The sequence below is a fragment of the Miscanthus floridulus genome, chromosome 2 (genome assembly GCF_019320115.1).
Source record: "Miscanthus floridulus cultivar M001 chromosome 2, ASM1932011v1, whole genome shotgun sequence".
NCBI classification, from domain to species: Eukaryota; Viridiplantae; Streptophyta; class Magnoliopsida; order Poales; family Poaceae; genus Miscanthus; species Miscanthus floridulus.
This window is the reverse complement of record NC_089581.1, coordinates 145,503,812-145,575,695: the sequence shown is the minus strand read 5'-3', so window position 1 is coordinate 145,575,695 and position 71,884 is coordinate 145,503,812. Positions and strand designations below refer to the sequence as shown.

The 71,884-nt window shown below is 43.3% G+C and overlaps 5 protein-coding genes across 8 annotated transcripts in view; 3 read left to right on the top strand and 2 right to left on the bottom strand.

Annotated features, from left to right (window-relative positions):
- Positions 1 to 462, bottom strand: part of LOC136537214 (putative disease resistance RPP13-like protein 1) — a 1,962-nt gene extending 1,500 nt beyond the window's left edge. Inside the window, exon 1 of the mRNA XM_066529262.1 lies at positions 1 to 462. This exon is cut by the window's left edge and continues 58 nt beyond it. Within this exon, the coding sequence (XP_066385359.1) occupies positions 1 to 462 (462 nt within the window).
- A 4,042-nt stretch (positions 463 to 4,504) lies between these two features.
- Positions 4,505 to 5,149, top strand: LOC136537213 (uncharacterized). Its single transcript, XM_066529261.1, has one exon. It carries the CDS (start codon positions 4,505 to 4,507, stop codon positions 5,147 to 5,149), a length of 645 nt encoding a protein of 214 aa, XP_066385358.1.
- Positions 5,150 to 17,927: 12,778 nt separating this feature from the next.
- On the bottom strand, positions 17,928 to 23,933 carry LOC136532054 (probable apyrase 1). Of its 2 annotated transcripts, none has more exons than XM_066524684.1 (9): positions 23,118 to 23,933; positions 21,559 to 21,684; positions 21,408 to 21,464; positions 21,154 to 21,246; positions 20,479 to 20,684; positions 19,514 to 19,608; positions 18,810 to 19,027; positions 18,522 to 18,711; positions 17,928 to 18,425 (listed from the first exon to the last, which is right to left on the bottom strand). In XM_066524684.1, exons 1-9 carry the CDS (start codon positions 23,457 to 23,459, stop codon positions 18,313 to 18,315), a joined length of 1,440 nt encoding a protein of 479 aa, XP_066380781.1. In that variant the 5' UTR covers positions 23,460 to 23,933; the 3' UTR covers positions 17,928 to 18,312. The 2 variants fall into 2 exon arrangements, with proteins under 2 accessions (XP_066380781.1, XP_066380786.1); XM_066524689.1 differs by having other exon boundaries at positions 23,355 to 23,933.
- Positions 23,934 to 52,367: 28,434 nt separating this feature from the next.
- LOC136539981 (uncharacterized) lies at positions 52,368 to 55,549 on the top strand. Its single transcript, XM_066531967.1, has 2 exons — positions 52,368 to 52,854; positions 54,068 to 55,549. Exon 2 carries the CDS (start codon positions 54,163 to 54,165, stop codon positions 55,462 to 55,464), a length of 1,302 nt encoding a protein of 433 aa, XP_066388064.1. The 5' UTR covers positions 52,368 to 52,854; positions 54,068 to 54,162; the 3' UTR covers positions 55,465 to 55,549.
- Positions 55,550 to 61,680: 6,131 nt separating this feature from the next.
- On the top strand, positions 61,681 to 69,318 carry LOC136539980 (uncharacterized). 3 transcript variants are annotated; one of them, XR_010779797.1, is made up of 7 exons: positions 61,684 to 62,400; positions 62,961 to 63,143; positions 63,402 to 63,542; positions 63,855 to 64,037; positions 66,110 to 66,292; positions 67,677 to 68,547; positions 68,931 to 69,318. XR_010779797.1 is itself a non-coding variant. In XM_066531965.1 (6 exons), the coding sequence occupies exons 1-6, from the start codon at positions 61,837 to 61,839 to the stop codon at positions 67,746 to 67,748; spliced, it is 1,326 nt and encodes a 441-aa protein (XP_066388062.1). In that variant the 5' UTR covers positions 61,684 to 61,836; the 3' UTR covers positions 67,749 to 69,318. The 3 variants fall into 3 exon arrangements, 2 of the variants coding, with proteins under 2 accessions (XP_066388063.1, XP_066388062.1); XM_066531965.1 differs by having other exon boundaries at positions 67,677 to 69,318; XM_066531966.1 differs by lacking the exon at positions 63,855 to 64,037 and having other exon boundaries at positions 61,681 to 62,400; positions 67,677 to 69,318.
- Positions 69,319 to 71,884: the final 2,566 nt, after the last annotated feature.

The following is a 71,884-nucleotide window of genomic DNA, read 5'->3' as shown; positions in this document are numbered from 1 at the left end:
AGTGATTAAAATTTTGCTTCCTTTCTCTCCTGCAAAGGAGGGCCTCAGAGATTCCCAGAACTGAAAGCCCTCAGCCCAAAGGTTATCGATCACCAGCAAGAACCGCCTTTGGCTCAGATGCTCCCTCAATTTTTGTTGCAATATGTCCAAGCTTAGAAGGTCACATTTTTGCCTGGTCACGGCTTCTATTATCATCTTGGTGGCTCTCTTCACATCACACCTATCTGGTAAAAAAAACCAAATCTTTTCAGCAAAGAAGTTCTGTACCTCCTGATCGCCATAGACTAACCGCGCCAGTGCTGTCTTCCCGATCCCTGCAGTGCCCCAGATGGAAATCACAGGAAGGTCCATGCCACTGTCGGCGAGCAGAGCACGGATGATCTTCTCCTTCTCCGCGGCACGGCCTATGGGTCTCTCGTCGAGATGTGCAGCAGCTTCAGCAAACCTTCGGCTCTCCTGCATCGGCTGAGCCGTCCTCCTTCCGTCCCCGGCCTGCAACCGGAAACTTTTCTTCAACTTGTGGATCTCCTCGAGACGCTCATCGATCTTGGAGATCTAGGCATCCAGCTCCCAGCGCTGCCGCAGGCCGAGCTCGATGTTGGGCCAGAGCCGCTTCCGCTTCCGCGACGGCTCCGCGGCACCCAGCCTGGACACGGCGGTGATGGTGTTCAGGCGGTCCAGCAGGGTGTCGACGTCGAATGCGGTGGCCCTGAGCTCCTGGAGCCAGAGCTTGACATGGTCGTCGACGATGAATCGGCGCTGCTCGGCGTCGTTGAGCACCGCGCGTATGTGGTCCTTGGCGTGCCGGAGCTTCTGGGCCTCCTCCTCGACGTCCAGCAGGCGGGCCCCCCTGGACCAGAGCTTGTCCAGAATCGCGCCACCGATCTTCTCCGGGATGCCGATTGCCCTGGAGCAGATCCATGGTGCGACGAGGTTGCGGCGCGCCAAGAAAGGAGACTAGGAGGGCTCTACCGAAAACGGAATGCAAGGGGAAATCTTTCGCGGCGCTGAGGAGCAGAGATTCGGAGGTGTTATTATGAAAGCTCGCTTCGTGTAGAGTGCCCCACTGGTTCTTGGCGTGCAACTGAGTGAGAATTTCACTGGAAGCTTCGGCGAAGGTCCATGGTCGCTTCGTCGAAGGTTCGTGGCAATGGTGACGATGGGGAGAAGGCAGGGAAAAAGAGAACAGTAGAGCCTGCACCTAGAATGAACGAACGCCTCCCCGGCGTGGTTGCGGGCTTGGGGTTGCTGTCAAGTGTCAACGGCGGTCTCTCTCTCTCACTCTCTCTCTCTCTCTCTCTGAGGGGGTGTCAACGGCGGTTTCAGCGGCACATACGAGTGAAGAAGAGTGACGTGTCACCTCATTCAAAAACTGTGTCCGAAAGCGTATCGGAACTTTGAAGCGATGCTTTTGCACTTCGAAATTCCGAATGAATCATGTTTGATCTGTGATATAGCGTGAAATGTAGTTGTGAAAGTATCCATGGAAAATTGGAAATTTAGCAGATGGATCGTCGTCCTCTCGGTGGTAATTGAGTCACGTTGGGTAGGAGGTAGGGCTTGCGTGCATGTGTTTATAAAGTTATGTAATTCTTAAAAAAACATTCCACTTGATATGCTACCCTATATTACACCATCTGCTCTGCAAATAAAAAGCCTATTAAGACACCTATTGAACACCTTGACACATCAACTGGGAACGAGCAAGCTAGGACAATCAAAGGAGTGATCAGTGATGGATGGGGTTCAATGATCAGGCCACCGCCTTGAGCTTAATCTGTGCCCCATGCATCGGGTGCAGTGTGATCACGGTGTGTGGCGCATGAGTGTAGGATGGCGCGAGCTCGAACTCGAACCGCTGAAGGATCATGCTCAGAGCCATCTTGGCCTCGAGCAGCGCGAAGTTCTGGCCGATGCAGGTGCGTGGCCCCCAGCCGAACGGGAAGAACGCGGCGGGCGCCTCGGAGACCCCCTCGGCGAACCTATCCGGCCTGAACTCGTGCACGTCGCTTCCCCAGAGATCCGGGTCCATCACAACCCCGGCAGGGTACCTGACGCCGCCGATCTCTATCTCCTTGTATGTCTTCCGGCTGATCGAGATAGCCGGAGGGCACGCCCGGCCCTGGATGCGGGCAAGCGGGGCGGCCGCCCTGGGCCCCAACTAGGTAGGGCCCCACCTCAAGTATGCAAGCACAAGGTATATTAGTATTTGGTCCAGTACTAAACTTTGCCGGCCTACAAGTCCTAGCGTCCGCGAGAAGGATGGTGTCCATATTAAAAAAGAAAGAAAGAACTAGCGTCTGCGAGAAGCCACACACACATGCTGACACGTGACTCGACTCCTCTTCTGCGGCGGCGACGCGGTCATGCAGACCGGCGGGCGGACGCGAAACGCGTGGCGGCGGCGGCGACCGACGACGTGAGACGTGAGGGCGTGACTGTTGCGCCTGCGCCACGGCGCGAGGTGAGACCGCAAGACGCTGGACTCGACGCTACGCGACGCACGCGCTGCGATCTTCGCGACTCTGCCCGACCCAGACGAGCGACGACAAATCGACGATCGACAGTGAGCCACACGCCCACACTGAGCCACCAACGCGAGTAGATGAGTTACTTTCTTTAGCTAATTGTTTCTCTAAATCTTAACATCATCATGTCATCGAGAAAGTATGCTTCCCACAGTAAGAAAAGGAAAAAGAAAGTACGAATAGATGAGTTCATACAATCATAGAGGGGTTCTATGCATAAGTTTTTGGAGAATAATCCAAACACTTCAAGAGATCCAAACGAGTTGGCGATAGTTGTATGGAAGGAACCAACACAGATTATTCCAGAAGATGAAGGTCCTCCTGATGACAATGTTGGCATTAACATGGAAGAAAACAATGTGAGTATTGATGAGCACATATTTAATTCAAATACTACAGAAAATAGTAGTCTTGACGAGGAACCGGTGTGTCACATAGATATTTATGATCCAAGAAATTGGGAAAATCTTGATAACAAAGCAAGGGATATATTAGTTGAAAAGGGGCCTATAAGAGAACATAATATTGTATTCCCTTTAGACGATAATTTAAGGCATTTTGCATATTCTCATTATCATAGAAAAATGAGTAATGGAGAGCTACGCGACATGAAATGACTAGTTTATTTCAAACACTTGGATAAAGTATTTTGCTTTTGCTGTAAGCTTTTTAATTCTAAAAAGTGCAAGAGTTCATTGGGGAAAGATGGGTATAGAGACCAGAAACATATCAATGAAAGGCTAAAGAAACATGAAATTACTATTGAGCATATTACCAATATGAACTCATGGAATGAATTCAGAACTAGATTAGGCACACAAGCGACAATTGATAAAGAGTTACAACAGCAAATCTCCAAGGAGAAAGAGCACATAAGGCAAGTACTGATGAGAATAGTTGCTATTGTAAAATTCCTTGGTAGACGTAATTTGGCTTTTAGAGGATCTAACGAGCAGCTTTATAATGATCAAAATGGCATTTTCTTAGCTTGTGTTGAGATGGTCGTAGAGTTTGATTTGGTAATGCAAGATCATCTTAGACGTATTCAAAATAATGATCTTCATTATCATTATCTTAGCTACAAAATTCAGAATGAGTTGATTTCTCTTATGGCTTCTGACATTACAAATTCTATCATCAAGATTGTTAAAGAGGCCAAATATTTCTCAGTTATTCTTGATTGCATCCCAGATGTTAGTCATCAAGAACAAATGGCTTTGTTGGTTCGATGTGTTAACATGAGTGAATGTAAAGTTAAAATAGAGGAGTACTTTCTTGGTTTCCTGTAGATTACACATCTGGTTCTGGGCTCTTTAATGTTTTGGTTGATTCCATTAAGTCATTTGGTCTTAATATTGATGACATTAGGGGATAAGGTTATGATAATGGTTCTAATATGAAAGAAAAACACAAGGGGTTCAAAGTTGATTGCGTGATATAAATCCAAGAGCTTTGTATTTGCCATGTGCTTGCCACAGTCTTAATCTTACTCTTTGTGATATGGCTAAGTCTTGTAGCAAAGCTGACTCCTTTTTTGGAATTATGCAACGGATATATGTCTTATTTGTTGGTTCTACTAAAAGATAGAAATTTTTGCTTGATCATGTTGATGGTTTAACTGTGAAATCTTTGTGCAACACACGTTGGTAGAGTCGTATTAAAAGTGTTGCAGCAATTAGATATCAAGCTCCTCAGCTAAGGGCAGCTTTACTTGCATTGAGTGAAGATAGAGATGTAGAACCAAAGGATAGAAGTGATGCAAAGAATTTATTTAAAGTACTCGGCAGCTTTGAATTTATATTTGGCATGGTTATTTGGCATGATGTTTTATTTGCTATCAATAAAGTAAGCAAGAAGTTGCAGTCATCATCTATGTGCATTGAGTCTACCATGCAGCAGATACAAGGCATAATAGATTACTTTAAAACCTATAGAAATGATGGGTATGCTTTAATGCAACGGAAATTGCATCTGGAATGGGTGTCGAGCCATCGTTCCCAGTAAAGCGCCGTGCTCTTAGAAAGAAACATTTTGATGAAAATAATAGTGAGGAAGCACTCTTGAAAGGTGAGAAGGAATTTAAAGTTAGTTACCTCGTGGTTATAATTGACATGGCAGTCCGTTCATTGGAGACTAGATTTCAAGAATTGAAATCATTCAGAGAATTATTTGGATTTTTAATGAGCTCAGCAAACTTGAAGGCATTGGATGGTCCTAAGCTAAAAGTGTGTTGCACAACACTAGCAGCAATTTTCTCTCTAAATGGTTCATCTGACATTGATTTAAATGATCTAATTTTTGAGTTGAATATTCTACAATTCACTTTGCCGGATACACCAATGACAGCTATGGAGATTTTTGAGTTTGTTACGAAGGCTGATTGTTATCCTAATGCTTTCATTGCTTATCGGATCTTATTTACTATGCCTATCACTATGGCATCAGCTAAAAGAAGCTTCTCAAAACTAAAATCGTTGAAGAACTATTTGAGATCTACAATGTCTAAATTGAGGTTAAATGGTTTGGCAACATTATGCATTGAGAAGCGATTGTTAGATGAGATTGATATTGATACCATCATCGATGACTTTACATCGAGGAATGTTAGAAGGAATTTTTAAGGTAATTTAATACAAGAATTTTTAAGGTAATTTAATATTTATGATTTCGCTTGCTTGAGAGAGATATAGTGAGACATAGTAGAATGTGGACTTAAGAAAGCCATGTCATGTGTGATTAGCCAATCAAACAATCAATAAGAGCTATAATCATCACATGACAAGGCTAGGTCACAAAGACCAAGATTCAAATAGTTTTTTTAAATTCATACCACCTGCACATGCTAGTAATGAGTTTTGAAAAACATCTCTCCTATGTCACACAAATGCACATTCTAACATATAAAGGACCTTAGATGCACTTACAATGCATGTATATAAAAACATACTTTTGCCTTGAGCCCACAAGAATACCACTAAGAAGATACATAGCATGATAATCTTTATGTTGACCTTGATTGTCAAATAATCATGCTAGAAACGAAATCAATTTTGCATCCAAAGGACTACAAAGAATGCTAGATAAATTTGTTAGTCCACAAGGTGCAAAATAGAAACCGAGCCCCCCCTAAATAAGTGCTCTAAGTAATTTGAATGACTTTCAAATAGCACTTTATTCTTTTCAGAAAATTGAGAGTCAATTTTCTATTTTCGAACCATAACCAAATAATTTGCCATATTTAAATTTGAGTTCAAGAGATGCTTACAATCCACTTAGATTTGGTAAACCACAAGCTTATTAGTAAATTAAGGTTATATGAAAATATATGGATCAAAGACTCAGTTGCAATCATATTAGTGTTCTGGTTCTTGCAATACCGGACACGTCCGGTAGGTATATCGAACACGTCCGAAATACGTAGAACAGAAACACTTTCTTTCTGTCCCTGGCCATACCGGACACGTCCGATAGGTGTAGGACAGAAATAATTAATTCGCTGCTTGTGATTCTTTGTTCAGCTCTATTATTTATTATATACCTGCATCTCAACAAATGAATTGCTCTACTAGAGAGCTATTAAAAGCATCATATGGCAAACATGATAATTATCAAGTAAACCTAATTAGCCACTTTCAATTTTTCACAAGAATGCTTATTTGAGAGTTATTGAGCACAAAACAAACAAGGTGGCTATCCTATGAGGTTTAGGTACTTGTTACCAATGGAGAAAATGAAGTAAATGATAGATTCATTAAACTATCTTTGGGTCAACCATATAGGAGATTATGATGAGAATTGGTTGATATATTGAGTGAATATTTTTAATTTACTTGCTCAACCACCCCCGAAGCCTTTATCTCATCACCAAGTACCTACATCATTAACGTAAACACACTTTGGTACCCAACTCTTGTTAGGTCCTTTTGGGTTAGTCAACAAGTGCTTAGACACCCAATTGGCTTTAGCACTAGTTTGTGGTGAACACATCACCTTGCTAGTGCCAACTCCATTTGTGGTCTTCCTAAGCATATCATTATAAACAAATGTGTTCAGCTTAGGAGCATTACCATTTGAGCATTCATAGCTTAGATGCCCCTTTCTTCTACAAGCATAGCATATGCGGCCTTTGTTTGCTCTATGCTTGCTTTGCTTGTATGGACATCTATCAACCTTGTGGCCTATCTCATTGTATCCATAGCATCTTCTTGTTGCAACTTGGGCTTCCTTTTTTGCCTCTTGATATATTGGACATTTCTTGGTAGGATGCCCCAATTTCTTGCTCATGAGACAAGTGCTTTGTCCATCACTTTTCTTTTGGTTGGCCAACTTGTTTGAGGCCTTTTGTTCGGCCACCTCACACTTGTTGGCCCAACTCTTATGTGGACACATGGCCCACTCATGTATATATAATCCACAACCATAGCATAACATTTTTCCATGTTTCTTGCTCTTGGTTGTGTTGGCCTTGCTTGAGATGTGATTCTTTTATTGGGTTTTGGAGGAAGCAAGGTTTGAACCCTTCTCAAGCTTCTTTACCATGTTATCATGATTATCTTGAGAAGGTTGTGCTTTCTCCTTACCCTTCAACCGAATCACATCTTTCTTTAATCTTTTTACCTCTTCTTTGAGCTCTATGTTTTCTATGAGATTTAGCTCAATCGAAGATTGGCTTGCTTGAGGAGCACACCCATTAGTACAAGAAATATTTAATTGAGATGGTGTACTAGTGAGTGAATGTGTAAAAGGTTGAGAAAATTTTACCAATGTGATCACAACCTCATGAGCTACCTCGAGCATGATGCTTGATTCTACTACTTCCTCATGAGAGCACTTTAGATGAACATAGTTTGCTTGTAGCACATTATACTTGCTTGATAGTTCATCTAGCATTGCCTTGAGCTCAAAGTTTTCTTTTTCTAGTTGTGAAATACTAAAAGAGGAGTTAGTAACTAAAGCATGCTCAATTGATAATTTTTCATACCATTCACTTAGAGCTTTTAGTTCTTCCATCTTGGAAATGAGAAACAATTCTTGCTTTTGAAGTGATTGCTCTTGCTTCTCAATCTCTTCTTCAAGCTCATCATTCTTTTCAACTATCTTCATGATGGTGAACTTGTCTTTGCGGTTGAGATGATCAAGGTTGTAGTTGTCTTCAACTTCAACATCACTCTCATCTTGATCATCTACTTGTACTTTCTCCTTTTTTTGATCTTTCTTGTTACTCTTCTTCTTGCTTTTCTTGGCCATGAGACACAAGTGATGAGTATCATGAGATACTGAGGTTGACTCATCACTTGGTCGCTACCGGACTTGAGCCTCATCATTATAGATAGCATGCTATCCTACTGCCATGGCCAAACCAGACACGTCTGGTAGGCATACCAGACATGTCTAGTCCAAGTGCATGAAGATACAATGAACATACTTTCCATTGACTCAATCTCAAGTGTATTATCACATTTGGATTTTCTATATAAATCAAAAAGTCTAGTCCAAATGAGATGAGCACTCTCCGGAGGTGGTTGTCCATTGAAGATTGCCTTATCTTGAACCTCTACACTTAATGTACTCAAAATGACATTAATAGCTTGAGCATTGAGTTGCACACATATCTCTTCCTCTTTTGACAATTTTTTAGTTGCTCCAATCAACTATAGAAAGAGGTATGCTTGCATCCATAATATGCTCAACAAGAGGACGAATATCTCTAAAAGCATTGAGTACATGAATTGACCAAGGTAGAAAGTTTGAACCATCATTTTGGAGAAGCACCAGCTCCAACTTGATAGGCGTCGACATCCTTTTTTTACGGCGATGAAGCTTTAGGTGAGAACCTGTGCTCTGATACTAATTGAAAGGACCTAGGATGCCACCTAGAGAGGGATGAATAGGCGTTTCTAAAAATTAACACCTTTAAATGCAGAAATAATTAGAAAAGGGAGTTTCCAAAATGAAAACTCCAAATTAAGAGTAATACCACCCCTCACGAGTTAGCCATAGAGTAAACAAGGTATAAAAAATATATCTAGAAGCTACAACCATGCAACATAAAGTTAGAACAGAAATCAAATAATATTCAGCCCTGAGCTCTAATACCGGACGTGTCTAGTATGAATACCGGACGTGTCCGGTATACACGATTTCTGCAGATCAGCCCCGAACTTGCTCCTTTCGATTTCTATCTTCAAACCAAACAGTAGGCACCTACTAGAGATGATAATATATATAGAGAACCTACAACAAGAGCTGGAGCAACACAAATATCAAATGAAATGTGAATTGAGACATGATATTTGTTTTATCGAAGTTCAGACTCGTTCGAGTCCTACTCTCCATTGAGGGGGCTACGGGTGACCCAGCGAAGGTCAGTCTTAGAGGGTACCATGAAGGTCACTCTAGCCAGAGTCTTTTCCAACTCCTTTTCCTCCTTCCACTAGTTGATTCCGAGGCGGCAGAATCGGCTGTTATAAACTTTTCGAGGCACACCACAATCTCTCAGGTGCTGTCCGATGACGCCTAGCCATCTTGGATAGAAGAGTCTAAGGGTAACAAATGCAAATCACGAGATTGATAATATGCACAAGTGCTCAAGTGGTTGGATTGCTCTCCTTTTGAATTTTACTCAACCCATAATTTGATTTGGCAAATTTGATCAATCACTCACTAAGAGAGGGTTGAGAGAGTTGACAAAGCTCAAAAACATGCTAGATGATCAACAGAATCAGCAGCCTCCAAAGGTGGAGGCTTGGGGGTATTTATAGTCTCCTTAGAAAAACTAGTCGTTGCCATACGGGACACATCCGGTATGACTTACACTGCGCCAATGATAACTAAGTTACAGTGTCAATGTGAGGCGTCGGAACTCCTGATGAATGCCGAAACTTCCAACTCACGTTGGAACTCTCGATCCTCCGCATATTTGAAAACTAGGTAACTGAGTTGAAGTTTGTGAGGTGTTGGAACTCTCGATGCCTATTGGAACTCCCGATTCATGTCGGAACTCTCGACCCTAAAGGCATTTTGAAAACTAGCCGTTGGTCTCTAGTCGTCTACTCGGACAGTGAACCTCTGAGTCAGTTAAGCACAAAACATAGGAACTCTCGACCAATGCCGGAACTCCCGACCGTCGAAACTTTCAACCCACATCGGAACTCCCGACGAATCAACCTGAGAACAAAAAGAATTTTATCGTGGCTGGACACATACCGGACACGTCCAGTTTCAATACCGCTAGACCAACAAAAATAGATTAGCTCTTTTGTCTCTTAAATACTCAAAACCCATATGGGTTGGCTTGGGCACTTATGAACCATTATCTATCAACATGATGCATCCCTCTTAATAGTACGACATTTCTATTAACTCAAATTTAAAGAGTATAACGAATTTAAACCTCTTTAGTTGATCTCTTTCAACCAAAGCCGTGTATTGCAATCTTCATCAAGTGAGGGTGATAACATGTTGATATTGATCTTTTATTTGAGCATAGCTATCTTGAGCACGTGACTTGATTCCATTCATCAAATTTTGAATAATCCCAAATGTATCAAGTCACTTCCATCAAACACTTCAATAGTGATTTGATCCTCCACATTAATATGACCATCATAGCTTGATTGGTATCTCAACTAAATACAAGTACTTCCTTCTTCACCCTAACTAGGTTCTTCGGCCATCAAGCCGTCGCTTGCCCTTCACCCTTGCTTAAGTACCTCGAAGCCTTTCCTTGCTATCTTCACTATCTCAAGCCATCAAGTCATATCTTGTGTTGAATCAACCATTCATTTGTATTGTTATCTTTTTTATTTCAATTTAGCAAGCTTCAAATATGAGATCATTCCATATGCAATTCCTCATGTCTCATTAATTAATTCTTACGAGCTTGCTTTCACATAGAACATGTAAATCCCACAATAAATAAGTCTTTGCATGAATTCTATTTGTATTGTTGTCTTATGATTGAACTAGATTGTTTTATACAACAACACATTATCTTGGCTTTCATTAAGTACCTGTGAGATTACCTATTACCTATCCACACTTAGCAAATGGGTTAGACCTTTAATCATGTTGTCATTCAATCATCCAAAACCCACTGAAGGGCTAGTGCACTTTCACTTAGTCATGACGACTAAAACATTCACTTATTTCTTCATTTTCTAATTAAAATTTTCTGTTTGTTCCAATTTAATCAGAAAATTAGTAAACTAACAAAAAATAGTCATGAACTGGCTTGACTCAAGCCTTTTTATTCACATAGCCCATCATTGCAACCAAGTGATCTCGGTTAAAACTAAAACACACAAGATGCTTCTGCATCAATTCTACATCACTGTTGGGCAGAAAATAGAATTAATGCATAAAACTCATCAATTAACTTGGAAGACATGTAACTACTCTTCAAAATTAAATTCTTCCGTTGGTTCAAATTTAATTAGAAGATAATCAATATCATTGCAGCGAAACTCGATAACAAAATACATACTATTAGTTCAGGAGCATTTCTTGGTCTTTATCTACTCTTTAAAAAACTGACCATGTTGGTGTAAAATTTATCAGAGATTTAAACTTCAACCTTAAACTCATTATAATATTGTTATCGTCAATGTTGGTCAGAAAATAACAATACCAAATTTAACATAAACAAATCGGACTACTCCTCTAATTTAATTTTTTTCGTTGGTTCTAATTTAATTAGAGGATAAACATAATCATAATTTACTAAAAATAACTCCTTTTCAAATTAAATTCTCCAGTTGGTTCAAATTTAATTAGAAGATTATAAACATTAAACTTTACAGCGAAAACATGAAAAAAATAATTTATCTACTTTTCAGAAGCATTTTATTGTACTCATCTACTCTCTGAAAAAATTATTCCGTTGGTTCAAATTTTGATAGAGATTTAACATCAAAACTTGATAAAATTCATCAAAACTGCTCCTGAAAATATAAAACAAATGCTTTGCTACAATTCTGCGCTTTCAGCGAAAATTGGCCCAGCGGCCCATCCGCCAGCGCACCCACGCGCCCACGGCCCAGCATGCGAAATCGGCCCACGGTGGCCACTCACGCTGTGGTCCCCGTGTCCCAGGCCGCAACCTAGGCCTAGGTCGGGATTTGCCTCGCCCGCCTAGGCTGTATTTGGTTCGCTCGCCCGAAGCCGTTGATCTTGATCGGACGGTCGAGCGACTAATTCGACGGAATAAAAATCATCGCCGCATCGGTTCGCCCAAACCCTAGCTTCATTTGTCTCCTCCCCCATCTCTCTCTACGTCGCGTCAGGACAGAGAGCCAGCGGTGGCCGCTCGTGGAGACCAGAGAAAAAGAGTGGTGGCGCTGCTGCGGGGCTCCTCGCCAGTGAGTGCGCTCGCCCGAGGCTGAGCGCGCCGCCGTCGAGTGGCCTTGCGACGCTGCCCTTGACCCCGCACGGCTCCACCCTCGGAACCATAACCCTTATTTTCTTCATCTACTTCTCTCTCCTCGCCGCAGCCATCGGCTTGCTCTCCCCCTTCTCACCCAAAACACGGTGGCCAGAGAGAAGAGTGATGGCGCTGCCGTGGCGCCCTTCACCAGTGCCCGCGTGCGGTGCCGTCGAGCGGCACCGCGGTGGTGCTCTTTGCGCTCCACATGCGCTCATCCCTAAACCCTAGATCCATTTCTCCTTTGTCAGCCCTCAAAGCAGCAGACGCGGGAGAAGAAGGGCGACACCGTCGCGGGTTCCCTCGCCGGAGCGTGCGCTCCCCAGTGGGTGAGCGTGCCGCCGTCGAGCGGTCCTGTGACGGTGCCCTCGGCTGGGGCTCGTGAGCACGGCGACGAGCGCGGCTCAGTTACTTCTTCTCGTCCACGGCGGTAGCGAGGGCGACGAGGAACCAGGTAGGTCCTTCCCTTTCTCCGTCCATCCATCTAGGGTTAGGGTTAGGGTTAGGGTTAGGGTTGGGGTTCAATCCGATTCATCTCCTTCTTGATTTCTTTTCACTCTTCTACCCCAGTCTAGATCTATATACTCGCAAGGCGCTCTGATATCCTTGATAGGATTTATTGGACCTCTATGTGCAGATCTAGTGGGTAAAACTTGACTTAGATGTGATGACTTGCTGATGTACCTCACTAAACCGTGTCGCGGCCGAGGCGTCGGTGACGTAGTAGCCACAGCGAGTCGGAGTAGAGATAGCCGTGACGCGCCCGCTAGGTCATCGTAGGTAGCAGCAGTGCAGGCATGGTGCTGTGGCGACGGTGAAGGCGATGGAGCTTCCCATCGTTTACAGCGCCCCTCTTGATCGATCTAGGGATAGGACATCGGTGAGGGGCTGGTGGCTACGGTGAACCTTATATCTCGAGGCCCAACCCCCATATCCTATTTATTGCGCTGCGTAATATGGGCCCATCAGGTAGTAGAAAGACTGAGCGCCCTCAATTAGGGCATAGATCAAAGGTCCAATTAACCATTGGGTCAATTGGTGGAGATCAGCCTTAACACAAACCACCTCGTCGCAGCAAGCGGAAAACACCGACAGCATGGTCTGAAACGAAAGGTACATCACAGGAGCATTGAAAATTAGGCTGATCAGAAATAATGGATGGGCATGCGGCACCATATATGAGAAATCGAGAAGATTTGTACACATACCTTGAGCTTCTCGACATGGAATGCGGGGTTGAGGATCCTCCTGTGATTGACCCACTTCTCGCCCTCAAGGCCGGCGACGCCGTCGGCGAGCAGCTTGGTCAGTGCCGGGAAATTGGGCTTCTCCAGGTGCCCGAACTTGTTGGACAGCACGTCCCTGGCCACCTGCGGGTCGGCGACAATCACCCTGGGCACCGGGCCGAACCAGAGAAGGCACGCCTGCTTCCCGTGCTCCCGCACGTTCCTGCAGAGGAACGGCGCGACGCGGGGCGCGATGTCGTGGCACCGCAGCGGCAGGGGCCTCAACTAGGCCTCCCTGTTCATCCTGGCGTTCTCCCTAAGGCTCACTTTGGCAGCAGAGGAGAATTTTCCCAGGGAAAATAGCCCTACGGATGGAAATTTTTGGACTTCTCATTCCCGCCTCTTCCCAGGGCAGGTAGCAACGCGTGGGGGTAGTTTCCGTGTTGCCATTTGGCAACAGGGTGTCCAACGCAGGGAAATTAAATAAGGACAGCGTACGTGTCCAGTCTTGCAGCCAAGCCAAAGTACGTTTTCACGACCGGAAATACACAGATTTTTTTCAGCGAAGTACATGCAACATTTTCATAGATCATCTCAAAGTACGTTTTCACGACCGGGAATACTTCAGCCAAAGTACATGCAACAAAATTGAAAACAATGTCTTAGAAAATCAAGAAAAGTCACAATTTTTTTGAACAATATAAGGAAATCACCACAAATCAATGCCAACCACAACATTTTCATGCACATAATGCATGAAAAATCACAAGACCAAAATTTTTTGACATAGTCCAATACATAGAAAATTTAATTCAAGTGGCAAATTCAACTTAGCTAATTCATTCGTTACCAAATCATAGATCATCTCCATCCAGATATCCAAGACATATATGAAAAAATAAATTACGGTTTAATTCCTTTTCATAAGCTTCTCATAGGCATTGCAGCTGCATTCTTCTGACATACCTAAAGTAAACACAAGAAAACACGTTAGCAGCTAGAGACATACCTAGAGTAAACTAATCTAGTGGGGTTAGGATACATCAATTTGAACCAAGGGTAAACTACATGGCATGCCACAGCAAGCAAATTACAGATATGGAAAAGCTGCCTGTACATGTGTGCTTGCAGGTTTGCAAAAGCAAACTAAATCTTATAATTTGGCCAACCTGCCTGTAACTCAATCAAATATGAATGGCTGCTACTGGGAAGACAACAACCTAATAATTCATAAATGTAAAAACAACCACTATTTAATGATATCAATGGGTTAGCTAACTTATTGTATTTATATTGATAACAAAGGCAAACAACAAGCCTACAAATTCCTATCTAGTGAACTTACTGCAGAGTTCAATTCAGTTTCAAGTGGAGAAGTTAGAAGGACTTAAATGCAGATACATGGAACAATGCAACTAAACACTCATTACACAGCCGATCGACTGTACTTACACACCATCAGTATTAGTATTAGGGAAATATGCATAAAAGCTCAACAAGATATTTGTGGCACCAAGAATCCTTGCCAATAATGTTTAAGCATTTTCCTGAGGACCTAAACACTCATTACACTGTGGGATGAAAACGGAACGAAAATATTCCGAACAGCTAAACAACAGAATATGGGGTGAATATTTCTTGAGAGACTAGCAGCAAGCATAAAAATTGCAGAGGTGTCAAAAGCCTGAGCACAGGGCATGGGGTGATGTCCCTGGATCCATCGAGAAAAATAAAAACGACAAGCAAGCATCCAGACCTAAGGAAACGCTCTAATCCTTTGACAACTAGTACTAGATTAGAGATGCCATCATGGAGATGGTTGGGAGAAGAAAAGTTGAAAACGAAAGCAACATGCCCCCGAGTACTGATGGCATGCAGCATTGGCAAGTGCAAGCTGTTGTACAATTGTGTAGTCATCAGTTTCATATGGCTCAAGGTTATCTATCCCTATGAACAAATTTTATGTACACGACATCCGAAAAGTGTAATATGAGTCATGCCTTGTGAATTTTTAAGATCCCTCAAGATAGGGGATCAGACATGCAATCCTCTTGAAAGGAGAGGAGCCTGATAAGGTTAGCGGTGGTCGTTGCCTAATCAAATGGCTCCTGGCCAGTGATCTGCAAGCCCAAGGGAAGAAGTGGTTTGGGCATCTTATATTTATAGCATTATTTTTATAAACAAAAGAGGCTACTTGCAAATAAGATCGGAAACATAGCTCAGACACTGACCAATCTACAGTAGGCTCAATTTATTTTTGTATAGTTCACAAGATATCAAGGCAGAATTCGGCACCACTAGCAAACAATATATTTTTGTACTCCCAACTGACTGAAGGTAGAATATTTGTAGAACTGCAAGTGTACTAGGCTACAAGCACGTGATAACACGGAATGTGTTATTTATGCAGTCTGACAGGCTAATAAACACTAAATAAGCAAGTAGCGACTCAGGTGCATTTTTTGCATCTAACATAACTGATATAGCAAGTCCAAACCACATATGCAAGAACAACACATCACCAATATGCAAGAACAACACATAGGCAAGATCTAATTACGCTTCCAACTTAGTACCAGCACACCAGTGTCAGCGAGAGTAAAAGTTAACAACCATGGCATAAAGTAGACAATAATCCTTCAGATCCTTCTGATTCAGAACCTAGGTACGGTGTTGGCTTTGCAGGTTTAATTGCGCTACTCCCTCTTTTGCAAACCATAGGGTCAAATTTGCCTAGCTCAGTTTTTAGGAAAAATATATTAACATCTAGAGCACCAAATAAATGCACCACTATCAAGACATAATTAATGGTGAAAATCAATATTATAGATGCAAGTGTATTTTTTCAATAAACTGCCATCTCATGCTGACACTAACCAATCCCGCAATACAAACCAATCCCGCAACTGCCATCTCATGCTGACACTAACCAATCCCGCAATACAGATGCACAAAAATAAAATACCCAGAGAGGGAGTATGCGGAGTCCTTACCGAAGCAACAGCAGAAAGCACAGAGGTGACGAGCGCCCTCAGATCTCGCCCCTGCTCCCTAGAGCGCCCAGCTTCCGGTTCCCATGTCGTGTTGCTCGGCGCCGAAACCCTAATCAGTCGCGGCCACCTCACCGCCCTAGTGGGACAGTCTGTGAGAAGAGCGGATCAAGAAATCCGAAACCCTAGCGGGAGGCACAGAGATGTAGGATGAGGCGGTCTCACCGTTGGCGTGACCGAAGCGATGAGAAGGCGGAGTGGCAGCGGTGACGGATTGCCGGGGCGGCGTCGACGACTCGACGGGATGCCGGGGCGGCGACGGCCTCGCGACGAGAAGACATGCGCGAGCGGAGGAAGCTACGCGGCTCGCGAGCGGTCGCCACGGGAAACCCTCCCGGCCTCACGAGTCGTGGATTCCTTCCGCGTGGAAAAAGAAGGGAAGCGGGCTGCGACCCTCGGATGGGTGGGCTGCCAAAGTGCGCAAAAATTTGGCCCGGTGGAGATTGGCACGGGGGAGACAGCCCAGGGAAAACGCGGGGATCCCCCCGGGGAAACGGGCTGCCAAAGTAGCCCTAAGGTCGCTCGCCAGGAGGCGGTGCGGCGTGCCACGCAGGCCCTGTGCCCGCAGCGCGCGCTCCAGCCGCCGGGGACGCCACCACAGCCGGTGCAGCAGACGGCCGGACTGCCTCAGGAGCGTCAGGGCCAGGATACCGTAGACCAGGAAGCTCCATGGCACACATGGCGCTGCGGCTGCGAGCGAGGAGGCTCCTGCCCGAAGCACCCCTCTCACTCTCACGATCGAGCTGAGAGATGATGGTGAAATAGAGTGGAAGATGGATTTGCTATGGCATGGCCTTTGTCGCCGTCGGCTTAAATAGACATCACTAATGGACAGTGGACACTCTATTAGCCCGGTCTGGTCATGCCTTCTCCGAAGGAACTTGGTGGTGAAGTTCCATGCGACGATTGGCTTCGGAGCAGTATCGTTGACTGGTTGTTGCTCTGCGTGAGCTCAGATTGCTTGTCCTCATTTGAAAACATGCGCGGTCAGAGGGTTGACAAAAGGACTTCAGAAGCATCGACAGCCTACAGCCGTAATACTGTTGTGTTGTTCTTGCTCTCTACTCCGTGGTTCCTATCGTCAATCACGGGCACGGCAAATAGCCGCTAGGCGGTGCTGAACCATGAAATCCGCTTTAACTAGTGGAGCTTTTGTGAGCGCGAGCGCGTGCGTGTGTGTGTGTGTGTGTGTGTGTGTGGGGGGGGGGGGGGGGGGGGGGGGATAGTTAAAAATGTTTTGATAAACTTTTTGACAAACGGCTCTATATGTGAAGCTCCTTAAAACATTGTACAAATCACATGTAAGAACCCACCTAAGCGAGCTGAAGTTGAGAGAAACAGCTGTTTTCAGCTTCAAAATAGCTTCATTTCAACCAAAGCTTCGCATGCAAAACTGTTTAAAAAATACACGTTTAACATAAAACAACTTCAAATAGCTCATGAAGCTACCAGAGAATATGTGCAAAACAGGGCCTAAATAGTAGCAGGATTAAGCACCGAGCACTTATAGGCCCTGTTCGCTTATCTTATAATCCGTACTTTTCAGCTTGTTTTTTTAGCCGGAACAATATTTTTCTCTCACAACAAATCAGCCGGAACAATGTTTCGACTTGTTTTTTCAGCGAAGCGAACGGGACCATATTTGTTATAAGAGGAAATGTACTTTAAATCTACAAGACTACAAATGAACCATCCAGGGAACAAAGGCAAACCATGCGTTTATTACATTGAGCAATCCCAGTTGGCGAAAGGGAAGAAAAAGAATGGCATCACATTGAACAACCCACAAAGCATACTAAGGATGAATGACAAAGGCTTCTAAATACCTGGGGATGGAAAGGGGAAAATGCTGGCACAGAACTACAATCTATACTCCTCCATGTATACCTTGTTAATGTGTAGAAACCTAAACAAATAGAATGGAAAATGGAGAACAAATGGTGAATCAAGGCAAAACCCTAGCATCAAACCCAGGATCTAAACTCACTACTACAGATCAGTAAACCAAGCCAAAAACTATAACGATGGAAGATTTTTATATATATTATATATAAAAAAATGAAAAATAAGTTACTGCCGTGCTGTTTCTATGATGAAGATGCAACCTCAATGGCACTACCAAGGGGCCATGCTGCTTCAACATACGAATCGCCATAAGGCACTTTCTTTACCAAGGTAATGTCTTGATAAGGATCAACACCTGAGAGAACAGAAAAAGCAGGTGTAAGAACATAGGTGTGGGGGGTAATAACTTCTAAGTTCTACAGTTATCATGATATTTTGAAATAAGCCATACCAAATCCATCGACAAGTAATGTGTACTGGTAGACAAGATCTATGCAAAGGTAGGCAATGTTCTCCTCTGAGACATCAGGGTATGTTGCCTGTGCATCCTTCAAGTTCAATTTACAAACCCGGCGTGCAGTTTCTTCAAAGTCTGAAGGTTTAACCTTAGCAACTGCTTTTTTTGGGTCCACGAAACCAGCCTGAACAGAGATGGGACACAGTTAGGTGCTAATCGTGACTACGCCAATAGCAATTCACTTCAGATAGATCAGAAAGCACAATTGTAAATTAGACTTGCCTCAGCAGCCCTATCAAAGAAAAAGGATGCTACAAAAAGATTCTTTTGTCCATCTCCACCACCACCATTCCACACACCGCCAAATGTGCATTTCATATGTGTGCATGCTGGCTCATCAACTTTAAGAGCTCTAACTGCAAGAGCCCTGCACTTGGAATAACTAGCACCAGAAGGTGAGCCTGATGCTTCAAATGTATTACCACCATAATTGTATTTCCCTGAATTTAATAGCATATTTAAGATATGATAATTTTATGAGCAATAAACAGAAAACAGATACTGACAATTTGATGATAGTAGTTTGAATGGGTAAATTTCATCTTTGTTGGAAACTGAAATATGTATTGTATTCATTGCAGGATCAATCTGCTGATAAAGTTGCATGCTTTTATCAACAGCCTCATTATCAGAATGGTGTAATGTTTTGACTAATATTTGATAGCACACAAAATTCATAAGACAAGTCAACATATTGCTTTATGTATTTTCACAACAGGGCAAGGACCCTGCATAGAATAGAACAAAGCTCAGGACAATAGTCTTTCCAAGCATTTGGTTTTGTTACAAAATAACCATTTGCCCTATTAATGCTGATATAATTTCAGTAAGAACATAGGAAGTTCATTTCACATTCCAAAAAGACAGACGTAATGATATGTCAGATTTAGATATTGGGCCTAGTAGATTAAAGCAAGCAAACATACCAAGATGCCCCTCCAACATACAGTCGCTGTAATCACTGCCTTCGCCAGCTTTTAAGATCTCCGCTCTAGCCGCCAGCAAACCATAATGCAAATAACTGTGGATAACAACATTTGCAGTTATATATTATAGTTATGTTCTCTGCAAATCTTATTCAGAAGGAGGCAATCTTATGATGCCCGTCCCAACAGTAGTCCATCGCATTGTGGTAAACAATATTGTTCCATGTCAGATTTATTGTAATGTAAAAAAGGGGAAGAAGTGATAGAGTTGACAAAAATACGTATATAGTGGCCTCACTTGGTGACAAGTAAGAGCAAGGATAATAATACAGCCGGCTGCTGGTTGTAAGGCTTTTTTGCAGCCTTCTCTCAACCCACTCATATAATAGTTAGCTCTTCACTATTAATACATGGTCCACTTATCTCTCTCACAAAATTTCTTGGTTCTTGTGCCTAAGTCGACTGTAAGCTTACAGTCCACTTCTCTCTTTCCTCTCCTCACTCCTCCACCTCAGCATTTAGCCAGCTTAAAGCCTGCTATTATACATGCTCTAAACACTTCAAGTATGATGGGATGCCAAATATTCTTATTCCTCACTTGGTGACAAACAAGTAAACCAGTTTTAACTCTTCAATATTACAAAATCATTTTTTGACCCAACCACCCAAGTTGCTAGCAACCTGTAGCAACCTCCAAATAATTGCATGTTTCACCTTTCTACAGTGTGGTACTCAAACTTCAAATAAGATATATAGTTCTCGGTCAATCCTACTATTATTAGTAGTCAACAATGTCATAAAGACTGCAAATGGAATGGTTTAACCAATATAGAATAACGGAGTACGCCACACTAGTCACATGTTTTACAGTTTTAGGCATCATTGGTATATTAGAATGGCAGAAAATAGCAGTAGAACAAAGTCAACGATAAATCTCAGATTGTCATGACACATTTGATTCAGACCTGTGAACATAAAGATAGTATGTTGTTCCCTTAAGTAGCAGCTCCTTCACATATGAATCTTCACCATCTGCCACTTCAGGTGCCTTTGCTGCATCCTTCTCTGAGATAGCATAAGCCATTTGAACTGAACCACCTCCTAAATCAACAACTCCAACTGTATTTAAGTATGGCTTTCCCAATTTTCCCAAAAGATAATTGATGGTAACCTATAAAAGAATAGAAAAGACATCCATGTTGCTTCTTTTAATGTGAAGGCTGTAGAAGAACAGCAAGTGGAGAAACCATTTTACTTTCAAAGTTAAAATGCCAAAGTCAAAGTTAAGACAGGAACATACAAAGATACACAGCTCTCCTGCGTATTTGAGAAAAAAAAAAGTTAAGACAGGAACAAGTTAAAACCAACGTAGGTCACTTTAGTTTTGTCCTAAGTCAAACGTCTCTAATTTTGATCAAGTTTTTATAAAATTTATTAATATCCAGAAGTTCAAATAGAATGCACTATCAAGACATATTTCATGAAGAAATTAAAGAAACGAATTTGATATTGTAGATGATGGTGCATTTTCTATAAACTTAGTCAAACTTAGAGAGGTTTGTTAACAATCCTAAAGACCTAAACAACAAAAAAGGAAGAAAAAAAAGAGGCTCTTGGAGAAAATTAGAACAACACCTTACCCACTGGAATGTGCCTTCCTGTGATCCATCTAGAACAGTGACCCAATTTGGCTGGGATTTGAAAGAACTCCTGTCATGGAGAAGTTCCCTAACCTGAAGAACTCATATTCAGCAACAACAAAAGGAAATCAGGCAATTCAAAACTAAAAGAGAATACGCAGCGCATCAAACAAAAATGTCAAAAATAAGGCTACAGAAGAAAAGATGGAATGCTCAGATCTTGATGGATAAGACAAGACATGGAGAATATTTACCGCTTGCAAAATTTCTTCAGACCTTTCAGTCCCTAATGCTCTGAGACCTGCAGTGGCCTGCATAAGGGTCCAAAATCATGTTTTCGCTAGAAAAACTGATACTGTTTCAGTTTCCACTACCATAAGAAGCAATACAGGAACCATAACTCACCCCAACCCTGACAGGTGTTTGTCCACGCAACTCTGCTGGAACTACTTTCTCAGCTTCCTCTAAAAGAGAAATAAGTGATTCAGCAGCCTCCTGTGGACCCTTTGCTGCACTCAGGCCTGGTTTTTTCTAGAGCCAACATGAGAGATAAACAATCAGAGAAGTTAGAATCCCTCTCTTTTCTGGATGGTCAATTGGTCTGTTCAATTCAAATATATAATAGGACGACAATATATTAGCTAGTAGGGTAATTACAGATGATCAGGTCAATGAGTAGAAATGAACATTTTTACACAGTGGGCTCTCAAGTCCTTCAGAATCTATACATCTATAAGGTATATTATTTTGGTGAGAGACAGGCTCAACCAGGATGATACGTTGTTTGAGCCTTTAGGTTGCTTCATAGAGATACAGTCTTGGAACAACTACCTGCAACTTTGCATTTTTGCAGTGCATTTACTTTGGTATGGTTTCCGATGATTTAGTGTCCAATTTTTCTTGCTCTAGCACCCATAACATGATAGATTTCTGAGGGGCAGAATATTAATTTTTTTTATCTCCAAACAGCTAAAATGGAATCCCCGTTCAAGAAGTTTCAAGCTAGTTAACTTGACGTTCAGCAAAAAATTCAAGCAGATTTACAAAGAAATTTTGAAACAGCATTTGGTCAAAATCAAGGCAGAAAGTTGTTCTTCTTAATCTTCTACTTCTGGTATTCCCCAAGAATTAGCTGTAGTCACATTCTGACATGTATTCAAATATTACATAGTTAAAAAAAATTATTCCTGATTGCACTATTGCAGGAACAACAAACACAACAAAAGCTGTCATATCCCTAGAGTTGTCATCCCAAGGTAAAAATCAACTCATTTCACGTTTGAATTAACAACACTAATTTATCATGACAAGGTCCTGGCTTAATGCCTTTGTATGGCAAGAGCTCATCGCAAGTAATAAGCATGTGGTGGTTGCTATGCATGCAATTTATCATATCCTGATACAAAAGACAAAACCACAGTGGCATAACTTCATCGGCCAATATTCTTCTGTCTGTGAAAATCTAGATGCAGTAGATTTTTGTTCCAACAATTTATGGGAAACAAATAAAAAGACATTAAGTTGTGCAGTTCACCATTGTTAAACAGGCCCTAAGTGATTATATCTACAATACAAATTTCTGATTTCTTTTGCAAATTCTGCAAAAAATATGTGCAGGACTACTTGGTTGTGAACTCTCAAGAGCCAAGCCAAAGTTTTGGATAGCCAAAAAACGAACTACTCCAACATTTAGTCAAGAGAAAGTAGAAAACAATCATTGTTTAGATTGGCCATACATGATATTACTGGATTTTCGTTGTTAGAGTGGCCAATTAGATTCTACTAGTGTAGTAGTGTTACTGAATTTTCAGTGCTGTTAGTTTGGCTTGAGATAGTAGAAGACCAAACAGGCCGCATCAATAATCTCATTTATGGCCACTCCAGAACACCTCTACTGCTCTACATCCGACCACCAAATGGCGCAACTCAAACTAAATGGACAAGAGAAAGCCTCAACCATTCACCTGTTTGAACAGCTCAATCTCCTTCCCTATAGGCACTAGATCCAGGTTTTCGTCGAAGCAATACACGTGCACGCGGCTCCCGGAGCTGCCGGCGTCAAATATAACGGCATACTTGTTCAATCCATCCTCAACGGCCCGGGGTCCCCACCTCCGACCGCCAACGGCGAGGAGCCCACCCGCTGAGGCGGAGGCCGGAGCGCGCGGCATGAGAAGGAGCACGAACGAGATGAGGAGTACCGGCGAGAGCAACACCATTAGTACCCGACGGTACCGATGCACACGGTCGGCCACCGCGTCCGTCTGCTGCTGCTGCCGTGCTCCGGCACCCGAGTAGCGCCGCATCCTCGCAGCCGCCGCCGCGGCGTCCGCGGCGGAGGGGGCGGCGGCGAGATCGTCGGCGGGGAGCAGATCGGCCGCCGAGGGCGTGCGGTACCGGATGCGACCGTTGGTCGGCGACGGTTTCACCGCCTCCTGCTGCGGCGGCTCCAGCGTGTCGGCGCGGGCGGCCGCGTGCGGCGGCCTTATCGAGAGCGTGGCGGGGTGGGTGAACGGGTGGGTCTGCCACAGCACAGCTGCGCGGTGACACGGGGACGGAGCGCGAGATCTCTCCGGCACGGGTCACGGCGACCTTTGGGGTTGACCACGTGGTGGCATTGCGATCGGGGTGGAGATGGAGGAGCTGGTGGCGCGGCCGCGCGGGAGCCAATTTGGCTCGATTCGGGGAGGTGGCTGCGCGGCTTTCGCCGTGGTCGCGGCGGAGCGGTGTGGAGGGCAGGAGCGGTATGAGCCAGCGAGACGAGTTGGCATCACGCCGTCTATCTTCGACACATTTAACTATATTTGCCACTCTTTCTTTCTTAAAAATATATACGTATATATTTATCGCTCTTACAAATAACACCAAATTATAATTATAAAATTGTCATGGAAAGAAAAGATTAAAACATTCTTATTGAATTTTATGACGTGGCATGCCTTTGCTAGCCTTTTCTCGTGATATCTCCTTCGCTCTGCCGTGTCTTGCACGCGCAAGCTCTCTGGCTATCAAACGACGTCTTCTGTTTCTTTGTTCTCACTCCTCTGCCCGGCGTGCTCGATAATGGCTTGGCTCTCGTAGAGCACTACGACAATCTCCAACGATGAAACCAAAATACAGGACCCGTTACATGTAAAATTTTCAATACCTATTTTTTGTTTTTTTCAACAATAAGACCCAAAAAAAAAACTATTTCTACAAATAGGTCTCGAGAAGAAAGGATACTCAAATTTATGTTGTGTCTCTCCGGTATTTAAAATAGATCTCCTGTGTAGGTATGGCCGATACAGTACTGTCGGAGACCCATTTTATGTTTTGGTGCCCTTATAGGTCACTTGTTGGAGACAATTTTACCCCTTACCTTGACCTCCATCAGTGTGTTGTAGTTGCAAGTTTTCGAGTCATCATTGCAGCCTGAGAAGACCCGTGGGAGTTGGCACCCATCAGGACGAGAGCTTGAGGAAAGAATGAGACCTCCGCTATTGTGTTGTAGTTGCAGGCTTCTGAGTCGTCATTGCAGCTAGAGAAGACGAGCGACACTTGGTACCTAATGGGATGAGAGCTTGAGGAAAGAATTTGAGGGTCTTCTACTTTTACGGGCCAAAATGGCTCTCCTGGTATAGCAAGCTTTTCATTACTTGAGTCAGAGAGGCGTATATTGCCTAGATACCAAGCAGGCCCTAAGGAAGCATTTGGATAGCAGCTTGGCTTGGAAAAATAATGATTTGGACTATGTTGAGGTAGGATATGAAGAATTTCTTTTAATTTTAAAACTTTTTGATAACTAATTTTAAATCTAACACTGCAAGTTTTTTTTAAACTAACACTTTTGGCCGCGCCTATTACCCTGGCGCGGCCAAATGCCTGTGCCGCGCCATGCATGATGGCGCGGCAGAGGTCTGACGTGGCGACGACCGGTTTCGGTGACCGTTGATCCATGGCGCGGCAAAGCCGAATAAATACCGCGCGGCTGGCCGGCCGCCCGCATGCACCCTGCCCGCCCGCCTGCCGCCAGCGCCCGCACCGCCACCAGCCGCCGCGCAGCGCCCGGCGCCAGCTCCCGCCCGGTCTCGCCCACCCGACCACGCCGCGCCCGGCCACTCCCGCCGCGCAGCGCCCGCGCCGGCCACGCCACGAATGCCGGCGCGTCAAGGCCGCCCGCTCCTAAGGTACCTCATCTCAATTTCATTTTTTTTTTCTTATTATTGATTTAAGATAATTAGTGATTTAGGATAGTTAGGGTTGATTTCATATTTTTTTTATTATTATTGATTTATGATAATTAGTGACTTAGGATAGTTAGTAATTTAGTATAGTTAGGGTTGATTTTATATTTTTTTATTATTATTGATTTAGGATATAATTAGTGATTTAGGATAGTTAGTAATTTAGGATAGTTGGGGTTTTATGATTGGTATTAATTTATGATAGTGAGTGATTTAGGATAGTTAGGTTAGTGAATTTGTTTATGATTTACGTAGGTTTGAGGTTGTGTGTTCTAGGCTCTGTTCGCTTGTCTGAATTCTAAAGGAATCTGGATAGTTTGGAGGAATGTTGAAGGAATTTGTGAGAGAAAAACACTGTTCTGGATGAAAAAAAATAAGCGGATCAAGCCGGGTTTAAGGGCACGCGAATGGGGCCAGTATAGTTAGGATTTTGGGTTTAGGGATTATTTATGTATTTATTATTTAGTTTAAGTTAGTTATTTAGTTAGGGATTTTGGGTATAGATACTAGTTTACTCTAAACCCAAAAAGGTTTAGGTATTTTAGAAATTGATTATGTATTTATTATCTAGTATAGTTAGAATTTTGGGTTTAGGGATTTAGGATAGTTAGGTTAGTGATTTATTTGTGAACTTACTAATGTTAATTTAAATTTTATTAATTTGAATACTCTAACGCTTTGTTTACTAATTCGTAACAGGATGGCTCCTCCCACGCAGCACTCGTTGTACCATATTCTTGAGGTGGAGTACGACGATCAGCACCGAGCACACATCTTGAGTGACAATGACACAGAGGTGTCGTTGCTTCCTTTGAGGCCCCGCGCGCACACCAGGGCGCACCAGTGGGACGAGCGTTATGTGTCGTACATATGGCGTGCCGACTTCCTCGAGCTTGTCCGTGTTGTCAACCACGGTCTTCCACCCCTTGACCCAGCACTACTTACTGCAGCTGTAGACAGGTGCGAGTGCATTCTTTGTACGTAAACTTTCTTCTAACAAATTTAAGGCGACTAACAGTTGTTCTATTCTTATAACAGGTGGAGACCTGAGACCCACACATTCCACCTACCTGTGGTGAGATGACCTTAACGTTGCAGGACGTAAAGGCTATTTTAGGCCTTCGGTTTGGGGGACTTCCAGTGACAGGGATAGTTGACAACGATCACTGGAAGGAGCTGGTGGCTTAGTTTACTGGTTTTCTTCCACCGGACGACGATGCTTTCAAGAAAATAAGTGAGTAATTCAAGCCTATTTAATACTTGCATTGCTTTCCTATAGCCATGGGGTCTCATTTTCTTTGGTCAATTTCAGAAAAAGTTCTAGGGTTTCGTCGTCCTGGATCACGGAGCGCTTTGATTACTTGGACCCACAGGCTGAGAGGCTCTGATCGATAGATTCGCTCGTGTGTGGCTCTGACACTTTCTTGGTGCTTTTCTCTTCCTAGACGCCTCGGGCAACACGATCAGCTGAATGTTCCTTGACATACTACGACAGCCGTGGGGGAACATAGCGGCATACAGCTGGGGCAGCGCAGTCCTAGCATGGACGTATCGATAGCTATGCGTTGCCTACCGTCGCACCTCAGGATATGCGAACCTTGGGGGTTGCTCGTACATACTCTAGGTGTGGTGTTGGGAACGATGGCCCGTTGGAAGGCCCCTTAATAATGGTTTACCGGTAAGTACTTCGGTTCACTATATTCTTGGAGACAGTTACATATAAATTCATTATTAATGGCTAATTCATTATCGTGTTCAATGCAGCAATGGAACGGGCGGGATACACTCTCTATAGCTCTGTATATCTAGACGCAAGCAGAGTTAGTTAGAGGGAATGCGAGACGCAAGTACAGGAAGTACACGGACGGTCTCGACGTCCTGACACAGCACCAGGTTACGCTCTCTTTACTATCATACCTATGTCTTGTTCGATGTACACTATATCACAACCTAACTCAATTACAAAATTTAGGTGCATTGGTGTCCTTAGGATGCTCCGGAGCTCCAGTAATATCTCAGTCCTGTCACTAGGGACGAGTTAGACGAGTATCGCTGCGACGTCCCTCTTATTTTCTTCCATGTGGTCGAGATTCACTTGCCCATCCGGGTCTGCAGACAGTTTGGGAGAATGACAGGCTGCCCACCACCGCTTTACTCCACCAACCAAGAATTGCATGGGTGCGTTATTGATTAATAACAATGCTACAATCCAGAGGTGTGTGGTACAACTAACAGCGTTTTGTTGCAGGTGTGACCGCAGGAAGAGGTACAAGATCAAGGATTGGCGCGTGACACAGCTCGCGCATCCATTTGTGGCAGAACAGGGTACGACATCCGGTCCATGCGGGTCCTCCACACGATCAGCACATCTTCGACGAGTACTTACGGTGGCTTCATAGGTCTACGAGGACACATGTCAAGCCCCCGTACACTAACGTGGCGATTGACGAGGACTCAGAGGAAAATGTCATCGAAGATGAGTACGACGTTACCACTAGGGAGACACACAGCTGGAGAGAGCACCGCTTCAAAGATACGTGGTAATATACTTGAATGGTATAATTTGTTATCCTTTTGGTATTAAATATATGTACTAAAACTGTCCAACCGTATTTCTGTACCCAGGCGACACAATTACCAAGGCTATCCAACGAAGCAGCGTTCCGGCTTCATGAGTCTAGAGGTCAGGGGCCAAGCGTTCTCATGGCTTTTGTGGAGGTAACATAAACTTGTCCGTTCCAAAAATATTTCTTTAGTGTATATGTGTTTGGGTAATGCACTAACTTTAACGTCTATTTATGCAGAAGGTGAAGAAGAGCTGCAAGAATCTAGCTTAGAAGCTTAGTTGCATGGACACTCCTTATGAGGAACCGCCACTCCCGTCGCGGTCGGATGCCACGTCTTTAGCCTCTTTGAGGACACCAACTGGCTCTTCTCAGCAGATGACAAGTGCCACTTTCGCGGTGCGTACACCACCACATCATAGCGCTGGGAAGGACCCTGCAACCGAGGACGATGAGGACGACGATGACGACGACCCCCTAGGCTTCCGCAGACAGCACGACTAGTGAGACGATTGGACGCAGCACGAGATCGGCATGTCTCAGTTAGGTGGTGCCCCGCTTGGTACCCAAGGAGCCTCACAGGTACTATCAAAGATAGTTTATTTAAATACGTAGGCTCCATGAACTAACGATTATAAATAATTATAAGTAATCGTGCGTATCATATACTTGTAGGGTACGGGCCATACGCACCGTCGACGCGACCATACCAACGTCGGCTACACTCCCAATGTGTTGCCAACAAATCTGAAGAGACAGAGGCGTCCGAGGGATCCTTACACTCATAGGTCTTAGTTTGTTAGGTCAAACGAATATTGACGTCCGATGCGGGGTTATTTGGTTATGTTATGTCAAACTTATGTCAAAATAATGAAAATATTATGTGGCAGTTTGTCAACTTGCGCACGGACTTCATTTATCTATTTCATATTCGTTTCCTTGCGTCGCGGTAGCACTGCCGGCGAGATTAAGTACCAACTAGTTCGGGAACCGACAGTCCCGACGTATCTCGACGCCGGTGGTAATTTTTCATAATCGATTAGTTAAATTGGTGGTTAACCGTATTATGAAAGACGGAAAACAAATCATTGGCTTATCAAATTCTCTACTCGGCCGTAAAAAAAATTCAACAAAAGACAGAAATAAATCTACTATTGATTTTACGTTAAGCAATACTTAGAATAACTCCCACTATCGGCGCGATGCGTTCGGATTAAACCGTTCAGGTACCGTCGCTCGGGCGACGACCGCAACGGCTAGGCGGGCTTGCTGTTCGGGCAGGCGGGACTGGACGCGGTATTTATTCGGCTCTGTCACGCCACGGATCAAGGCGCGGCACTGCCGCGCCAAGGTCGGAGGCGTGGCAAGAGCTGCCACATCAACGGTCACCGAAACCGGTCGTCGCCACGTCAGACCTCTGCCGCGCCACCATGCATGGCGCGGCACAGGCATTTGGCCACGCCATGGCAATAGGCGCGGCCAAAAGTGTTAGTTTAAAAAAAACTTACAGTGTTAGATTTAAAATTAATTATAAAAAAGTGTTAAAATTAAAAAAAAAATCGATATGAATGGTGTTATGAGATTTCTTGCCTTGTCCTATGTTTGGTTTTCTTTTCTGATTTGGGCTTTCCGTGGGACTAACATGGGAATAGAGAAAAGTTTTTTTTAGACTAGATAAATTTCATTACTCAACAACTAACAAATCGTTAGCAACAAGTGCCTCAACACTATCAGGAACAGAGCTCATAATTTGCTCCTCATCCTGATTACATAACAGATCCAACACAGCTAACTCGTGAGCAGCTTAATTACACTCTCGACATTTGAAAACGCACTCAAAACTAAGGAAGCAAGAGGACACCAAGTTCTTTATCTCCGTCACCAGAAGCCCCACGGCAGCATCATTGATCTTATATCATTACAATAGGGCAAAAAGAATTAGGATTATCTCTTTGAAGTAGGCTTTATATCATTATCATTCATTGGTGGGGGCGGATCCAACCGGGGGTAGGCAAAGTTCTATAGTATAGGTGGGGCTGAGACTTAAGATGTAGCAGCACTCGGAGGTACGCGTTGTTCAGCCCTCTAAAATTTTTTCTGGATCCACCGCTGTTCATTGGTAATTCTTTTAGAGGCGACAATAGCAACATGGTGGCAATACCGCATAACTGCTGCGACGCAAGTCAATATTATCACTCAATAAAGTTATATTACCTACAACCATTTTGTAAATAGTGGCAGTAGCACCATCTTATTGCAACGAAATGTATGACTATCGTAACACAATATTTTAGTGGCAATATGTACAATAACGTTTATCTATTGCAACAAATTTAGTGTCATTGTGATGCGTTCCGTGGCTGAAGGGTTAAAATCTTTGTTGCTTATCTCTCGGTGGTGCTCCACTTTTTCACCGTTGAAGTACAGCCACGAGGCCACTTTGATTTCTGTGTCGCGTGAGTAGCGTTGGGCTGAGATGCATGCGATGGTGCTAAAGGAGGTTATCAACTGTTTCAAACCCACGTCAGCACATTAGGCCTCGTGAGGCAAGCTGGAGCAGCAGCTCTGGTGACCCACACGGCCACGATGGTAAGGCTCGTTTGGCAGAGCGCTACGGAGGAGTAGCTCTGTTTGCATGTTTTCATAATAGCTCTAGTTGATTTCTCTTATTGGAAAGACGTTTGGTAGAAGAGCTTCTCCGGGTTGTTCAAATGAAGAATTATTCATAATCCATTGTTCTTTCTTTTTTGCTGTTTGCTAGCCTTATCCGGTCACCCACTACTCCATCGTGTGACGACTCTTCTTCTCTCCTCAATTTCCACTACATTTGCCGCTAAACGCCCGCGTGTCCACATGCTGTCATGCTCGTGACTCCGCCTTGCTCGTGCTCCGCCTTCCGCCGCTGCCAAGATGCCCTCGGTCGCACATGCCGCTTTTGAAGCGCCCTGGTATCCAGGAACTCAAATGTGATATAAATACTAGTCCTAAAAGGTAAAGGTTAGTAACACATTTATTACATCAGAAAAGTCTTGGTGTAGTAGTCTCGACAAGCGTGGACAGTGAAGGTATGCCACGATTAGAAATAACCAGAACATAATATAGGTCTAACAGAGCTAGAAACAAAAGGAATCGCAGTCAAACATTTGACGAGTCCCAATGCCACAGGCTAGCTGGGTGTAGACACGACCTTACTCGAACGCAGCTTCAGGATTAAAATCCGAATCTTCCTCTGTTCAACAAAGCAAGGGTGAGTACAAAGTACTCAACAAGTCCAACCTTACCCTACGGAAGGAGATAACAGTACTTGTATATAGATATATCAAGGATAAGGCTTAGATTTTATTTGCATAAAGCTATTTTTAGACATACGCAGGGTTTCATTTCATAAATACCTTTGCAAAAGACATATATTTTCCATATATAAGAGTAATTTTGAAAAGGGGGTTGCCACAATTTTAAGTGCTGCTGAACACTCTGTTCCCACAACACGTGGCCGGTAACCATTCATTTCCAAAATCACACACGCACTTAGGTTTCCACTCATCCCAAACCATAACCCGTCCGAGACCGCAGACACGGCGATCCGGATAAATTTTACACTCTGCAGAGGTTGTACAATTTCACCATAAATAGGATACTGTAACTTAACACCGTCGTGCAAGCACAGATCCATCAGAGCCATTACCCTCCATAGCTGAATAATGGCTCTCACCACGGGCACACTAAGACAACAAATATAATAATACAATAATTTATAGTGCTCATTACATTTTATACAATTCCTCAGTTTTCACATACATCTTTTAGTGTCCCACTGCACACCTGCCTCCAGGTAATTGTCATACCAACTAGGTGGATTTAGACTAAGCCTTGCCACATACAAAGTCGAGTGGTTATACGATAAAGTGAGTTAGGTGAGATAAATCATCAACTTAGTCCTTAATAGAGACAAGGCAGATATCTTCACGCTTAACCACAAAAGGTACAAAGCCACAACACCACGGTATCCCACGAAAAGGATTCGATCTGCCCCATCTCTAAGGTAATCACCATCTATAATTTGTTCATTAACCCTTTCACAATACCTACAACTTATCCTCACCACTCACAATTTTCATTTAAAATCATTGTATTTGAGAAATCACAGTAATGAGTATCCATGATGATACCAAGTCCTAAGCATTGCTAAATAATAATATTTTGTCATAGCATAATATTTATTCCTAGGTTTGAGTAAGACAATTATCAGATAATATCAATCCAAGGATGGTTATTCAAACGGGTTTTAGCGAAGCAGCGAAAATACCTCGTACGTATATCATACATGCAATATTTAAAACAGCTTCTACGAGTTGTGTTTAAAAATAGGATCAACATGCATCAAAGGGGAATAGACTGAATTTGCCTCTGTCGGCGTCCTCGAGAAACTCCTGCTGGCAGCCCGAGCCCTTGGCGTCGAACTCACGGTACTCGTCTCCGACGTCCTCGTTCTCCGGCTCGTTCACTCCGTTAGCTAGAACGCACAAGCAAACACAATCAAATAATAACATTTATTTAAATAAGCTCTAAAATCATGAAATTAATATGAGAGATAGATATTGATTTTAGATCAATTTAGAAAAAAGAAACGATGGAATCGGAGTTTGGACGTGGGAGATATGGATTTTAGAAGATGACTGTTTGTTTGATGCAAAATGAATCATTCACGTTTGCATGCACATGACTGGCCGGGTGATGAGTTGCACATCCACTGCGTGACGTGCGTGGCCTTAATGGGTTCTGGGCTTTGTCGATTAGCACCTGGCCCATGTGCCTTTATTTGACTAATCCAAAAGAGCAAGGAATAGAGAGAGAGAGAGGGGGGGGGGGGGGGGGGGGGGGGGGGGGAGCACGGCCGTTCATGCCCCTTGGCTTGTCCGCCATGGACGGCTACTGAAGCTCATGGGAGCTCGGCTTTGATAGAGAGAGGGAGAGCCGCGGGTTGGGGAAAGCGGAGGAGGTATGGCAGAGCGGGTACTGGATGAGCGATGTGCATGGCGCAGGTGATGCCGGGGCAGCACAGCGTGTAGCAGCAGGTGGCGATGGCGTTGAGGCGACGACTGCGTTGACGGCGTACGCGACAAGGATGAGCTGTGTTGCTTGCGTGCGTGCTTTGCTCTGGTGGTACGGGATGCCTGTGCGTGTGTACCTGCTCTGCTGTTGCCGGTGCTATGTGCGTTTACTTGTAGTACGGGGCTCTGAGCTGCTTGCCTGGTATCTGCTGGTGCTGCTCTGGCGGGATGAAGAAGGGAGGGAGTGGGAGGTGGGGTGTACGACGCGACAGAAGGACGGGGCGCACATGGCGTGGTGGCGCGTGGGTACTGTGGTCGGCGATGGGGAGTCTGGCACGGGTGCGTCGCGGTAGTAGTGGCGGGGCCGACGCACGCGGGCGCTGTTAGGCGAGGCCGAGCGGAGCCCGCGCGAGAACGGTGGGGAATGACCGGAGATATTATCGATGTAATGCGAGGGATATATATTTAGACGGGGAATAAAAAGATATAGGTCCGTTCGTTTCGCTGAAAAAACAAACTGAAATATTGTTTCAGCTGATTTGTTGTGAGAGAAAAATACTATTCTAACTGAAAACAAGCTGAAAAGTACAGATTATAAGATAAACGAACAGGGTCATACTTAAGATAGAATAAGTAGGAAGAGAATTTAAATAGAGCTTAAATAACTTTAGTTTTTAAAATAGATTTTGAAAATATTTTTAAACGAGTAATTTTAAGATTTGAATTTTCAGGATGTTACACGCTTCCTCCTCAATCTTCCCTACTAGCCCTCTCCTTCACGTCGGCTCCTCTAAAAGGTCCTAATATGATTAGAGGAGGTGAATAGCCTATTTAAAAACTCTACACAGCACTAGCTTAGAGTAATTGATTAGTACAACAAACGGTGTGATGTAATTTTGCTCTAGATCTAAATGGTTACAAGCCACCTATCCTAGCAGTTCTAGTTGCTGTGATCACTAAGCACACATAAGAAGCTAAGTTGTTACTGACTAATAGTTCTCAACAAGGCTACACTAAAGAGCTCCCCTAGGTGAAACTAAGCTAACAAGCAAGCTCTCAAAACTAACTACACTAAAGAGCGTGCTACTCAACGAGTTTGCAAGAATGTAAAGTAGTGAGTAGGGTGATTATACCTGTAACACCTCGGGTGTTACGAGCTGATTTAGCTCCTAAGTTAAGGTATCGGAGAAATCAAGCCGAATAGGTTTTTGAATTTTTAACAAGTGAGAACACGTATGAAACGGAAAAGCGATCTCGGTAAACAAAAACAAGATATAACTTATGTATAGTGTTTATGTAAAATGATGTGCGAATAGGGTAGATAAGAATGCAACTGTAATTCTCAGAAGTGAATATTGTAACTAGGGTTTCTGGGAGCTCAAACATCGAATTCGTGATTTAACGGGAACTTTCGTTGAATCGGCAAGAATTTGGATTGTGTTTAAAATATCTTTTTTGATGAATTAAATTGAGTAAAATAGTAAAAAGGTGCTCAGATATTTTGCTCCTATGGGTTAGTAGGAAGTATGGGCTATTGCAGGGAGTACGGATTGGTCGAGGTTAATAGGGTTAGGCCTTTTAGAAATTAGGGCAAAAGTGTTAAAAGTTGCTTAGCTCCGATCGAAGCTTTTGACTTTTTGAAGTCGGAAAAAGGAAGTAGACAATGTTGTTTTGACATCCAAATTCTAACAAAAATTGTTAGACACTAACTTCACGTTCTTGTACTGTTGGTTGTCCCTGAGTGTGCACTTGAGCTTGGCTTAGGTGGTAGTGGTGTTGGGTGTTACGATACTCTCGTAAATTTGCTCTAACTTCGTTAAAACGTGTCTGAATCGTATCGTTGGTGCTCCGTTCATGAATGGACATTCAGAGCGACGAGCCCATATTGGCATACATATATCTTCTCCTCTAGTTGCTCCCTGATCTTGGTGATTGCTTCACCAGATAGTTGGCACTGCTGGCTGTAGGATAGGGAAATTAGTTGAACTTCATCTGGGATTATTAGCAGTTTTTGGCCTGCTTTAAAAACCATGCTTAGCACCATTGGTCCCGTGGGCACGGTCACCATCCAAGCACGAGCACTGCCGCTGTCGAGTTCCAACTGTGGCCGGGCCACTACCGCTGGCCAGCTTGCGGCTGGCTGACGTCACATAGCCTTGCCTCGGGCGATGGCCGGTCCCAGCTGGCTGCAGCTGGTCCTGCTGCAGCACGCGCGCCGCGCTCGCACGGCTGGCTGCTGGGCCGCGCCGTGGTTGCAGCTGCATTGCGTGATCAACGTGGTGCTCGCCCCGCCCCTTGTCCTACCTACCCCACCTAGTCCTTAAGCTGGAACCTTATCGTCATAATGAGTCGAGGGTCGGACGCAGCGTTGATGGGATGCTTCCCTACCCTATTTTGCCGGCTAGCCGACACAGGCGACCTCGCTTAGGTCCTACCGCTTGTTGCTATGAACATCGTGCCAAGCCACCTGGTCTTGTCACCTATGTGCACGAGCTCGCTCTGCCACTGCCAACCGGAGGTCCGCTTTAACACGCCCTACCACTCGAGCTCATCCGCATGCTTTTCCCCATGACGTGGCCTCAGCCTGGGCACGACGCCCCACCTTTCAAATTCGCCTAGCCCATGGTTTCTCAGCCCATCTCCTCTTGTCAATAAGTAGCAGGGAGAGCTAGCTAGCCGCCTCAACCGCATCTGGCCATGGTAGAGTCCTACGCCGTGACAATTCGGTGATTAGCTCATCGTGGGCCATGTTCGTCGCTGTGACCTTGGACTAGGGAGAGAGGTAGGATTGGAGTGGTAATAGTTCAATTGCTTGTGGCTCTGAACTCGCCTTGACACACGCCCTCTGGTGCTCACGTGGTTTTGGCCAGGAAGCTCACCATCGGTGTAATGACGCGCCGGTGCCGCACTCATAACACCGCTGCGTGGATCGGTCGCACGTGGCTAGGCCATCTCGACACCTCTCCGCCTCAACCGCCACCACAACTCGAATCCCGGTGAGCTACTGGCACTTATTCGCTAACCCCTTCCCTCCGATAGCGTCGTAGGTCATCAGGACGGACGCCCCGCCATCGCGATTAGCCGCTCACCACTACGACTCTCGGCAGTGCACCATCGAGCCTCTAACCGTCGCCTACCCCTAAGGGTTTAGCCATTGGTAGTGGTCGGTTCGTGGTTGTTGTCGTAGTAAGTCTAGCATGACCGATGTAGCCGCCGTTGCCGCCGGTGCGCCCCGTCGCCATGTGCGGGCATGCCAGGAATTGCCTCGTTGCGAAGGCCACTCTTTCCGAGGTGTTTTGTGCAAAGACCTAGTCTAAAGAAACAATACCTCACTGTGTCGTTTGATTTCCAAAGATCATAGGCCCTCCTTTGCAAAAATGGTCGCGCGCGCGGGCTCCCCTGCCTTGGGCCGTTGCTGGGCCAGCTGTTGCGCGTGGCCACGCCTCGCGTTGGGCTGCTGGGTCGAGTAAGTGGCCGCCGGCCCTTTTCTTTTCTAAAGCGTTTCCTAATTTAATTGCTAAAAGCAAACTTATAAATTCAATAGAAAAATTTGTAGTTAACTAAAAATTATGAAACCAATTTTGTTAAGTTCATAAAATTATGATCCATGTGCTAGTATAATTTGTTCACCTAGTTTCATAATACTTTCAAGAGTAATCTAATTAATTTGAATACTTAATATTGCGAAAACACAAACTCATAGGAATTGCTATGGTAAATTGGTAGTAGTGTTGGCTCTGGAATTTTTACACCAAATCCTAACATTTTTAGGCGCCTACGGCAATTTTTGTGGCTCTAGAATAATTATTTTGCTAGGATAGCTAATGAGCCCTAGTTTGAATATATATATATATATATATATATATATATATATATATATATATATATTATATAACAAAATAAAGAAATACTTTGAAATGGTATAACTAAAACACTATGGTAAAATAGCGCATTGTCGACAACATGAGTACGTAGCTTAGTACGTTAGTCATTAAAGCCAGCTCGTTGGCTTAGCAATGTAATTATATTTTAGATTGACGATTGTCGTGATTATTTACGTTTCTGCGCTGCATCCACGAATGTCATAATAGGAACCACGATGGATCGTGGAGTCGACCAGAGTAGCAAAAAAGATGGTGTCTAGATGATCGTATCGCCACAATAGAATGCCAACTATTGGTTATATCCTACCCAGGCAAGCTCCGGTGCATAACCCCTATTATTTAGCACTTTAATTTATGCTTGTGCATTAAGTTTTAAGGAGTTGAATAAAAACCATTTGCATATATATATCCTTATCCTATGAGTCCTACTAGTATGTTAGAATCGTGTAGATGACTATGCTATAGGATTCGGTAGAAGTCGAGTGATTACCTGTTACTCGCGAGAGATAGGAAATATATTATTGTTGTTATTATATTACTATCACATGGAATATATATGGATGATAATTGGAGACCGGGCGGAAAGGTACTTTGGATCTAGACTTGGTTAGACGTTTGAGCGAGGCTCAGATTGCATTTGTTCCACCTGTGTTGATTGAAGACCGTCCGTTGCTATGGATGGTAGTCTGGTCACAGACTTATTATCCTGAGTACATACTTGCTTATGGGAGCGGGAAGGCTCGTTACCCTCTTATCGTGGGTTCTGGCTTTTTCAAGATCGACTAATTAGAGGCGGGGAAAGGTGAAGGTCTAAGCACCATACTGAGATGGGGTCTCAAGTGTGGGAGCTTGGTGTCCAAGTTTCAACGGGGACCTAGACCCCGTGATAGGAGTGAAATGGGTTGGTCTTGTTTGTGCCTAAGGTACAAACGGGGCGTGTGTTTTGGGGTACCTAGCTAGGATACATTGAGTCACAAATTGCCGTTTCTGTGAGATGGTACTGACTTGGCTATGGTCTAGCACCGTAATAAGAACTGAAATATAAAAGATGGTAAAATGGTTCTGATTGCTCACCACCTGCTTGAAAGTAGCATAGGTGCTTACATAGAATGGATAGTTAATGGACTATTGATGACTGCTAATAAAATTTAATATAAGGATGCACATTTAGTAATGCTTCTGCAGATGCAATAACCCTCAAGTCAAATAAGGCTTGCATATCCTTAGAGTCTTTTATTTTCCTCTTATTGGGTAAGTCTTGCTGAGTACAATCAAGTACTCAGGATTTTATTCCCCCTGTTGCAGGTGACCGATGGATGCTAGATGACTTTTGTGTGAAGAAACCTCCTAGTGGGCTCATAGAGGATTCCTTTCACGCTACAATCATAGTGTTTATTTATAACCCTCACTAAAAGTTTTATAAGAAAAGTTTTATGATTCACCATTAATCTTTATTCCCGCTATAATTCTGATCATATGTTGTTCTCCGCTGCAAGATAAAAATATAAACCTAAAATGTATAAACTCTTTTACATATAAAACTATCTTAATTCCGCTATTGCATTCAACTTGTTTATGTACTCTAACGTTGTAATAAAGTGATGTAAGAAATGGTTAAGAATGTTATAAGCTTTATTCTCTCATTTATGATCCTGATGAAAAAATATGGATTTTTCAGTCCTTCCTTGGGGTGTGCTCGATGGAACAATATGATTTAGTGCACTCTCTAAGGTACTTAGTGTCTAATGGAAGACAGGTACTCTTGGGAGGGCATTAGATTAGGCGGTTCTGCCACAATACCGCTGTGTCGAGGAATGAGCCAATCATAATATGAATGCCAATCAATCACCGAAAGAAATCCAATCACAAGATGACACATAATTTTTCTCTCGAGGTTCACATGCTTGCTGGCACGCTAGTCCCTGTTATGTCGACCAACACTTGATGGTTCGACGGCTAATAGGTGTTGCACAAACCTAGTCCAACAAATGGACACCGCAAGAACCTACTCACAAGTGAGGCAACTCAATGACACGAGTAATCCACTAGAGTTACCTTTCGGTGCTCCGTCGGAGAAGGTACAAGACCCCTCATATCACCGGGAGATGGTGAAGGGTCGAGATGGCGACTAGAGGGGGGTGAATAGTTGTTTCTAAACTTAACACGTTGGCTAACCAAAACAAGTGTGAAATTAAAACTATCGGTCTAGCCAAGACTATACCCCTCTATCTATGTTCTCTAGCACCTTGCAAAGATCCTAATTAAGCAATAAAGGTGCTGGGCTAACTAGAGTTCACCTAACCAATTCTAGGAGTAAGGTCACATAAACCTATGCCACTAGTATTTCAAGCAATGAGGGGGCTCCTACCCATGCTAGTAAGCAAAAGCACAAATCCAACTAAGCTCACTAGCAATGCTCAATAACAAGGCAACCAATACCAAATTAAAGAGCGCAAATACTTAGCAACATAAACTTAGCAAAGTGACTAACAAGGTTACATAAAAAAATTAGCCACGCAAGGGAGTTACTTCTATGCTACACAAGCAAGAAGGTAACTAGTGAGCTACACAAGCTAACTAATTACAAGAGTAACTACACAAGCACAATGTATATAAAAGTAATCACAAGCTTGTGTAAGGGGATTGCAAACCAACGGGAAGAACAAGGTTGATACGGTGATTTTCTCCCGAGGTTCACGTGCTTGCCAACACATCATGTCCCCGGTGTGTCGACCGCCCACTTGGTGGTTGGCGGCTAATTGGCATCACCCGCCAAGCCTGCACGTTGGGCACCACAAGAACCTACCCCAAAAGTGATGGTAGTTCAATGACACGCTCAACTAGAGTTGCTCTTCACGGCTTCCGTGGGGCGAGCACAATACCCCTCACAAAGCTCTTCTCCGGAGCACCGCACAAGCTTCTTGCAGGCTTCGACAGAGACCACCACCAAACCATCTAGGAGGTGGCAAACTCCAAGAGTAACAAGCACCACCGGCTTGCAACTCGATCATCTAGTGCCACTCGATGCAATCTCATAATGCAATGCACTATAATCACACTCACTCACAATCGATTCGCACTCCTGCAAGCATAAGTGAGTTAGAGGGCATCCAAGCACTCCTACACAAGCCACATAGGCGTGAGGGTGCTCCGCAACTAGCTCAAGGCCAGCCACACACTCCTTTTATAGCCCCAAGGGCTAAAATAGCCATTACCCCTTCACTGGACAAAGCGCGCACTGACCGGACGCATAGGTCATAACGACTGGACGCTGAAACCTAGTGTCCGGTCATTTACAGAGAGGTTCCAGCGACGTTTTTAGCAACCGGACACGTCTGGTCATCACTGGCCGAACTCTCCCAGCGTCCGGTCATGTCTGGACACGCTAAAACACACTGACCAAACTCACAGGTGCTGACCGAACGCTGGACCCTAGCGTCCAGTCGTTTTTCACGCCAGCGTTCGGTCACAGACCTTTCAGCGCTAAAACGGCTATAACTCTTAGCTCTGAACTCTGATTTCGATGATCTTAGACATTTTGGAAAGCTTACTCAGAGGGATACACATCCCACATGCATACTTGATCCAAATCACAATGGATCAAAATAGTATTCCAATCCAAGAACCATCCTATAGTTTGGAGTACACTGAAAAACATTTTTCTCTTCTCAAAGTTGATTCACGACAACTCTAACTTCTTCTCCTTTGCAAATGTGCTAACACCACCAAGTGTGCACCACCATGTATATGTGTGTTAGCTTTTCACAAACATTTTCCAAAGGATTAGCCACTCAACTTGCTACGCCACTCAATCCTAGCGATGATGCAAAGTTTGATCACTCGAGTGACACTAGATGACCGATATACAAACAAGTTTGCCCCTCTTGATAGTACGACCATCTATCCTAAACTCGATCATCAACTTCTCTACACACCTATGACTGGTGAAATGAAATACCCTAGGTTATGCCTTTGCCTTGCGCATTTCATTCTATCTCCTCCAATGTCGATGCAACACATGTACCAACATGATCAACAATGATATGATCTACTTCATATCATCATGTGATTATATTGGTTCATCGGTCTTGACTTCACTTGCTTTTCACTGTTGCCTTTGTCCATTGGCGCCAAGTCTTGCTCAAGCTTCACCGCCACGCGGTCCATCGCTCCAAAGCCTCTGACTTGCCCTTCACGCTTGCAACCGGTCCATCAAGCCAAGTCTTGTCTTGATCTTCTCCACCTTGATCACATAACTCAATGTCATGTCTCATGTGCAATAAGCTCCTTCATCATCACATGTGTGAGCTTTGCAACATCTCCAAACTATTTTCACCTTCACGGCATATGTTGCTCACACACATGTACTTGTGGACTAATCACCTGTGTATCTCACATAAACATAATTAGTCCACTTAGGGTTGTCACTCAATTACCAAAATCACACAAGGATATTTCAATCTCTCCCTTTTTGGTAATTAATGACAACTCTACAAAGATATGGAAATTAAGCTCTTTTGGATTCATGTTGCTTGCCCAAGCAATTTTACCATGTGTAAATGATTTTGGACAAGTACCACAAACTCGAAATGGAAGTATTAGCTCCCCCTACATATGTGCTAGAGTGTTTGTTTTGAAGCTCGCACATATGCATAGATTGAAATTATAGGAGAGTAATTACTACTAAATGATGCTAAGGTGTATAGAGTAAACCTTTGAAGCGTGATACCAATCGGAGTTGCACCTTTAAGTTCATCCTTAGCACCATGGTTAGCTAGATATCACTTGGAAATAAAATCACTAGATACCTTGTGAGATCAACATTAAAACCAAGGTACTTGCATTACTTGAAAAGCATACCAAGTGTCTAGCTATCATCCTATGCATGCTAGTTTTCATTTCATCAATCAAATTCTACAACTAGCATACTTAACACAAGCAAGCACATGAATATGCACATATCAAATGCAATCAATCAAAGTTTATGAGCTTGCTCCCTCTATTTGTGTGCTTCTCTTGTCCAAGAATTTTAATCCATCTCTTTTCTTCAATGTTGCTCCCTCTTTGTCCATGTCCTTGTCCAACCTCTACTTCTTTGTTTTAATTTCTCCCAAAGCTTTCATATCTACAATCTCAATTTTAAAGCTTTCATATCTTTGTACAATCTCTCCTCCTCTGTCACCAATTTCTATAAAAGATGTGCTTCTCATTGATGCAAAGGTATGCATTTGGGATAGATGGTTCAGGCTTGAATCTTATGTTTTTTATGGACATCACTTGATTGTTGGAATGACACCACTTGAAGATACCACTTTTAACTTGTACCACTTGTATCTTGTGTAGGGCTTCTTGAGATACCACACATAGGATCTTTTATCTTGATATCAATTTGTGTGACACCTCTCCCTATGTGATAGCATGGGTCATCCATTTGATACACTTGAGCTCTTGTGGGTGAGGGATGCATTCTTCATTTGATGATCACTTAAAGTTGAGGATCACTTGTGGAACCATCGTCTTGCATGATTGATGCCATGTGTAGATGTGATACCACTTGAAAGAATCTTCTAGTATGGAACCACTTGTTGGATTTATCAATAAAAACCATTTTTTGAACATTTGCTATCTTCATGAGTACCACTTATAGGATATCACTTGTGAGTTGATCTAGACATCACTTGTAGATTCTTAATAAAATACTTGAGTCTAGATACCACTTGTAACAAACAAACTAGATATCTATTTGTATTGTTGTCTTGTGCTTGTGCTTTTATCACTATCATGAGCTTCTATAGTTGACTTGAACTAAATTGATTTGCTTAAGCTTCCAAGTCCGGTTTAAACCAATGACAAGCTTCTTCACACCTCTTGCAAGGGTTATCTTGCCAATATTATACTTGTCACTAGTTAGCAATCCAAATTAAGTCAAGTAATTGGTTTTACTAGCTCATGAACAAATTCATATACTAACCACTAGATCAATTTATCATTCAAGCAATAGTGGTAGGCTATGAATTAAAACATTTCATTTGTTATGCATGATCCTATGAAACATATACTATATGTACTAACCACATACTAGTAAGGGATGAAATGATCATGCGCATTACAATGATACCTTTGCTATGTTGGAGTAGAGGATAGTCACATAGATTCTAATTCATTACTCCAATAGCAATGTGAAGTCCAATTATAACCTTGGTGAAGACCAATAGACACCATTTTGAATTTCACTCTTCACCCATATGAAATGAATACCACTTATGATCAAGTGCACTTTCTTATTGTGGTTGGCTTGCTTCTTCTTTTCATCTTTACTTGCGTGAGAGCATCAATTTGAGAATACTACTTGAAATATCATGACTAGCTCTCTTTTGGGTGTTGCTTGCTTTTCTTGATCAACCCTTTTGATTGCTTCAACTAAGCATCTCAAATGTTCCTCGGATCACCACTTCTATGTTAGCCTTCTAAGTACCACACTTGGTTCACCTATACATACGCGGCAAGCCCCTACACTAGGGAGAAGTGACATCTCTCTAAGAACCATTCTTGACACTTACTTGAAATAACTTGATTGATTGATCCAAGTGATGGACTTAACTTGATGAGTAACCTTAATTCCTTCTTTAAGTTCCTTTCTTTCTACTTGTTTAAGTCCTTTTTTTCTACCAAATGATCTACAATCATCACTTGAACTTAAACTTCATCTTCAACTCGAGTTTGATCTTGATTTTCATCTTGAGTACCAAAAGTGTGCAAAGTATACTCCACAATTAAATAACCTTATACTCATATCTTATCATACTTTTATATCATCTCAAAACCAACTTAGGTACCTCAATTACTCTTAAACATGTTTTCAATTTGAGGACCTTTTAATCAAAGTGACTCTAGATCAATTCAATATTTGTCACTTTTCTGGCAGATTCTGTACCCTTCAAAGAAATAAGCATATCTCCCACAGTACAAATCGAAATACCACGAAATTTGGTGGAGATGTGTTTCACTTAGTTATCTAGCAGCTGTAAAAATTTAATCTTCATTTGACATCTAGATTTCTACCAGATTTCAATTATTCCATCACTGCTATATGCTGAAAACTGCTGCACTATAGCTGACAAGTTTCACTCCAAAACTGAGGCATATCTTATCCAATTCTCATGAAATTTCTATAGAATCTCATAACATAAGTCTAGAGCTTGTACACCAATTTTCATGCCAATCCAATAAGTTTTGATCACTCAAACATGGTTAAGATCACAGCTAGCTCAGATTTTAAATATAGAACATATTTCAATCACTTGAGCTATACTTCATCAAGTATGAATCAAACATAAAACCAACTTGTTTGAATACTTTCATAAGACATAAATCCATTCAATACACTTACTAAATATCATATTATGAATTTATCCAACACAAATTAATCCAAAGTTGATTACTAAGCAATTATCCATTCAATCAACTTATAGCAAGCAACATTGCATATTTATCTAATTCAATCAACTCATATGCATCTAAATGAAATGATCAACAAGAGATATACCTTGGTTAGCTCATGATCATCCAATTAGCAAGTTTTAACTCAAATATTTTTGTAAGCCATCAAATGTTCCAATAAATCACCCCAACTTGAATATGACACTTGTATGTTGATAGCACTTGGACTTCACTCAATTTTCACTTGGCATTGGGTTTGGATGTGCACTAGGCTTCATATCTTGACTCAATATATGATGATCAATATGAAATCAATTGAATCAAGTCTCCAATGCCAATGGTACCTACAATCAATTATTCACTTTTTGATGGTACCCAAATAATTTTGGGTCCTCTCAAGTTAGGAGCAACATACTTAGGCATAGCCTTAGTATGAGTAGCGGAATATTTTGCAATAGCAATCATAGAGGTACCATTACCATCTATCCTAAGTATAGAATCATCATCAATTGAAATAATCTTAGGAGTGTTACCTAGGGGACATTAATGTGCCATGTGTCCCCTTTTCCAGCATGAGTAACACTTTCTCTTTGCTTGAGCCTTTTCATCTTTGCTCATATTGTGCTTCTCATTGTCTTGCTTATCCTTATTTTCTTGAGTCTTCTTATCAAGCTTGTTTTGAAAACCCAAAGCTAGGTGGCCCAATGTGTCACAACTATAGCATCTCATGTGAGCAATCTTCTCCATTTTCTCTTCTTTGTTCTTGCTCATTTGCTTTGCATCTTGATTTATCCTTGGACGCATTGCTCTTTCTCTTGCTTTTCCACCCCTTCTAGTTTTCTTCTTCTTTATCATTAAATCACCACTATTTTCATGGTTTATCTTAATTTGCTCTTGGGGTGTCTTCTCTTGCTCAACTTGTGGCTTTGGTTGATGCTCTTCTAGTTGCTTCATCAATTGCTTGGTTGGACATATTGAGGTAAGATGACTCCAAGTGTGGCACTTGAAGCACTTCACATGCTTGAGCATCTCTTCTTTTTTTATCTTCTTGAGCTTCTCAATGTTAGGGCAACCATTTGCAAGGTGTCCCACTTTATGACACCAGTAGCACATGGTATGAGAGAGCTTTCTTTGTTGTAGCTTCTTCATCTTTCTTTCTCTCTTTCTTTTGCCCTTTGTTATCTTCTTCTTGAAGCTAAGGCCACACTTATCACTATAGTTTCTTTGAGTCTTCAACATGTGCTCAAAGGTGACTTTTGAGTTGCAGCACCTCTCTAACTTGTTGCTCAATTTCTTCACTTCACTTTTGAGCTCAATGTTCTCCTTCAAAATGTTAGTCTCACAAGACATAGAAGTAGAACAAGCATCTATATGTGAAGAGCATGGCATATCTAATAAATCATCACAAGAGGTGGATACATGCTTCTTACCTATATCACAAGGGTTAGCAACATTTTGCAATTTATCATTTGATCCATGTGATGAGCTCTTATTATTTTTAAGTTTATTTGTAAATACTTTAATGAGAGAAGCATGTTGTTCTAATAATTCATCATGAAATGCAAGTAGTGTCTCATGATTCAATTTTAGCACATCATGTGAAGATTTAAAAGCATCAAGTAATTTCTTATGTTCTTCACAAGAGTTCTTTAGAAATGAGTTTTCCTTTTCCAATTTCATTATTTTAGATTTCTTATTTTCTAAAGACATGGTCATGCTAGCAAGTCTACTCACAAGCTCATTATATGAATCAACATGATCAACCACATTATCATTTGATACCTTGGTGTCACCTTGTGACATGAAACAATGTGGTGATGTAGAAGAGCTTGTAGTAGCATCGCAATCATGGCCCGAGCATGAACCATCATCATCAAGATCACCACCAAGTGTGCTTGAGGTAGAATCTTTATGTGCAATACTTGTGGCATCATCATCAACCTTGTCAAGTGAACTTGTAGTGGATCGATCATCATCATCATCATCATCACTTGACCATGAGGTGGAGCAATCTTCCACAATCACCAAATTGTGATTATGCTCAACACACTCATGTGCCTCCACCTTATGATCATCCTCCTTCTTGAATTTCCCATCATCACTTGTGGAGGAGTCACCGTAGAAGGCTTGGAGAGCCATCCACATATCATGAGCACTTTCCAAGTCCCACACACGTCTAAAAACATCATCATGTAAAGCACACATTAGATAATAAAGAGCACGATGATCAAGTTGTAAGCAATCCTCTTGCGCTTGGGTTAGGTTGTCCTTATCTAAAGCATCATGAGAAAAACCAACAACAATGATCCACCATGCCTTGGGACCCAATTCACGGAAATGATCGAGCATATGATGTTTCCACCATGCATAGTGTGTGCCATCAAAAATATGTGAGTCACAAATAACTTCTAGCCCAAAGTTCGTCATCCTCTCGGGTCGGTAAAGACCACAAATAAGAGACCTAGCTCCAATACCACTTGAAGGATCGAGATGGCGACTAGAGGGGGGTGAATAGTCATTTCTAAAACTTAATCGCGTCGGCTAACCAAAACAAGTGCGGAATTAAAACTATAGGTCTAGCCAAGACTACACCCCTCTATTTATGTTCTCAAGCACCTTGCAAAGATCCTAATTAAGCAACAAGGGTGCCGGGCTAACTAGAGCTCACCTAACCAATTCTAGGAGCAAGGTCACACAAACCTATGCCACTAGTATTTCAAGCAATGAGGGTGCTCCTACCCATGCTAGTAAGCAAAAGCACAAATCTAATTAAGCTCACTAGCAATGCTCAATAACAAGGCAACCAATGCTAAATTAGAGAACGCAAATACTTAGTTACACAAACTAAGCAAAGTGACTAACAAGGTCACACAAACCAAATTAGCCATGCAAGGGAGCTACTTCTATGCTACACAAGTAAGAAGGTAATTAGTGAGCTACACAAGCTAACTAATTACAAGAGCAACTACACAAGCACAATGTATATAAAAGTAATCACAAGCTTGTGTAAGGGGATTGCAAACCAACGAGAAGAACAAGGTTGACACGGTGATTTTCTCTCGAGGTTCACGTGCTTGCCAACATGCTACGTCCCTATTGTGTCGACCGCTCACTTAGTGGTTCAGCGGCTAATTGGCATCACCCGCTAAGCCCGCACGTCGGGCACCGCAAGAACCTATCCCAAAAGTGAGGGTAGCTCAATGACACGCTCAATTAGAGTTGCTCTTTGTGGCTCCCGCGGGGCGAGCATAATACCCCTCACAAAGCTCTTCTTTGGAGCACCACACAGGCTTCTTATGGACTTCGATGAAGACCACCACCAAGCCGTCTAGGAGGTGGCAACCTCCAAGAGTAACAAGCACCACCGGCTTGCAACTCGATCACCTAGTACCACTCGATGCAATCTCACAATGCAACGCACTAGAATCACACTCACTCGCAATCGATTTGCACTCTTGCAAGCACAATTGAGTTAGAGGGCATCCAAGCACTCCTACATAAGCCACATAGGCGTGAGGGTGCTTAGCAACCAGCCCAAGGCCGGCCACACACTCTTTTTATAGCCCCAAGGGCTAAAATAGCCGTTACCCCTTCATTGGGCAAAGCACGTACTGACTGGACACGTAGGTCATAACGACCGGACGCTGAAACCCAACGTCCGGTCACTTACAGAGAGGTTCCAGCGACGTTTTTCAGCGACCGGACGCGTCCGGTCATCACTAACCGGACTCTCCCAGTGTCCGGTTGCTTCTGGACATGCTAAAAACACTGACCGGACTCGTAGATGTTGACCAGATGCTGGACCCCCAGCGTCCGGTCGTTTTTCGCGCCAGCGTCCGGTCACAGACCTTTCAGCGCTAAAACGGCTATAACTCGTAGCTCCGAACTCCGATTTCGATGATCTTAGACATTTTGGAAAGCTTACTCAGAGAGCTACACATCCCACATGCATACTTGATCCAAATCACAATGGATCAAAACAGTATTCTAATCCAAGGACCATCCTATAGTTTAGAGATCCCGAAAAACCTTTTTCTCTTCTCTAAGTTGATTCACGACAACTCTAACTTCTTCTCCTTTGCAAATGTGCCAACACCACCAAGTGTGCACCACCATGTGTATGTGTATTAGCTTTTCACAAACATTTTCTAAAGGATTAGCCACTCAACTTGCCACGCCACTCGATCCTAGCGATGACGCAAAGTTAGATCACTCGAGTGGCACTAGATGACCGATATGCAAACAAGTTTGCCCCTCTTGATAGTACGGCCATCTATCCTAAACTCGGTCATCAACTTCTCTACACACCTATGATCGGTGAAATAAAATGCCCTAGGTTATACCTTTGCCTTGCGCATTTCATTCCATCTCCTCCAATGTTGATGCAACACATGCACCAACATGATAAACAATGATATGATCCACTTCATATCATCACGTGATCATATTGGTTCATCGATCTTAACTTCACTTGCTTTTCACCGTTGCCTTCGTCCATCGACGCCAAGTCTTGCTCAAGCTTCACTGCCACGCAGTCTATCGCTCCAAAGCCTCCGACTTGCCCTTCACGCTTACAACCAGTCCATCAAGCCAAGTCTTGTCTTGATCTTCTCCACCTTGATCACATGACTCAATGTCATGTCTCATGTGCAATAAGCTTCTTCATCATCACATGTGTGAGCTTTGCAACATCTTCAAACTATTTTCACCTTCACGACATATGTTGCTCACACACATGTACTTGTGGACTAATCACCTGTGTGTCTCATATAAACACAATTAGTCCACCTAGGGTTGTCACTCAATTACCAAAACCACACAAAGGACCTTTCAGATGGCCACGAACAATCACCAACTCATGCCAATGCTCCTCCGCTGCTCCAACCCATCTAGGTGGCGGCAACCACCAAGAGTAATAAGAAGACCCACAGCCAACACGATCCCAAGTGCCACTAGATGCTCAAACACAATGCAAATACACTTGGATCACTCCCAATCTCACTTTGGATGATCAAATCATAAGCTAGATGAGTGGGAGGCATGGGAGTATGCTCACAAGGTGTATCATCAAGTTAGAGAGCCAAGAGAGTGAGCAAGAGCCAGCCATCATGTTTTTATAGAGCCTCAACAACTCAACTAGCCATTATACCCCTTCACTGGGCTGTCTGCGAGGTGACCGGACGCGTTCGGTACGGCGTCCGGACGCGTTCGGTCGCTGCATCCGGTCACTGCCTGGCTACCATGTATTGCTTTCAAATCTAATAGCCATTGGCGCCCAACGCCTAACTCATTCTCGTTCTGACACGTAGGATCGGACGCGACGCTTGGAAACGATCGGACGTAGTCGAGGTAGCATCAGGTCAACTCTAGAGAGCTCCCAGAGCCGCCCTAGAGAGACTAGACACGTTCGGTATGGCCGACCGGGCATGCCCCTACATCAGGTCCACACCACTGCGCGTATTGCTTCCTCTGACCAGACACGACGCTCAGCGTCAGGTGACTCGACAAACTGAGCACCCGGTCACGATCAGGAAACACACTGAGAGGTCCAGGGCCTGACCTGATGCGTCAGATCGAACATGAACGGACACAGCCCAGCATCCGGTCATCCTTGCCTTAGCTTCTCACGTCGGGGTCAAATACCGGACGCGCCCGGTCATGTCTATGCCACCTGCACGAGTTTTGCACACTGAACGCATCCGGTATCAATGTCGGACACGTCCGGTCACCCAGTGACCAACACGATCAACTCCTTTCTCAACACCCTTTCTTCTATGTGCCAACACCAAAGTGTCTCACCACTTGTGCACGTGTGTTAGCATATTTTCAAAGCATTTTCAAGGGTTAATTGTTAGCACACTAGGTCCTAATGCACATGCATAGAATTCAATCACCTAGTGGCACTTGACAATCATATCAACCATGAGAATTCCCCTTCTAATAGTACGACTATTAATCCTAAACCACTCACACCCTCTATGGTGTCTTGAGTGCAAACTAAAAATGGCTCCTATCTTTATACCTTTGCCTTGAGCCCATTTTTGTTTCTCTTTCTTCTTTTTCTAAATGTGATGCACTTGATCCATCTTTTTCTGGCCATCACTTTCACCGTGACCATCATCTAGCTCCACCTCTTGGATTAGACTACCTCGTCTAATTCACACACTTAGATCAAAAGTTAGTCCTAGGGTTTCATCAATTATCCAAAATCAAACTCGGGCTTTCACCCTCGTCCGTGCCGGTCCCCTCCTCTGTGTTGCTGCCCCTAGCCACGACCGCATCCATGCTTCGCCTATAGCCAGGGCAAAAGGTGCTGACCTGCACCATGGCAAACAGAGCGAGGGGGATGCCTTTTTCGGCTCCATGCCACATCGGTGCCTTGTGAAAGTGCACAAAAGAGCTCCAGGCGAGAATTTTTTTTGGTTTCCACCGTTCGATAAAATGTGCTCCCAATTGCTATAGAAGTTGCTCAAGAATCTCTACCAACCAGGCTCTATCAAAGACGAGCAACTTCGACTACCCACCCACATGGCGGTGAAGCTCTAGACATTCTTGGTGAAGCGATGAGGATTCTGTCAATCTTGAGATGCCCAATGCGCCGAAATCTCTATATGGTCGTGATTACTTCCGCATGATACTTCCCCTTCCGCCTCTGGTCTAGCCTGTGGCCTACTCCGTCCCTTTATATCAGTCGTTGTAGCCTTGGGGTTAGTTACCAAGAACATTTGCAAAGACTCAAACACCCCTACTTACAACAACCCTTTTAACAGTTGCACCATTAAATGAACAAGTCTATAGTGTGAGGGAAAATGGTTAAAGCTGCCTCTTGGACGGGGAGACATGCGCTTTGATGCAGGATGGTACAACTACTTGTGGACATGTATTAATAGGAAAGAGTTATTTGGGGACAAGACTTTAGTCCTCCAACAACATATATTAAGGGACGGAGGGGGTACATTTCAGGTACAATGCCTCTACTGGGCATCTAGGCTATGTGTTGTGTGTCCTCGGACTACCAACTCAAGTTCACCCACCGTCTTCTGACTTTTAGCAACCCACCTAGGGTGATTACGTACATGTATTGTCCGTAACTTTTATCCCTACAGTAACCCACATTTTCTAATAGTTTTGTTAGATACAATGCTTTTCTATTCCAAACCTAAATCTAATATATATATCCCACTCCAATCTTATGGATATCATATTCGTTTTCCATTCATGTTATCCCATAATCCAAATGTCACCTAAGGTCCTCTCCGGTGGCTAAATCCAACTGACTGACATAGTATTAGCTGAAGAATCGATGCATAACTAAACTCTACTCTTGGGGAAGAACTGAACCTAAAATAAAAATCGGTTCTTACTTACGAAGTATTTTTGTGATTGTGACGAAAATTAGAGAAGAAACCAAACCCACCACAGCGAAGAAGAATTATGAAGATTAGAAATCAAACCAAACCATCGCAAGGAACAAGGATGAGGCTTGTTTGGATTAGAGGAATTTTGAAGGAATCCAACTCTTATGTTTTGCTTACATCACATAGTGTTTGGAACGAAGGAACGAAGTTTTCCTTTTCATAGGAAAGGCCTGCTTTTCTTTATGAAATAGAGGAAATAAAATATCCACTTCAAGCTCTTGGAAAATTTTCCAACGTGTGAATGGAGAGATGAGCAAACTCTTCTTTACTGGAATGGAGGAATAAACATGTTCTTATATTCATGTGTTCAAACACCCATTCTTATAAAATTCTCATACCTTTTTAATCATCTATTTTCTACCTAGACTTATTTTCTATTCCTGTATTTTCTCTCATTCGTCTGTTTTTTCTCCCTCCCTTCCGAACATGCCCGAAGCCAGAAGCAAAACCCCTCCGTTCCGAACATGCCCTGAAAGGAGAAGCAAAACCGAACCCATTCGGTTTGGCGTACCTTTTCGTATCGAAGTATCCAACCTATTTTGTATGTTGTAAAAAAAACTATTTTGTATTTGCGCTGGCGGATAAAAGCAGGTGGAGCCGTGGAGGCGTCCCTACTCCCTAGTCAAAGAGGTTGTCTGAAGCGAACACCCCCAGAAATTCTCCAGCGCCGCCGCTTGCATCTGCGCTCGTAGGCCGCGCCGCCCGCATCCTCGCTGGTTCGTCGCCAGCTGCTCCCCGCGCTCGTCCGCACCGCCGCTCGCTCACCCCGCTCGCCCGCACCGCCGCTCACCGCACCGAGCTCGCGGTGAGAATCAGGGAAAGAAGACGCGAGTGAGAAGAATCGTTGGATTGGCAGGCCCACCCATGTAGTCTTGGGCGGATACGGTTCCAATCCATATCTGTGGGTGTTCTCCGCTTTGAGCGCCACCGCCGCATCGGTCGCCAGGCACGATGTGCCACCGGTAAATCGCCATTGCGCCCATCGTCATCTGCGGACGGTGCGAAGCGCCTCTAAGTCTCGTGCTCTGACTGGCGCTGCATCGTCTACCAGTGCATTCGTCACCGCCGCGGCCTCCAATCTAAGACGTCGTTGACAAGTCTTCCGCGTCTTCGTCGAGGTACGTTGATTCCCTAGCTCAACATCATCAAGAACTAGAAGAGAGAACGATGAAACAGATAGAGATGATCTTCATGTTGGCTATAGATATGCCTGTTGACCCTAAAGCTGACATGCTGAAACTATTGTGCCATCCATTTATTATTCTTGTTGTCACTGAAGCACCACCCATCTTTCCTTGCTGGACATCATTTGTAACTGTCACAAAGTTTCTTTGCTGGACATCATTTGTGACTGTCAAGAAATCTGGATTTGTCACTTTTGTAGCATATATTAAGTACTGAATTCATGTGATAGAGGTTGCTCATTAGTTTTCAAAATAAAAATACAAGTTATTGGAAACAGAACCTTCTCATCTCACTCTGAAGTACATATGTGAGCTTATAATGCAGAGTTGCCTGTTTAATGCATAGTCATCAAACTTTTCAGCCAGAAATTCATGAGTAAATTGGAACCCTTTTGTTGATTAAACAGCACACACGACTCCATCCTTGGAAAACAAAAAGGATAATTCAGATACACTAGCCATATTGATATAAATGCCTTTTGACTTGAATGATTCAAGCAGCTGTATTTTGGCTTCAACGTTGTGCATTGTTTTCTTTTTCTGCCACATATGTTCCTCTTACCCCAAGGGCAAGAAGGAGCACCTTGTCACCATCAATAACATATTGCTTGTGGTTTTGCTGATCCTGTATCCTTTGATCCAATCTGTGAGATGATTCATTGTTCAATTACGGGCTGCAATTTGGAACTTTGCCATTAGTTTATATCTTTAGGCCATCTTTAATCCTAGATCCCATGATCACTCGCACAGTTGCATTCACTGTTGACAAGATAATAAGCCCTAATGTTTCATTTAGACATTTTCATAAAGCACTTAGAGGTTTATTATCTTGTCAACAATGAGCGCAAGTGATTGTGGATCTAGTCTAGGATTAGAAGTGACTGTGAATTGTGATACATGACACTAGGGTTGGGCCTGTTTTGCTCTGGACAGGATGGAGCATGGGGACTGTCCTTTAACAAATAGACATGCCGTTGTGTGCATTCAGCAGTCACAATAAGGATTATTGTCATTGATTAGTGCATTGTATGGAGCAGTTGCAAGATGTGTTATTCCAGCCTCTGCTTAAGTTGAACTGTAGACCTATTACTCTCTTGCTGTGATGCTTCCATTTGTCATCTACTAACCATTTTGGTCAATCTGTCAGGTGGAGAACACTCGCTGCACTGCAATCAGTAAGCTATTGCCTCCACAGCTTTGCCAGCAATGCTGCATCAGATGTGAGCAACAGAAACAAAACTGATGCATGCAATGCATCAAACTCCAAACAGTAATAATGAAAATAGTGCTCCCAAAACCGCTGCCCATGCAGCCCATTCACAGTCCCATATTGCTAAACCAATGAGCGTTGCGTCACCCACTTTCTCAAGTTCACAAGAGCCCATAAAAGATGAAGACTCGCTTCACAAAGGAAGAAAGCGGAAGGCAACCACACAAGCCGTTCAAATAAGCCCCATTTGCCAGCATGAAAAAGAAAATATTCATACAACTGAGCTACCTTCTCCCGACGGTGCCTGCCAGTATGTCAAGGACAGACTAATGGGGAAGATTACCTGCATGGTGTGTGGCAAAGAAGGGCATTACACTTGTGATTGCCCCATGAAGGATCAAGAGGAAAAAGTCATATGCACTCTTTGTAACAAGGTTGGCCACTGTCATTTGTGGTGTTGTCAACAGAATGTGTCAGAGAATCATGCTTGTCATCGTTGTGGCGAAAAAGGGCACTACGCCAATAAGAAGCTCATTCATTTTGGCGAAACGTGCAGTCATAATAGGGAAATCAGTTGCTCCAGCTGTGATACAAACCATCTACTCGGAGATTGTCCTATGGGAAAAATTACATGTTTCCTTTGTGAGGGGAAACATCATGTGCCTGCTCAGTGCCGCTTAAGTCCAATCCTCACTATAGCAACTCAGTATCATCGAGAAAGTTTACGTGCCACGCTGAATAAGTTAATGACAGAAACAAGTAGCAGAACATTGACACCAGTGAAGCCATCTGGAAAATTGCTACATTATAAAGCAGTGCCCAAGGTCTCAAACTTCAGCAGTAGTAATGGGCAGGGCCATTCTGCGAAGAAGAACCCCATGAGAAGTGAGGTAACAGACTCTGATAAGACCAACCATGCCACAATGAAGAACAAGGCAACAATGCTAGCATCAAAAATCACCTGCTTCAACTGTCATGAAGAAGGGCACTATGCACGTGGGTGTCCTAGAAAGAAACCTTCTGGAGAATTAGGGCTACATGATGTCACCTGTCCAAAGAAAAAACCAGCCAGAGAATTGGAGCTATGTGATGTCACCTGTTTCACATGCCATAAGAAAGGCCACGAATCAAATACCTGTCCCAAGAAGGGGAAATCTGGAGAATTGAAACTATCTGATGTCATCTGCTTCAAATGTCATAACAAAGGCCATTATATGAATGGTTGCCCCGAGAAGAAGCCACTTGGAGAATTGGAGCTATCTGATGTCATCTGCTTGAAATGCCATGAGAAAGGGCATTATACATATAGCTGTCCTCAATTGTTGTTTTTGTAGCTCTATGGAGACGATATAACATTTTTCTTTGATTGCCACTTTGCAAGGTTTATTTGGAATACCGTTTATATAACCTTTGGAATTCAGCCCCCTTCTAGCTTTGTGAACATGTTTGATTCTTGGTTGAATGCCATTCGGTCGAAACTTAGAAATCGAATATTTGTAGGAGTTGCTGCTTTATGTTGGGCTATGTGGCTGAGTAAAAACGATATGGTATTCAATAATTCTAAACCTAATACATTTCTGCAGGTTATCTTCAGGGCAATATATTGGATTTGACAATGGTGCCTACTACGTAAAGAACGAATCCAATAGTCCCTACTACATAAAGAAGAGGTGAGATCAAACCTAGAAAATGGATGCGGATTGTCAGTAATGATGGAGGTTTTCATGAAGTTAGGTAGGAAATTTAGGAATAGAACTAGAAAGCAGCGCGGCCTTGCCGCGCGGTCCCGTGGTGCTTGCATCACGAAGCTAATAATTATATTATAATTAGTATTATTTAGCTTTTGTGGAGAATAAATAGCAGTAGTATAATATAATTATACAGATAAGTGGAGTTGATGTTGATCGTTGCCATTGCGTAGAATTATTACCTTGAGTCATAATTTCAAAGGAAGATAGAAATTGTTTTCGAGATGACAATCCACATATTCACCGCAATCAAAACTACAGCAGTGGCAGTGTTGTCTAAGATTCACACTCTAGCACTGTATTAAGATCTGAAGCTTTTAAAACAAAGTAAAAAATTTAACTACACAGATTAGCCAAATCATTTACAGAAGGAGAGAGATAGTAGCACAGCTAAAATCCAAATTACGAGAAGTCGATGAGTTGAGAAAGTTATGTGGAGAGCTCTAGCAATCAGCACAAAATATAGCGGAACATAGATGGAGGTATAGTAGACTTGCATTTTTTTTTCAAAGATGTTGCAATGGAAGAGAATGTCTGAAATAGTATATAAAGCAAATATTATATGCTGTTTGAGTTTAAATTCAAAGCTTTGAGCATAGCCAAACATGACTGCATTTAAATTGCTCAAGTAAAACACGTTTTTTTCAATGATATGACTCATTTTTCTCTGTTTTGATTTGTTTTGAATGGACATGAACTCACTGCTTGGGCTCCTAGCCTGTTAGGTACTTTACATGATGATAACCTTTTTAAGACTGATGGAAAGCATCTCTGCAAATTAATAAAGTACATGTAATTCCACAAAAAGTAGGAGTTGAGAAGCATATGATTGTGTGAGGTACTTGGGCTAGCAACAGATATAGCGAGAGTTGACATCTATTATAAACATCTTTGGTGAAATGAGGTTTGTCAGATAATTCTTCAGATTTGAGTGCAGTTGAGGATTGCCCTTGCATTGATAGTAATATAGATAAGAATATGAAGGAATTCAACAGCCCCAGATAATGTTCGATCATTTGACATTGATATGCTGAGAAGCAAGTTATTGATTACTTGACAACAGCTCATGATGTATAGAAGCGTCTCGTGTTGTGCTTTGAAGGTATTAATCATCTGCAACTCTTTCACTGCAAGCTAGAGTGTCATGTGCAGAAAAATAATGGTCATAGTTACAGTGAGCTTTGGATGTATCACTGGAATGATTTCTTTCATGGGAATTTTGGATAATTTAAAAAATTGGATATTACATGATTAAAACCAGCAACTCTTGGATATGCAGTATAATGACAACATAATTGATAATAACAGAAAAAATAGAGCTGAGTACTTGATAGTTGACACCTTTTCTTTCAATATTGAAGCTAGCAAATGTATCAAAGTATGGAGCTTCATTTCAATCAAACATATATTGATGTGGCATACATTGATTACTCCCATCCTTACAACTTATGACAACTGAAATTGCGTTGTAAATGTTTCAAGCTCAGAATGAATTACCAGCCACGATGCCTCCTTTTGCAGGACCTAATCTTCTCCGAGATCTCCACGGCGGTAGGCTCCGCTGGCCAGCCAGGGATCACCGAGAATGGCCGAAAGAAATTTTTACTGTGAAGCAAAATATGCACTCTCATCTCTTGCTCCGCAATTGTGAAACTATATTGTACTTAAAGCTTGAATAGAGGACAGGGTTAGCTGCGTAGATTGCTTTCTCCAATTATTTCATCCTGGTAGTAAAAGGTCCTAGAGCAACTTTGATGTCAGCTTGTAAGTTAGTGCACATGTAAAGAACTGCATATATATATGCTAGATGGTTGAGTTTACAGAGATTAGTACTGTTTTGTAAGACGACCGGGGTGCTATGTTGTAAACCAATATCATGAAAATTTGTAAAGTGGCTGGGTTTTATATATTCTGTAATGACTAATGCATTTAAAATAAGACTACAGAAGTACATCTGACATAGAAGATTATCACAGAACCAGAGATAATAAAAAGAGAAACTTGGAGGTCAATTGCAGCATAGCTACCTTTGTATGTTAGCAACATTCTTAAGAAAAATAACCATGTTAATGACTTGTTAATTAACTGTACAAAAAGATCCATGTAATTCATTTCATGGCCAATCAGCCAACAGACATCCATGGAGTAGTCAAAGCCAATGTAATTCATACATTCCCTTGCATTTCGCCTTATATCTTAATCCCATTCATATAGCAACAGGGCTTGGAACATTGTGAATGTAGTATGTTACAGTATATACAGGCAAGGCAACAGAAGGGGAATAGATTTTTGAGCTAGAAACATTGTGAACATGGCTAGCAATAGGGCTACAAACATTGTGAATATAGTTGTGGTGGTGGTTTTAGTATAGATAGCGAGCCTGTCATTAGTATGAAAAATATCATCTGATTCTTCTCGAGTTCTTGAGCTATCAGTGAAGGTACATGCATGATGCATCAACCCATAACTGTGTCAGAGTTGCTAGGCCCGTGTGTTTAACTTAGCAGTTTATGTGTGAGAGAAATATTTACTTTCACAACACAACATGTAGTAAGATGATTGGAAATAAGAACAATGTTAGGGGCAGTCATTGAAACTGAGCAAATAATTGATATTATTTTAAGTATAAACAATAGCACACAACATTGTATTGTAAGTGTAGCTTGAGCAGGGATGGGGCAGTGGCACTATCGATTTCAGAGCTCCTTCAGCAACGGATTTTGCAGATGAACCAAACAAGTTGCTGAGAAAACAGAGATGGGCAGATATGTAAAGGAAAAATCTGAGGAATTCATACTGGTATAAGCGCAATATCCTCCTGCTCTACTCCGCCATGGCTATTGGGCATTTGGGCTCAACATTGAGCTCGCCTCTGTCTCTGTGGTCACGGCTGCGACGAAGCGGAGCGGCGGGCTCCGATCCACCTCCAGTCGATGGCTGCGAGCGGCGGGCGTAGGATGCCACAATACGGGCAGGGAAGAGCTGCCGCACGGGGACAGCAGGGGAAGAGGAGGGTAAGGCAGGCGGACTGAAGTACCGGCGGCGGTGCAGGCCGTGCAGGAGGGTGGTGGCCCTACATCCAGTGCGGCGGCGCGAGGACGGGAGCGCCGGGCGGGCAAGGTCGCGTTCGGCTCGCCTGCGCCGTCTCGCCGGTGAGCTCGGCCGCCTCGCCGGTGGACCATGCCCGCGCCGTTGGCCCGCGCTGCAGCTCTGCTCATCGACGCCACGGGAGCCTACGGGCCGACGCGCCGAGAAGATTCCCGATGCGGGAGCACGATGGAACAGGCGGAGACCCGATCCGATCCAAAATCTGACGGTCCACATGGCGAGCCCGCCCGATCGAACGGTTGAAGGGTGGTCGGGCGACGTGGCCCGATCGGCTGCCCATCTTTTGGAAGCCGGATTCCTATATAGAGATTGAAGTGTAGCTTCTTTCTTCTCCTTTCTTTTATTGCAGTCTGAACTCTTGTTGGGTTGGAGCATATGTGCATGGTTTTGTAATAAACGACTGTGTTTGATTTTATGTAGTTTCATGGTTGAATTCTGCTGTACCATGTATATTTGATTAAGGCAGTGACTATAATTTCAATAAAAACTATGTTGGCTTAAGTCAGTTAGGTGCCAGGATAAAAAAAAAATTCATGCGACGAAATGAAAATCATGCTGCATTACAAAACATTCACCGCAACCAAGGTGAACTATGGATATATTACATATAAAATGGATATATTACATATAAAACGGCGCTCCTAGTGCCTGGATTCAGGGGCCCATCCGGACGCACGCTGCTCCTCCCGTTTCTGACCCTCCCCCGCCCCAGAATGCCCGCCGTGGACGCAAGCCCCGCACGCTGCTCCTCCCGTTTCTCTTCTCTGCTCGTTTCCCCCGCGCGCTTGTCGCTCGCGCCGCGCACGCCCCCGCGGCCCGTCCCCACACCCGCCGTCCCCGCAGCCCGTCCCCACACCCGCCGTGTACACCTTCGCACCGCCCCACGTACGAGCATGCCCCATCGCCCCCTAACCGTAGCACCCCCATCTGCTAGCCCCTAACGCTTTCGTCCACTATCCCTCCGGTGAGCCATGCGCCCCCAGCCGTCTGGCTCGCCCTCTGGCCAAACAACATAGAAAGCTGGAATAAAACATGTGCAACAACACGGAAACAACAACTGTTGCATTATGCTGAAGCAGCTGAAACACCATGAACATATTATTGCAACAACAAGAAACAACAGCTACAACATTAGAATGAAGCAGCTGAAACACCATGAACATATTATTGCAACAACACTGAACAAACTCCTGCAACAATAGGTTGAAGGAGCTGAAACATTTGGAACATATTATTGTAACACTGGTTTGAAGCATATGAAACCGCTTGAAATAAAAACACTTGCAATAACATGGAACACCTACTGCAACATGAGATTGAAGCAACTAAAACATACTGCAACATCTCAAGCAGTACAACTGCAACATCGCAAAAAACATTTGTTGCAACAACCCAAACAAATCACATTGCAACATTCGAAATCATCTGTTGCAACATAAAAAAACCCATTACAACACGGCGAGATCTGACCCCTGAGAGCTCGTCGAAACCCTAGCCACCGCCGCATCCCTTAGGTCTAGAGGAGGAGGAGGAGGAGGAGGAGGAGGAGGGCTTAGATCCAGAGGAGGAGGAGGGAGAAGGGCTCAGATCCAGATCCAGATGAGGAGGAGGAGGAGCAAGGCCTCAGATCTAGATCCCTCCGCGACCTACCTCGTCGGAGCCGCCGCTGTCGCCCTCGTCTCCGGTGGGGTGCGGGAGCCGGGTCGCAAGGAGAGTGGGGGTGCATGGAGGGAGGAAGGGAGCACGGGCGGGCGGGCGCGCAGCGAGCTCGCGTGCGGACAGAGGGAGGGAGGTCGCGGAGGGGCGAGGGATAGAGGGAGCTCGCGCGGCGACAGCGTGAAGAGCGGGCAGGAAAGCGGCGCGGAGAGCGAGGGCGGGAGAGAGCGAGGGCGGGGGAACGGGCGGAGTGCGACTGTGGGAGAGTGTTTGTGGGGCAGCGGGCAGAGCGGGTGAAGTGCGAGTGCGGGGGGAATGGTGCGTCCGGTAGCATTACCTATTATAAAACTACCTCTGTTCAAAATTTTGCTCATATTCTAAATAAATTTGATCAACTAATTGCGAAAAAAATTCACAACAAACCTTACCACTGAATGAATAAATGGCTTACTGCCAAACCATCGGCGGGAAGGGCCCGATTGGTTCGCTTTTAAAATTTGTCATGTCAAAGATTTGATGAGTCGTGATTTTGACTAGTATTTGGTTTGCTACCAAAACTTGTCAAACTCTCACATTTGACTTGTCAAATCTATGATATTTTTTTTACCTAACTTTTAACTTGCTAAATCTTTGGTATGGTAAAATTTGGAAGCCAACCCGCCTACCGGCACACGTTGACGACGAGTTAAACGGCGGTAAGGTCACCATTCCACCATCTTTTTCGGAGGCTTAATCGGTGGAGATTCGGAGGTATACGTATAGATTTGAAAAATATTTGAAAAAAGAAAAAGGAAAAATAGAGAAAACCCCTGTAGATTCACATATTGAATGGGCTTCGGTCAAGGATCGCTTGTAAATTAACATATGGAATGGGCTTCGGGTCTAGGCCTATTCTGGACCGGGCCAACATGTACCCACGAGTTTGAAAACGTAGGCCCCGGTGGAAAGACTAACCAATCTGCAGCTCGGTATATTCTCAAAAATCAAAATCCGTCCCATTCCGGAAACGGCGAGCCCCTCCCGCGTCCTCCCCACCCGACGCCATCGCCATCCACAAGCTCCCAACCGCATCGCCGTCACCGGAAAGCAACATGCCATCCTCCTCATCTTCTCTTGCTCCTTTACCTTCTCCACTCCACTCCACTCCCGCGTCATCGCCTCGCGCCCCAATACCGGAGCACCAACCGATCAACCATGGCCCCCGCCGACGCCGGAGACTTCCTCCTAGACGAGGACGACGACGATTTCTTTGGGGAGTTAAATCCCCACCCCTACCGTGGCGGCTACGACCTCGCCGCCACCTTCGGAACTCCTCTCCCGCCGTCCTCCAACATATGCTACCCCGTCTCCTCCTCTGCCGCCACCGCCGCCCCCGCTATCCCCTCGCCGCCTTCGCCCACACCGGAGCCAGAGGATCCTCCGCCAGAGAAACCCTATGGCACTGAGGAAGCGCTGCGGGGTCTGGCACACGAAATCCCGCCGAACGGGGCGGCGAGGGAAGGGAAGGCGCGGAGGGGCAGGCGGTGCGGGCGCGGCTTCTGGAAGAAGTGCGTGCGGGTGTTGGATTACTTGTTCTGCTACAAGGACCCGTACGAGGAACGGCGGATTGTGGTGGACAGTTACATGGTTCCTGTTTGTGCGATCAGGAAAGAAAGCGGGGAGGATGCCTTTTCCGTCGAGGTTGAAGTGGTGCCACCGTCGGTGGCGGTGGGAATAGTGGAGGCGGACGATGCCACTGGGGAACTGGTTCAGACCAATGTGGGTAACTGCTTTCTGAATGCATACTTACTGACATCTGCATTTTATCTCCAGGATGCTGTATCAAGTCTCAACGTTTGATATCATGCGTTCCGAGTGCATTGTAATGATTTATTTGAGGAATTTGTTCATCATATCGTATTATCGCAAACTTTTTCCTCCATAATTTGTGAGGAAATTAGGTTGAGTTTTAAATTATGTTCCTGACGTATATTTTGCTGATGCTTTAACCACTTGACTGAATTTGCACCCATTTCTTGCTTGTATGATGAGGTTATGAGGATATTACAGTTTATTAGGCTACGTTCTTGTCTCCTTGAATGCGTTATGACAGTTCAATAAAGACCAACTCTTAAAATGCTTGGCTCTTCTCTCATAACGTGCAAGTGCAACAGCTGATCATGATGCTACCACTTATTTGTCAAAATATTGCATAAACTTGATGGGGGCAACAATTTGACTGAACTGAATGGGTGAATATGTGCGTACATTGCTCGTGTTTACCTGCGGTACCTGTAAATGTTCTATTGTGACTATAACTGCTGATTGTTTGGAAACAGGACTTATCGTGGCATAGTAACAACAGAGATGAGGCCGATACTTACAGCCAGTCAATGTCCAATTCATACTATACACCTTCTTTTGCGCAATCTTATGGTCTTCATGGTGTTTTGGGCAAGCCAGATTGGTTTCTCAATTTCAGCTACTCAGAGTCTAATCAAGCAGAGGAATTTCAGCTCGAGGTACGTTTCTGAGTGGACAATGTGAACTTCCTATAGGTTTTTATTTACTGTAACAAGAACTCAAGATTCAAGAAAACATAATCATAAGTAGATAGAGACAGTATGTAAAATTTTCTGCAACTGTTTTTTTAGTCTAATTGGAACTTTTATTATTTTTTATGCTTACAAGAGACCATGCTGTTCACATCCCCTTTCATATGTATCTTTAGTATTGGTTTTGGTCAGTCTCTGATCTCATGTTTTTTTTTTGGAATGTAGTCGGCGTTGTCCTACGATATTGAGTGCAAGATATCTGATCAACCTATTCATTGTTATCACCATCACTGCTATATACAATCACTAGATGTCCAGGTTGAACCCCCGGAACCATCATCTTCTGAGAGGTTGGAGTACTATGAGGTTCGTTAAAGCATTTGATTTACAACTTAGTTATTAGGAAGCATGGTAGTAATGGGTTAAATGTGCATTAGTAATTTGTCTCTTATAGATTTTTTTTTGGGACTATAAAGCCCATTTTACTCTTATGAAATTTTCAGTTGTACAAGTACCCTAGGGTTAAGTGAGACAAAAACAAAGTTTAAGGGAATATCTGGACAGCTGAAAAAATTCACTATAGTGACTTTTTTCAAGATTTTTTTCAAAGTAATATACTTAATATGTTCCTCGATATTGCTTCAATTATTTTCTAAGATACCTTTGGTTCTGGTGTAGCATTTTTCAACATATCACGGCCAAAGTGATATCCACATTTTGGAAACTCCGGCACATGCACACAACATTCAGTCCTATACAAGGACATATGATCTACCACTTGAACCTTTTAAGCCATCATATTCTCAGAATTGGGGTTTTTATGATGCCTACACGCAAGGGAATGCTCTTGAAAACGATAAAGTAAGTACATAATCTGCATACATCTGTTTTATCTGGTTGTTTAGTTTTTTCTTTAGTGTGAGTATTTTTGTCCTCGGTATATATAGTAATATTTGTGAAGGGCGGGCCTGGTGCAAGCGGTAGAGTCTTACCGCATGTGACCAGAAGGTCCCGGGTTCGAGTCACGGTCTCCTCGTATTGCACAGGCGAGGGTAAGGCTTGCCATTAACAACCTTCCCTTGCACAGGCGAGGGTAAGACTTGCCATTAACAACCATCCCCATACCCCGCACAGAGCGGGAGCTCTTTGCACTGGGTACGCCTTTTTATATATATAGTAATATTTATGTTACCTCTAATCTTTTTTTTAAAGACCCTGGGGATGACCACCCCCATGGCATCACCTTAAGAAGAGACTATACCATTACTGGGTCTATAAAAGGTCCTGAAGCAGTTTGCACAGTAAGTACAACACCACTGGGCTCAAAACAGGTTTGAGGCGTCCCAACTGAAGCACCCAGCCACCGTGCTGCATGCGTGTCTGCAAATGTTACTATAATCTTTCCAAACATTTAGAGTAATCTTCAATATCTTTTCTTGATAAACGTTCTCAGGTAAAACCTGCAATGTAGGTCAAATCTAGGGCACATTTGGTTTCTTTGCAGAATCTGCCTTGCTTGAGACAAGAAAAGATTTTCTAGTTCTGATTGGCTCTCACTCAAACCAAGGAAATCATTGCACTCCTTGCGCATACCAAACGAAGCATCCTCTCTCCTAACATTTTTAACACAATGGCAGCCAATTAAGAGATAAAAGAGGTTTTATGTACAGACTGGCCTCACGGCTTTGGAGGAACTACACGGCCTCACGGCTTTGGAGGAACGGCCTCGCGGCCCCAAAGTAATGACAACAGGAGCGCTAACGTTGCATAGTTGTAAAAGCCCTTTTGTATTGCACCATGTCATCCTTGACACGCCCTCCTACCCGGGTGGCTGTGGAGTATTATGTTATAAAAAATCCTGCGGTTGCGTTCCTTCCACAAGTTTCACACGATGTAGATGACCAACCCATTAAACTCCTGTCTTTTTTTTCTTTTGGGACTGAGGACAGGGCCAATTCCCACAAATTAGCCACACTGTTCGAACTTGCCTGTAGGATTTGCTGGATGTTACTAAGATTTTCCAATTCGCTACTATGATCCATGTAGCTCGGGCAAAGGGGCAGGTGAGGCAGAGGTGGTTTCCTGTTTCTAGCAGGCCATTGCATAGAGCACATGAGCTCTGGTGGGACCATCCGCGTAGGGCAAGGTTGTTCGCCGTAAGGATTTTGTTTTGGACGAGAATCCAAGCAAAGACTTTGCACTTGTTTTCATCATGGGCACGCCAAATGATGTTGGTTTTGTACCTGTAGAACCAGCCGTTGAATTGAGCATGGTCAGCCGACTTGGTGGTGTATTGTCCATCTTCGTGCTTTTCGTTTGGGTTTGTTTGGCTTATAAGCCGTACTTTTTTCAGCCAACGAACAATATTTTTCTCTCACACCAAATCAGCCAACAGTACTTTCAGCCATGGCTTATCAGCCAAACAAGCCCAAATGAACAGGGCGCTTTGGTCCACTTCCACGTGATTTGGTCTTCTAGGTTCGATTGTAGTTGCACATATCTTGCAGTCAGATCCAAAGGGAGGCGAATTCTTCTAGTTCAATGGACGTGGTGATTTTCACTCGTAGGGATTGAATGCAAGCATCTCTCCTAACATTGATACCGAATGACAATGTTAGGAATGGATCTAAACTTGCCCCTAATTTTGCTAGTCAATTTGGATTTATCCTGAACGAAAGTTACATACATGTCTACTATTATGAAAATCTGAACTTAAGAGTGGCACATTATCATTAGGCCTTCGGGGTTATCCCATGCTTGGCCTGGTCATGGCTTTGCTCAAGCCTTGCTTAGGTTGACTTCGATCTTGGTGTGATAATGCATCTCCAAATTAAAAGCCTCAATGGACCTTACAAGTTTTCTTAGTCTTTTGACTGAAAATATTACAAAACACTATTAGTCGGAGCTAATTCATTCATTTTTTTTTCTTACAGCATTCTCTAATATCCGGTGAATATGGAGGCATTGGAAGCTCGTTCATTTCCCCCTTTTATCCTGGAGAGACAGAATCGTTTGAGCTGGCCCCTCGTGATGAGCATGCATCCTTTGAGCATAATTGTCATAATTTGATATACAGAAACATGCCCATGGATGATGTCTCTCTAATTACTCAACCGGTAAGGAAACATGTGGTAGCTAACATTAATGGATTATAAGATGATGATACACAAATAGATCTACAATTTATTCTAAGATAACTAACATCTAGCCAACGTTAATTGTTGGTGTGTTGTTTGTTGCCGTCATTCTTGTTTTGAAAATGTGTATCTTAATGTGTATCTTTGTGTGCGGCTTACTGTGTGCTGGGACTGTTGGGAATTTATTCTTTATTTGACATTAACACTCACCAGATATTATGAATTACCATCCAATTTTTTTGGCCTAGGGGTAGCTAAGTATGTAGCACTATTTTTAAATTGCTGATTTACTTTTTTTTGGTTGTAGTATAGCGATTACCGATTATGTTGTATGCTAGCACGGTTATGCTGCTTTAACAAACTTGTTTAAAGTTTGCTGAATTCTAACTAACAGCCATTTTAGACTAAGGTCAGCTTTGATTTCCTAAATAAACCTAATAGGCTTCTTAACCTATTTCTAGTAGTTAGGGTTCTACTCTTGCTCCAAAAGGAGTGTTTTACTCGGCATTTGTGTTGAAGCAACTAAAGGGAAATATATTCATATGACATGTTGATGGACCTTCTAGTGTTAGGAGGTCACAGTTTATAGTATTCATTCCAATCTATTCTGCTACATGTTTGCCTAGTGTTGTGTTACCAATGTAGTACCTGAAATTAATTTTTTGAGTGTTGTTTTGTGCTTTTGTCTTTTCCTATTTATCGTGTGTGGCCTTGCTTTTTGATATTTTAAGCTGTTGTTGACACTTTTGTGGGGGAGAAACTACCAAGAAAAAAACAAGGTGGCAGGCTAGGCGTCTAGGATGGTTTAGATGAGTTAGCAGGAGTTTGTTAGTAGGATTAGTCTGTTGTAGAACTGTTAGGAGATTGAGCTGTTTAGGACATTTTTGTTAGCAGATGAGTTAATAGGTTGTAGGCATGCAACCTTCTAGAGCTAAGAGTTTTGCAGTTCTTTGCATCTTTTGGATGTCCTTTTAGATTTCGTATTGGTCAATAACATTGAATGTGTTCAAGTAGTTTTGTTTCGACCTTGAACTGTGTTTATAATAGTGGTCTGATGGCTCTTTGAAGGAGGCTTCAAGCCCACACCGGTCTATTATTATCTAAAAAAAGGGTTGCATCAGGTGCTAGCTATATAATACCTGGCTTGCAGATCAAATAAACTAATCATGATTTAGACCTAAATATTGAGCCTCCAAGAGGCGGTGAGCTGCTTAACTCTGCTCCTATCCTGTTCTCCATTTCTCCCAAATCCTAACAGCCATGTAAAAAGGCCTTTTGAATATGAGCAAAATGTTATATTGTTCCAAACACTTTATGTTATTTAACTTCGTCTACTAACACGCTTACCATATAAATCTCGCAGGCTGAGGATTCCTATAGTACGATGAATGGTTCATCCTGGCCTTTCGAGGAATACTCGGCATACAATGTCTAGTCCATACTGTATTGTTATCTCTGGACGACTTAATACCCGCATTTATGTATACTAGGCAAAAAATAAATAAACATTTGTGTGTGATTAAGAGATTATTTACCTAACTCCACAATGTCACAAGGCAAATAGTTGCCTTCATTCACTAATCAAATTTGATTTGTTTCCCTTGTGTGCCTATTTAAGTTGAGTGAATTGTTTATCACAATTTTCCCCAAGACTCGCTGTTTGCTCGCAGTTCTTGTTGAGGATGTCAGGTCAGATGAACTCAATCTCTTTCTTTCAGTGCTATGCATGTACCTCTAGATTAATTGCACATATTTTACCATTTGCTTGTCCAAATATGTTATCAGTTGTAAAAAAAAAAAACTAACCCCAGCTGTGGAAATCGGTAGGCAATCGAATTGTTTGTTCTATCTTTAATACAAAGACGTGTAGTTCTCCGCACGTTAGAGGAGGAAAAGTTATTTTAAGAGTCTAACGATTCTTCCATTTCTAAATTGGAAAAAATGGGTCAAATCACTTATTAAGGGTTTTACGATTGTGACTCCTCTGTTTTTATGTAAGGTTGCCGGATAAGTTATAAGTTGTAACCTATCTTGTCCAATGCATCATGTCAAATGCACATTGTGCAGGTAATGAACTATTTTGCTATTACTGCATCGGACCCAAATAACCAATCCTTTTGTGGGTTATTGAACTTACCTTTAGAAGCCTGTTCAAGTGGGATGGAATGGTTCAAACTTCATAAAGTTTATCATTTCGCAGTCCACACAGAAGGCAGAACGCATTCTAACGCTTGGTAAGAACTGAACTTTGCTAGTCATTTGTACTTGTCTTTGATTTACTGAAGTATTGGCTACGGTTCCTGTCAATTGGCAATTGTTCTTAATGGAATGGTTGGCAGTTGGCACTTGGGAAAATATTGCAGCTTTCCTGACCGATGATGAATAATCGAACGGCAAAACCCACTTATATTTGCTACAAGAATATAATTTTACTAGAAACTTCCCTTTCGATTAGGCCAATGGTAATAAGAATTTAGGTGTAGTTTATGATTTTTATGTATTTTCGATACTTTATCATCATGAAGGTATAATTTTATTTATCCCTAAAAAGCATAGGTAAAAGTTTATGTGGAAAAATTCTTGCTAAAACATGTGATATTATGGATGCATTGCATAGTTCTACTCGTTAGGATTTCAGATAACTCCAAAAGGCAACTGTCGCGGCCATTAGGTGGGCGAGAAGGCAAGCAGAGGCCAGCACCATCCACGCCTGGCAATATAACACAACGAAGGAATTGATAAACATGGAAACCGTGGCAGTCCACGTGAAAGCACCATTGAAGAGAGTCTCCCAGGCTGCGAGAAGGGTGCAGACGGCATGAACAGTCTCAAGTACCCCATTGCCACATAAATCGGTGCAACGTAGATGGCTGGCAACATGAAAAATGGCAGACGCCACAGGAAGCCAGCACCCCAGTTGGGGTCGTTGTAAAAGATGTGAGATATAATCAAAGGTGGCATGTATGTTGATTTGAGAAAAATATGAGGAGATTTTCGCAAAAATTGCTGAGAGGGTCTCTTGAGCGCGGGTTGATTTTCGATAAAGAGAAGGTCTTTTTTGCAAAAAAAAACCCGGCGCCCATCCGATCTGGACTACAGGTTGATTTCGAAATAATCTGAGGTGTTTTTTGCAAAATATATTGAGAGGGCCTCTGGAGCGCGGGTTGATTTCCGAAAAATCGAAGGGGTTTTTCGGAAAATGACCGCGGCTCGCCCGATCTGAGCCATCCGCGCGCCCGATTGAACGGCCGCGAAAAGCCTGTGACGTGGCACGTTGGCTGACCAGCTTTTGGAGGTAGGTTTCATATGTAAAGATAGACATTTCACTTTCTGCTCTATTTTTTATAGTTCCTGTTTCTTGCACCCATATTCTCGGCTATTTGTGAAGTGGTCTTATATTAAAACGATCATGTTAGTATCGGATTCAGAGGGGGTAATAATTCATAAAGCGAAAGGGCTAGCGCCTGGATATCTGACCGTAGGACTCGTCCGGACGCTGCTCCTGCACCTGTGCCCGCATCGCCTTCCACGCCCCCTATGCCCCGCATCCCATCCCACGCCAGCGCCTGCATCCGAACGCAGCACCCTCGATGACCTCTGCTCCAACGCTAACGCCGAGGCAAGATGGAGGGAAGGGAAGGGAAGGGAGGGGAGGGAGAGGAGAGGAGAGAGGGTGAGGCATGTTGCGCGAGGTAGGAGCCAAAGCCCTGCGGCAGGCCGCTCTCCACCGGCCATCGGCACCACTGCAATACGTGCAACACCCGATCTACATTTGCAACATCCAGATGCAACATTTGCAACATATGTCTAAAGACACATGAAACATTTGAAACATGCGTCTTAAACACTTGCAAAAATACCTAAAAACACATGAAAATCCATTATAAAACATACGAAACATGCAGATAAAACACTTGCAACATACGTCTAAAAACATATGAAACAATGGGAACAAAAGCTTGCAACATATATGTCCAACCATGACAACATATGCAACATCCTGATCTACTTTTGCATCATTCATATGAAACACTTGCAAAATACCTATGAAACATATAAAACACTTGAAACATAAGGTTTGTAACATGCGTTTTTTTATCCTTCTTCCCACGCAGCACAGAACGAGGGAAGGAACTGTCAGTTTTGGCCAGCCGGTGGCCGAGGATGATGGTGCGACCTGAAAGCGGTCAACTACACTTGCACCTAGTCTGGCCCCGGCCAGTGATGACCCCCTCTCCTGGCTGCCTGGCCTTGGCGTGGCGGAGGATGGGCATGGCACATAGGGGGACGGAGGCACCGTGGGGGATGGTGGGGGGTTGCCACGGTGGATGGCGGAGGCGGCGTGGCGGGGCGGGGTGAGCAGACGGCCACACGATGGATGAGCACGGAGTGAGGCGACGAGCACGGAGTGGGGAGATTTGATTTTGTTTTTTTTTGTCCAGACGCACGGAGTCCGAGCGTGAACATTATCGTTCATAAAGCTGTGCGCCAAGGTCTAGTAGATGATTACTGGAATGGACGATCATCTTATTTGGTGTGGATTTTTTGTTTGGTGTACCTTCCACTATCGTAATCATAATAATCATGGTCTAATCTATTATACATTGATAGGTTGATATTGGCTTTTTCCTTTTTCTGCATGGTGTTTCTTTGAGTCAGTGTAGACCTATAGCCGGATCCAAGGCACGCACGACCGCACCAGATTTGTCCTGGAGCTGTAGAAAACAGTCAATCAAAGCCACTACGCCGTTACTACCGCTACGTCCGGATCCAATGGCAAAAGTTTAGTTGTATGATATCGGACGTTCGGACGATAATTAGAAGGATTAAGCATGAGTTAATTATAAAACTAATTACACAGGAGTAGATTAATTAGCGAGATGAATCTATTAAGCCTAATTAATCTATAATTAGCAAATGTTTACTGTAGCATCACGTTGTCAAATCATAGGCTAATTAGACCTGATAGATTCGCCTCGTAAATTAGCCTTAATCTGTATAATTAGTTTTATAATTAGCCTATGTTTAATACTTCTAATTGGTATCAAAGATTCGATGTGACAGAGCTAAACTTTTGCTCGAGGAAAACACGACAGCACGTCGTGCAATAGTCTCTACTCTCCACTCTGTTTTCACTGCATCCCCAGTGTGAGACCACGTTTGGATTCACCATTACTCGAGATAGATTCAAACAGAGCCCTAAGGTTAGCTAGCCACGAGCTAATACATACTCTCTCCATTCTAAATTATAATTCGTTTTGGTACTCCTAGATACATAACTTTGTTGCGCACCTAGATATTCATTATGTCCAGTACATAGTAAAAACTATGTATAGAAAAGATAGAATGACTCATAACGTAGAAGGGAATACTAACTATTAGGTAGCTAATTATTAACGAGTTCATTTAGATCCACCTACTAACAGTAGTTTTAAACCTGCTAGTGAAACTAATAGTTAACAACAGGGCCGAATCTAGGCCAAATAGCCATCGAGGTCATGTATGAAAATAGATGAAGTCATTAGGAACTATTAGCACTGTATAAAGTAATTTTCTATTAGAATTTTTAAA

Coding starts and splice junctions, on each gene's coding strand:
- LOC136539981 (XM_066531967.1), top strand. CDS start 54,163: ATGCATGCAATGCATCAAACTCCAAACAGTAATAATGAAAATAGTGCT.
- LOC136537213 (XM_066529261.1), top strand. CDS start 4,505: ATGGGTGTCGAGCCATCGTTCCCAGTAAAGCGCCGTGCTCTTAGAAAG.
- LOC136539980 (XM_066531965.1), top strand. CDS start 61,837: ATGGCCCCCGCCGACGCCGGAGACTTCCTCCTAGACGAGGACGACGAC. Junction 62,401..62,960: donor GGGAACTGGTTCAGACCAAT/GTGGGTAACTGC, acceptor GTTTGGAAACAG/GACTTATCGTGGCATAGTAA. Junction 64,038..66,109: donor ATGCTCTTGAAAACGATAAA/GTAAGTACATAA, acceptor TTTTTCTTACAG/CATTCTCTAATATCCGGTGA.
- LOC136532054 (XM_066524684.1), bottom strand. CDS start 23,459: ATGCGGCGCTACTCGGGTGCCGGAGCACGGCAGCAGCAGCAGACGGAC. Junction 21,465..21,558: donor AAACACCTGTCAGGGTTGGG/GTGAGTTATGGT, acceptor ACCCTTATGCAG/GCCACTGCAGGTCTCAGAGC. Junction 21,247..21,407: donor CTGAAGAAATTTTGCAAGCG/GTAAATATTCTC, acceptor TGAGTTCTTCAG/GTTAGGGAACTTCTCCATGA.